Genomic DNA, 72,089 nt, shown 5'->3' on the forward strand with positions numbered 1-72,089 from the left:
CCGAAAATAGTAAGTTTCCCTGTTGGGAAACACCCCAATATACCAAAAATGTCCTAAATTTACAAAATTGCCACTGTGTTTCAACCCATATAACTTCTTTGTTACAACTCCGAGTTTAGCGTACTACATATGCACGGACTCGGTTTAACATCCTCTACGACTTTGATGAAGAAAATTTTCTCAAATGACGAACGATACAAAAAGTGAACTTTTAGGGGCCCCTAAAAGGTCGAAACGAAGTCAAAAGTAAAAGTAAATGTCATTTACCGTCCCAAGCACTAGTAAATCGGTAAGTTGAGATTCGGAAAGTAACAATTCTCCCCTCCTTATAAAAATTTCGCCCTCGAAATTTCATACTGTCAAAGTAGAGGTGGAACATATACACCAATCCGAAATAGAACATCCTCAAAGAAGGTAGTATGCCAAACATAACAAAGTGAGGATGTTAGTACACAGAACGATGTGCAAATCTGCTCAAAACATGAAGAAATTTGCGTCAAAACTGATCCAAGAATTGGCCACTTAAAACTGAAAGATCAACCTTAGAAGGAAAAATCTTTAAGGTGAAATTTGGCCGGTCACTGTAATCTGATCGATTCTCATAGTGTTCCTATTGCATTCACTGTCTCTGGAGGTAGTTTTACTTCCAATCATCACTGAGAGTCCTTATCAACTAAGGAAGGAAATCGTCAAAACCTTAAGTTCAAAACAATCTTGAATACCACATAACAAATAATCGTCTCGCGAGTCAAGGAAAACGAGATATGGTAGAAACAACATAACCCACAAACAGAAAGAATTTCTTTTTCCCCAAAAGACTTATCGAAGCAAGATCTCATTCAATGTTCCCAAAACCTTGAAACTTGTCGACTTATCCTTGGGTTAAGTTTTCTTTTACAGCCTCAAGTCACTACTTTAACAATCCATAGTCTCTGGTAATCCCAACTACTCAAGCAAATCAAAACATGTTTATAGCTCAGAATTAACAACACCAGAGTCAAAACACTTGTCTTGCCTGATAAAGTTGCACTTCATACTCACAAGTGCCTGAATTTCGGTGTCAAGAAATTCGTTTCAATGACTAGCTCAGATGACACAAGGTATTGACATCACAAACCATCCTGTTGAAATAATAGCATTTGTAACCTTTTCATAAAAGTCGCATGGTGAAGATCCAATCCGTTCACCAACAATATTATAAACAGAAGATGGTCCCTCCCGAGGACTTTTAGTAGATTTTCGAGCTATTTATTTATGAGTTATTGAGTTGAGAAGTGATTTTCAGGAAGTGATTGATTAAGAAATTATTATGAGAATTATTGATTTTCGAATATCGATTTATATGATGATATACGAGTACGAATGATTTATCAAGTATTTGAGCATGATTGTATTATCGAGATTTCTTGAGTTATGAGCTCCGAATTTATCATCTTTGAAGTTATATTGACTTTTCTTTCTAGAAGCATTTATTGATTTATAGAGCATTTGATTTATGATTTCGAGGATTTATTGAGATACTGAGTTTTATGAGCTTTGAGTTATCGAGATATTCCTGAGTTATGCTTTCGGTGATTTATTGATGATTTATTGAATTAATGTCGGGTTCTTTCCGAATGTAATTATTTTAAAGAGATTGATTCCAGTTTATTGAGGAGGTAAATAAGTCAGCGCATGCATGCATTACCTGGTCGGCAGTCCCCTCCAGACAATATTCTGGTCGGCAGTTCCCTCCAGAATATTCCGGTCGGCAGTCCCCTCCGAAGCGTCATCTGGTCGGCAGTCCTCTTCAGATGACATGAGGTAGTTAGTCAACAGTCCCTTCTAACTATCTATGGTTAGTCCGCAGTCCCTTCTAACCATCACCTCCTCATCTGGTCAGCAGTCCCCTCCAATGCATCCCTGGTCAGCAGTCCCCTCCAGGTGGCATGAGATGACTAGTCGGCAGTTCCCTCTAGTCATCACCTGCTTTTTTGAGACATGAATATTTTAACGAGAATTAAGAGATTATGAGATTTTAAGAGATTTTGAGACGTTTTTCCAGATGATTGACAACATGTGGTCATGATTTCATTAAAGAGAAAGATTAAGAATAATTTCAAGATTTTACTGCATGCTTGGTTTTTAAGAGAATAATTTGGGAAAGCTTTAAATCTTATATTTGTTTCCTTCGAGATTAGTTATTTTTCGTCCACTCACTCTAACGTTTTAAATGTTTTTCCTCTGGGCCCTTCGGTTTTAAATGCTCACCGTGCAGGCTGGATTTGTTGAGGTCGGGCGTAAATGCAATTGAGACATAGTTGTCACTGCTTCCGCATTGTAGGATTTATCGATCCTTTGATCCTTTTTGTTTTGCATTCTTGGGTATTAGATTGCTCTGGTAACCTAGTGGCTATATATTGTTAAATGAAGATTTGTGTGATGTGAACTGGGAGATAATGTGATTCGGGGAGCAGGTGCCTCCATGAGAATAAGGATGGACTGTTTAGAAGTGTTATCATCTTTCTACAGGTTATGGGTAGTCCATTTTAGGGGAAGTTTCGCCAAATTTTTTGGTAAAATTTCTTCTGAGATGGGCCCCGTAGGGCCACTTCGGATTTCAGGGTGAATAGGCAATTGCCATATATTTGGTATTAAATGCGATTGGTTTGTTTCTCTTCAAACTAGGCCCATCCAAAGTGAGTATGATGTCTATGAAGGTTTTGAGATAAGCATATTACTTTGTGACTACGATGGCTGGGCCATCAGGATTAGTTCAAAGACATGGAATAGCCTAAATTGTCCTTGCCAAATAACACCTTGATTACTATCACAGAAACTCTCTACGCTCCTAGGGCAAATCGCACCCTATTGAGTTATTGGAGCCAACGGATTCCACGCGGAAATGCATGTAGAGAACGAAAAAGAGTTCATTTGCACTAACTCTAATGTTTGCGAATAAAGGCAGATCTTAGAGAAACTTATGTGTCTCTCTATTGGATTTTATGTCACCACTATTCGAGCTATTAAATCCAATAAACTTATGAGAGAAGATCTCTTGGATTTAGACACATATTAGCTTTGTCACGACAGGATAGGTCATCCTAGTCATGATATGATGATCTGTCTACTACAGACTTCACACGGACATCCATTCTTTCTAGCGAAACGAAGCATGAATCAAAGGTTGATTCCTGAACTAAGTGTGACCGCCGCCGCCATCCACCACCAGCCTAGGGCTGGCACAGTCCCTATCCATGATGCCATGGATGGCATACATCATGTTGATTGCGCCCTAGGTGATGCTGCAATCACTAACTTTTCTTCCAATAGCGTTTCAGACGCTTTGGCCCAACCAAAATCCTCATTGGTTGCTTCTAAGGCCTCTCGCTCGTTCTACAAAGCCTGTTCCTTAGGGAAATTAAGACTGAGACAGTCCTATGCAAAGGATACGAAAATACTCATTCCGTTCTTACATAGAATCCTAGGGGATTATGTGGACTGATTCAACCAACTTGCGGACGTTTAAATATTTCATGATGTTGGTTGACACGCAAACACGCTAGTCACGTCGTGTTGTGCCATTGTCCACCTATAAATGCTGCTTATACTACACTCCTAACACATATCATATGATAATGGACTCACTCCTCGGATCATCGTATTCAGTCAATTGGACTTGATAATGCTAGAGAGTTTACATCGAAGACTTTCGATGATTATTGCATATCACTTGTACTGATGTTAGACATCATATTCCTATGTACACACCCAAATGGTCTCGTGGAAATGACTACGATGGTATCTCGCACATTGGTAATGCACACCAATATCCCTATATCCGCTTGGAGTGATGCAATATCACATGCAGCTATGTTAATTCGTCTACGACCCACCGCCACTCAATCGATCTCTGCATTACAGCTAGTGACTGGGTACAAGTATCTCGTACTTATGCATATTTGAGTGCACCATTTATGTGCCAATTGCGCCGCCATAGCTCACCTTGATGGGTCCTCACAGATGAATAGACAAATAATAAGTTGGATATGAGACTCCAACAATCGTCCGCCACTTAATAATCTTGCTAGGCGATCTCTTTACCGCATATCTTACGGATTTTCACTTTGATGAGACAATATTCCCATCATTAAGGGGAGATAAAAACACGGATGTTCAACAGGAAAGACAGGAATTGTCGTGGTCTGTCCCCACTATGTCTCATCTCGATCCCCGTTAAAGTGACGAGATCACACATATCTGCTGCAAACATACCTACAAGGATGAACGTCCCTATGAGAGGACGTAAGCACCACCCTACATGAAGGTAGGCATGGTGCCAACGCCATGAAGAGTGGCACTCTGGCGTTACAGGCCATGGCCCCAGCTAGGATGCGTGGGAGGCCCATGGGTTCGAAGGATACTTTGGCATAACTCAATCCTTTAATCTTCGGCACTCAAAATCCGTCACATGAGAATTTTTCAGAATATGGTTATCATTGGAGGTCGCCTCAACTTCAGAACCTATTCCTGAGAATATAGAGTTCTATGAAAATTACATTAGTGTACAAAAGATGTGGAATAGAAACTCCATCATGATTGATGATGTAGTCGCGCATTTCGTTGTGCATGAGTTTATTAAGTCCGATGATATCGAACCACGCTCCGTTGATGAATGAATACCAACGTAGAGAAATTTGGCCTAAATGGAAAGATGTGATCCATGTAAGTTGGATTATCTAACGAAGAGGAAGGTTTTTAGAGCCTGAGATGCCAACACCTCCTAACATAAAACATATTGACTAATGGGTCTTCGTTAGAAAGCGTGATGAGAAAAAGAGATGGTAATCTCGCCTTATGGCGCAAGGCTTCTCACAAAACGCCCTGGAATAAACTACGAGAAGACATATTCTCCCGTAATGGATGTCATTGCACTTCACTACCTTGTGTTTGGTAGTTTTCGAATAACTGAACATGCAGCTTACGAATGTGGTCACTACGTATCTCTATGGGGATCTAGATAAGGAATATACATGAAGGTTCATGGTAAACTTCATTCACCCAAGTCAAGTGGCTCTAGACCACGGAGCGCATTTGCAATGAGGTTGAAACGCTCACTAAAGTGACTACTTGATTGAGAAGGGATATGTGAATGCCCTCGTGTCTCTACGACAAGTTCCAGATTCTATCGCGGTTCATGTTGGACATGATCTTGATTGGAATGCCTTAAAGAGTTAAGGGAAACCGCTGAACACTAGAAATCTGAGTTTGAGATGAAGGATCTTGGGAGAACACGATTTTGTCTCGGTTTGGAACTTGAGCATCATGTTTATAGATGCTTAGGCATTTTGAGAAGGTCAAGCTTTCAAGCACCCTCATGATCGTCCGTAGTCTTGATCCTGAAAATGATCCTCTTCATCCGAAGGATGATGACGAAGATGTGCTAGAGGTAAAGGTGCCCTACTTGAGTACAATAGACGCATTATTGTACTTAGCTCAATGCATATGACCGGACATCTCATTTGTTGTGAACTTGTTAGCTAGACATAGCTCTGCACCAACGCAACGCCAATAGACTGGTGATATAGGCTTGTTCTATCCCTACAGAGATATGATGAATTTGGACCCATCACACACCAGGAACTCCACCAACACTGGCCTGCGTCCTCTATCCCCATCCCAAAACAACATCAGTGTTTTGGAAGGTTTTGCTGATGTTGGGTATCTCTCTGATCCACACAATGGTCATTCCCAAAGTGGTTAAGTGTTCACCATGGGTAAGACCGCGATATCTTGGAGGTCTACAAAACAAATCCTAGTCGTTATATGTTCGAACCATGCAGAGATTATCGCTCTTCACGAAGTAGTTCGTGAATGTATGTGGATTGGATCCATAATTACGCATGTTTGAATCAATTGTGGTTTGAAATACACCACCGATGAGCCTACGATCATTTATGAGGATATTGTTGCTTGCTTTGAATGAATAAAGCATGACTACATCAAAAGCAACAACATCAAGCATCATCAGCAACAACAGACTCTCCTCAAGATCAAAGTGAACTAGGTTCGATCTGAGGACAGTGTGGCAGACTTGTTCACTAAGTCATTGCCTAATTTCACTTTCGAGAAACATGTTGGTAGCATTGTTTACGGAAGTTTTCCGAACTCCCATGACCGTAGTCATCAGGGGGAGATGCAGACATCAGGAGGAGATGTCTATATGTATGGTCTCGAAACGTGAAGGGTGTGTTGTACTCTTTTTCTCCTTCGACTGAGGTTATTTGTCCCTATGTGTTTTTGTTACTCGGCAAGGTTTTTGATGAAGCAACGAGAGGAGAACCACGATTGGGCGACACAAGGGGGAGTGTTCAAGTATATCTGAATTATGTGTCTGGCACAAACTCTAGGTTACTTGTTGAAGTTGTAATAGGGTTAATCTTAGAGATATTCTCATATATATCTTCGTAGATATCCATTCATTGTACGATTATGTTTCCATGTACAACTCTGATTCTATGCTTGTAATCCTCTATATAAAGCGGCTCCTATTATCATTGAAAGAGACAACAAATTCTCTCCCAATTTTGATTTCATAAAACAATTAGAAGTATAATTAATTGTCTAAAGAAATTAGTAATCTATTTCATGAAAAAATGTACTAATATAAAAAAAATTAAAAAAAAAGTATACTTGAACCAAAATCAACAACAGCCGAGTTGGTGTGAATACATGAAGCGTCAGGTTTAGAAGCAAGCTTAAGAGCTGCAGTTCAAGCAGGTTTCAAGCATCTACTCATTAAAGGTGACTCCAAAACTCTAATTGACTGCATTAACAATATTTTTCCCCCTTGGAGAATCAAGACTAGCATAGATAATATAAAGTCTCTCATTGCAAACTTTGATTTTGTTTCCTTCAAACATGTATTTAGAGAAGCCGATGGTGTGGCTGATGCCTTAGCTAACTTAAGACATGAGTTCATGGACACTAGGATCTTGTTTGGTATGATCCCCTCGAGGGTTTCCTCTACCTACAACCTTGATCGGCTTCAGATTGGTTGAAGTGGAGGTTTTTCTTTGTAATTCATTTTCTCAAGGAAAAAAAAAACAGTCAAGTTGGTTGGGGTGTTCTCTAGACATGATTTTGGAAGGCAGCATGTTTGAAACCTGATTATGTTAAATTTTACTCGTATTTTATTTAAGAAATATTCACGAATATTCCCCAAAATTTGAGAAATATCTCGCATTTCAAGAAATATAGGGATATTTTGCGGAATTTAGACAATATCGCACAAAATAATGTTGGTAGCTAGGCATCGAAAATTTAGGAGTCTAAAAAAAACAAAAAATTTCGCCGAAATTTCACATGCGTAAGTAGCTGCAGCTAGCCATGTACTGATTTCTCTTGTCCATTTTACTTACTTTTCAAAGAAAACTTTTGCGCCCTCAAATTGGTTAGCATTCATAAATGTTGATGGAATAGAAAGTGTTTAGGTCCATTTTCTGTTAGAATTAATCATATAAATAGCTTACCATATGTATAATTTGGCATGCAATCCTTGACATATTGTTGCATTACAACATAACACATTCCCTACTTTGATCTTTTCTCGATATTGAAATGGTGACCGTCGACGAAGTCCGCAAGGCTCAACGAGCTGAGGGTCCGTGCACCATCTTGGCCATCGGGACAGCAACTCCTCCTAATTGTATCGACCAGAGCACATACCCCGACTACTACTTTCGTATCACCAACAGTGAGCACAAGGTTGAGCTCAAGGAGAAATTCCAGCGCATATGTAAGTAGCTCTAGCTAGCCACGTACTGATTTCTCTTGTCCATTTTACTTTCTTTCCAAAGAAAACTTTTGCGCCATCAAATTGGTTAGCATTCATAAATGTTGATGGAATGGAAAGTGTTTAGGTCCATTTTCTATTGGAATTAATCATGTAAATAGCTTACCCTATGTATAGTTTGGCATGCAATCCTTGACATATATATGGATGTGATTTTCAGGTGATAAGTCAATGATCAAGAAGCGTTACATGTATTTGACTGAAGAGATTTTGAAGAAGAATCCTAGTATGTGCGAGTACATGGCACCTTCACTTGATGCAAGACAAGACATGGTGGTTGTTGAAATTCCAAAGCTCAGCAAAGAGGCTGCCACCAAGACCATTAAGGAATGGGGCCAGCCCAAGTCCAAAATCACCCACTTGGTCTTCTGTACCACCAGTGGTGTTGACATGCCTGGGGCTGATTACCAGCTTACTAAGCTTTTGGGCCTCCGCTCATCCGTCAAGCGCCTCATGATGTACCAACAAGGTTGTTTCGCCGGCGGCACTATGCTCCGGTTGGCCAAGGACTTGGCCGAGAACAATCGGGGTGCACGTGTTCTCCTTGTTTGTTCTGAGATCACTGCCGTCATTTTCCGTGGACCTAGTGACACCCATCTCGATAGTCTTGTGGGCCAAGCCTTGTTTGGTGACGGTGCTGCGACCATTATTGTTGGGGCTGACCCACTGCCCGAGATTGAGAAGCCCTTGTTTGAGGTTGTCTCAGCGGCCCAGACTATCCTTCCCGATAGTGATGGGGCCATTGAGTTGCATCTTCGTGAAGTTGGGCTCACATTTCACCTCCTCAAGGATGTTCCTGAGCTGATTTCAAAGAACATCGAAAAGTGCCTGAACGAGGCCTTCAAGCCTTTGAACATCACGGATTGGAACTCACTTTTCTGGATTGCACACCCGGGTGGCCCTGCAATTCTGGACCAAGTAGAGGTGAAGTTGGGATTAAAGCCCGAAAAGTTAGAAGCCACAAGGCACATTTTATCTGAGTATGGCAACATGACCAGTGCTTGCGTGTTGTTTATTTTGGACGAGGTGAGGAGAAAGTCTGCAGAAAATGGGCACAAGACCACTGGAGAGGGCCTGGAGTGGGGAGTCCTATTTGGGTTTGGGCCTGGGGTTACCGTCGACACTGTCGTGCTTCACAGTGTTGGTGTCACTACTTGAACTTAAAGTTCTGGGTGATCCATTTCATATGCTCCCTATTCTATTATATATGATCTGCATGATTAGTTTATAGCTAGTTTTGGTTTGGTCATGGTATTTGTTTATGTGTGAGCATAATGGGGAAAGCTTAATTGTCCATGTGTGTACTTTCATGTTGACAAAAGTGTAGCCTCTTAAATAAAATGATGCAATAATATAAGCTTCTATTTCGCGTGATATTATTCTATGGGAAGTGAAATCCACACTTCCTCTTTACTTATTTGGTCAAAATTCTCATAAAAAGACAAAATGTAAAATAGATTGTGGATAAAATTTAAGTTACCAAAAAATGAAACATAGAGTGTGGATTTCAGTCCCCTTATCCTATATACTAAAGTTGGTGATCAGCTTAGTAACAACGCCGGCTTGAGCCGAGACAATTCTTTCAGGAAAGAACTTCACTGACCAGCCCTGGTCAAGGTGGGCTGACCACAGCCACTAACAATTGAACAGCTATCCATTAAAAAAAAAAAATTGGCTAGTTGATCGAAGCCCCAAACGGAGAAATCGGCTTTCATTTACCGTCTAACACATCCAAATCCAAGCCCTTCTCTCTCTCTCTCTCTCTCTCCATTCTTCTACTGAATTACAGGGATTGGATTTGGATGTGTTAGACGGTAAATGAAAGTCGTTTTCTCCGTTTGGGGCTTCAATCAACTAGCCAATTTTTTTTTTTTAATGGACAGCTGTTGAATTGTTAGTGGCTGTGGTCAGCGAAGTTTTTTGCATTCTGAAAAAGACGGATCTGGCCTTTTTTTTTTTATAAATTACAGCCCTGCCATTTGTTCTAGGTATAAAAATCCACCGAGAGCACGTCCTCAGTGTTTTTCTCACTCTCGGCTCTCATCCCCTCTCCAGTGGTCTGATGGTGACAGAAACTGCCCTCAGCTCCATTCATAATACCCACTCGATTTTAGGCCTTAATTTCACAACCCAAGCTAAGAAATTGAGTTCTTCTGAGGTAATTTTCTTCCTTCTGAGCAGTTCAACCTCCTCTATATTTAACCGCGGCCAGGAACAGGTAAACTCAAAATTCATCGTCTATGGGTAATGGGTTCAATTTGATAATGGGAATTGGCTACAAAATATATAACTTTCTGGGTTTAAGTTTGATTTCGGGTTACACGCCTGGCGAGTGGTGCTCTTTATGGTCCAAGGAGAATAAGCGACTTTCTAACCTGTGTGAACACGAATTCAATAATTGCTCTATTTTTGCTTCTTTTACTGTTCTTTATTGGGCATGGTTTATTCTTTGGCAGGCTAAAGTTGACGGGTTGTCTCAATAAATAGGGTTTCGGGGCTCTTATAACATTTTTTTTTTCGCTTGGTTTTGCAATTTTGGTCCCACTGCATAGCTATCTTCCTGATATTTATGATTTTTTCTCTACTTTTGTTGGCTTTAATGTGCTTGAATTTAGCTTCTTGGGGCAATCTGTTGCTATATTATCTAATTTCATTTTTCTGGGATCTCTGACCCTATTTTCTGTCATTTAAGTGTGAGATTGTGGTCAGTGTATCTGATTTTATTAATTATTGTCAGCATCAACTCTTGGGTCTCAGATTTTCCTGTTGAAGTGCCTGTCTCTGCCTCTTGAATCATAATCTATCCCACCTCTTAAGATGAAGGTTAAGTAACTGAAAGACATCTGAAGAGGAAGGAGATTTTCTATTGGGAACGGAATGATTGATTCATGCTAATATATCTATACGAAAATTTGTGCTACTATCTATCAAATTCTATATCATGTACCCTCATTATTTAAAGGAGTATTAGAAGTAGACTGAAAATGAAAGGATAATATATAACCAAAAGCTATAAATAGCATTCTGTCATAGCACATATTACAATTCTAATATAGTTTCCAGCTCTTGGATTGATGTAAAGATTAGCTGTGAAGTTTTGGGTTGAAATGATAGAAAGAGACGATAAAATAAAAGGAAAGAGAGATAGATTAATAACACAAGAACCAATTGTTTAGCATTTTACTTTTGTTCTGCCTTTCAATTAATATGATAACATTTCTAAAAGAATTACTAGAACCTGATCACTATGTAATTAAATGGCAGACCTAATAATTTTTCACTTCCATATTCTAAACCATATTTAGAACAGTATTATGCTTCCTAAATCCTTACAAGCTCTCACATACAAAGATCTTGTGCTAATATGTATTTATAGATTTTGTATAACAATTTTGCTTCAGCAATCCTTCACTGAGTACTACAATACAACCCTCCTAATGTCATATGCTCTTACTGTTATTGACTTGTGAAAATTATGTGAAGATACAGACAGCATCTTCTTATGTCCATGACTATTCCTTTATAAATGCAGCTTTAAAGTAACCGTGGTTATAGAAGATGAGTCTGATGCAGCACCACCATCATTATGGGAAAACCAGCCTTTGAAATATGAAAATGTATAAAGCTTAGCAAGTAAACAAACTGCGGCACTGCATGCGTGGGAGGAATTACTTAGTTATTACTATTTTTGATTTGCTTTTGTTCCGTATAATACATACAATGAAAAGAAACTGTTTGTACCCACATCTGCATGTCCACTCAGACATAGCTAATGTGCATAGTTAGATTGATTTCTAATTACAATGAGCCGCTCAAAAGGTAATTGGGGGCCGATAGATAGAAATATTGACCAATGAATAATTGGACGATTCATTTTGGTCCAAGACAAGTCACATAAAAACTAAGGCCAATGGGAAGTTTCGAAAGTTAGGCCATTGGTTATCGGCCGGCCCGTAGTCGTTAATTTAAAAAGAAACTTATTGTCTAAAAGCCCATCGGCCGATTGTTCAAGTCCCTCTAGTCAGTTTCCAACTCGAACTCAACTTAGAAAGATAATAGCCGATGTAGTTAGTAGTCCAACCAAATTGAAGTTCGTTGCCGATGAAGAGAGTTCAATCCAAGATAGTCTTCTTCAAGATTAATTGTAGCCGTTGATGATGACCATCAGAGCCGATCCAGATAGAGTCCAGCGTCAAGTCAGCCGACGATAAGTATTGAAGCCAAAGCAAGATAGAGTCACTGAGCCAGAAGGAGGCCGGATTCCACTCAACTTCAAAGAGCCAAGAGATCAGCTCAAGTCACAGAGCAGCCAATATAAATAGAAGCATCGACAGAAGACATTACACACACAACTCCAGAAACTCAAGCCATCAAGCTTTTCTTGTTTTCGTCTTACCTTTTGCTTAGGTAGAATTTCCGTCTGTTTCCTTAGTTTGTTTGCTTTGCTAGTTACAATTTCAGTTGCTTTAATTTCCTTGTAGCCTAGTATCGATTTTGAATTGTTCTCTTTGTTTTCTTTCAAACAATAGTTAATAATTTTCAGCCATTCCAGATTTCAGTTTCGTTGTTATTATCTTTTATTTGCTCCTTATTGTCTTTATGCTTTACTTGTTTGATCATGTTATTTACTGTTCGTAGTCGCATAGTAGCTATTAATCTTGAAGATTTCATTCGTTACGAGTTCACTTTTACTGTTACTTGTTATTACTTGGATCCAATTGACTTAAGCCCTGTGACCAGACAATTCATATTCACTCATACTCTCACAACCACACCCAATTCACCCGACCTTCAGCCATCAAGTCCTTGATCCAAAGGCAGCGAACTATCGGCCGAGAATCAGTTCCTTCCTCGGCCAACAATTGCTTGATAAGTCAGAACTACATCTACTACAACTACAATTGCACACTTGGCCTTTTGGCCGTGTGCTGGCACGCCCCGCAATTTACTCACCAAGAAGGACATTTGTTCCTTGATCTCTCGGCTTTCTGGCCGAGGTGATTTTCAGAGGCAACATCTTTTGGCACACCCGGTGGGACACAAGATTACTATTTTCTTAGTAAGGTTGAATGCAAGGGAAGGAGTTTAGTCAACAAAAACAAGACAACCCGTACAGTGTAAACAGGGGAAAGAAGTGTCTTCGGTGTGGAGAGTCTGGACATAATTCAACTTTTTGTCCATCACGGCCGAAGCTCGATCTTACTCCAATCAGAATGTCACTTGAGTCAAGTGGGAATGGGACTTCAGATTCTTCATCAGCAGAGCAATCAGCCGATGAATGTAGAGCTCAAGAAGCAGCAAAGACTGTAGCAGCCGAATTAGCCGCAAGGCAGGAGGCTACACAAGCAGCTGCAGCCGACGCCGCTGCAAGGCAAGAAGACATGAGACGAGTGGCCGCTGAAGCAGCTTTGGCCAGACAATCTACTGAAAGTTCGTCTAGAGGCTCACCACTAAATGCTTTTCAGGGTGCTTCAAATAGCGCGACCACTCCCGGCGCTATCATATATGCAGCTCGAGATGGAAGAGTCAGAGATACTGTGGAAGCTGACTATTTAGAACCGGCTGGAGTGTCAACCGAGTATATGTATAAAGTATTGAACGAAGTTTTTAAATTGCAGACGAATGAACTCGCTGCCCGAGGAGAAATCAACAATAGAACGTTGGTAGATCAGTTAGCCAATGTTTTGGGAGAGAATACTAACCGATCAATTGGAGGATTGCAAACGTCTCTTGAGCAGTTGAACCAAACAATGGCGGCTATGGTGAATGGTTAGAACACTTTGCAAACCTTGTTGATACAAAATCAACAAGGCCAACTCAACCAAGCACTTCAGCCTCCATGGCAGCAAGCTCATGCTTATGTTCCACAGCCACAGGCTCAGTTTCCTATTGGTGGACAGCCATTTCAAGCTCAACCCCAATTTGGAATGGCCAATAATTATGTGCAACAGCCAATAAATAACAACGGTTTAGGAGGACAAAATCCACCTAGGAATGGGTTGACAGTCGAAGAAATTAGGAGAATCTGTGAAGAAACTATAGGGCCGGCTCCTAGAAGAACGGTCAGGCTGAGATACACCAAACCATATCCGGAAAGGGTTGAAAACAGAGATTATTCGAGGGGATTCAAATTTCCTGACTTTCCTCTCTTCAGTGGAGATGATTACCAATCAACTATAGCACATATTTCTCGGTTCACAGCACGGTGTGCCGAACACTCTAGAGATGATGACTTGAAGCTGAAGTGGTTTGAAAACTCATTGACTGGCCCTGCACATGCGTGGTTCGTTAACTTGGCACCTAATTCTATTCAAAACTGGGTCGACATGGAAAGAGCTTTCCATGAGCAATTCTATCGAGCTGAACCAGAAGTCACAATTGCCGATTTGGCAAAGATGTATCAGGAAGCACATGAATCAGCCCAAGATTTCTTAGACAGATTTAAGGCCGCGAGAAACAAGTGCAGAGTTAATTTGGGGGAGCTAGAGTTTGTCCGGATAGCTCAACAAGGTCTAAATTACGAGTTGCGCAAGAAATATGAAGGAGTTGATATTAGGGACATCTTTGAATTAACCACTAGCGTGGCTAGATATGAGGCAATCATCATAGAAGAAACACAAGCTAGATCAGCCTCAAAGGGAACTTATTATAAGAATCCTACTGTTCATGCTATGGAGGCCAATTTTGAAGGATTGAGGGTCGAGGAAGAAGATTCGGCCGATATCAATGCTGCCGAAGTGTTTATAAACAAGCCAGTGGTTTGTAAAGCCCTTGCAAAGCCAACAAACCCAATCAAGGATAAACCTCAGCCGATAACCTACCATACCAAAGATGGCACACCTTTAAGATTGACACCTACCCGCACTTACACTTTTGATATCACAAAGGCTGACATAATTTTTGATCAACTTCTTGCTGAGAAAGTAATTAAATTGCCAAACGGCCATGTTATACCTAAGGCCGATGAAATTAGAAATAAGTCTTATTGTAAATTTAACAATTCATGGAAGCATTCCACTAACAATTGTGTGGTTTACCGTGATGCATTGCAGGATCTTATCGAAAAAGAAAAGCTGAAGTTTCCAGAGACGAGTAAACCAGCTCATCTTGTCGATACCGACCCTTTTCTAGTCAACATGGTGTACGTCAACTTCCCAAGAGGTCACAGGAGGAATTGGCCTAATATGAACTTGTCTGATCCTAGGGCCCGTAGGAGGTATATGTTTCGTCATCAGAGGAGCGAGCCAGTTTATGACAGTCAGGATGAGGATGCATACAATATGACAATGCCACCGGCTTTGAAAGCCTCATCGTCATCTACTTCAAAAGCACCGCCGGCCAGTGCTGTGATTCTGTGCAGCCGTTGCAATTGTGAGGTAACCCTCAGTAATCTTCTGCAAATCAAGAACCAAGAGTTAGCTACTGATCAACAGGCAAAGCCTGGGTTAAAAACTCCAACTAATTGTGAGGAAAGTAAGAAAAGAGACACAGGGAAGAAACATGCTGGCAATGAATTGGAGACTCCCACGGCCAACTCGGCCGAGGATGAAGTACTTAAGCTTTTTGGCCCTCACAGTCCCAAGGGATTTTATCAAGGACAGCAAACTTCCCAAAGTCTTTTTAAGAGGATAAAGGAATCTGAAAACGCCGAGAGCGGACGACTTTCGGTGAGGAGGAGGTTGACTTTTGAGGATGATGATCTTGAGGGAAATTTTGCTGACGGTTTCACTGGCCGACGGCGATCAGGTTTTGACCAAGATGATCGATTTTATGACCAAGATTACTTTGCTAGAAATAGAGGCCGTAGACCTTATAGGACATATCGGCCACCAGTTACTCATGACAATAGGTGGTATGGCCGAGCGGCCAGAGATCAACCATTTTCCCCTTTGACAAAAACTCGAAAGAGACGCATGCAGAGGGAAGTGGCGGCCACAAGGCAGCAAGGGTCTGAGGGGCAGGAAATCAAACGCTCAACTGAAGCAGATAACAGAAAAGCCCCTATAATAAGAGAGGACTTTCATAAGGATTCAGGAGAACCTATGGAACTTGAGACCATCGGCGACCATTTTAAAAATGTCCTTAGCTTCCCAAAGCTACCCCATCTGTGGTTTACTGAAGGAGGGGTTAAGGTCTTCAAACATCTCAACCCTCCATTTAAGTTGGCTTAATTAGAAACAATGAGAAAGTTCCACCAGAAACATTCAGCCCTTACAATCTATGGGCTCCCAAGGAGTCAAGATTATATTCTTAATATAATAATAGCAAATTCTGATGCAGATCATGCTCTGATTCGGCAGGGTTTCCATAGCCGATTCATTACTCCTGGTTTGAAAGCCTTGTCAAGCACATCGCAAAGGAATCCAAAAGAAGGATATCGTCACTCAAATTCCAGTCTCAGAAGCCGACTTTCATTTCCTTAGATGTTTTCATAGAAGTCACTCGGCTGAGGAAACTTATGGCATAACGCCAGAAGAGGTCCAGCTTGCAAGGGAGCTTGACGATTATTTAGAAAAGAAAGACTTCGCAACTGAAGAGCAAGCGAATGCCGAGGCCAAAGCTAAGGATATCGAACAACAGAAGGAAATTCAGAAGGCGGCTAAGGATAAAACGCCAAATGGGAAAATCTCCACCATAAGAGTACTAAGAGGACAAGATCCGCCATTCTCAAATCAAGATCTGGGGATGATGAAGAAATATCATAAGATGTATTCAGCATTGGCCACTTATGGCCTAACTGAGGAGGAAAGCGCGATGATGAAGATGTTGGAAACGGATCTGTCTTCAGAGTCATACCTCATCACTGAGGATTCTAGCCTCGGCCTAAAGATCAGTTATCAGGCAATGATGGAGAATTGTAAGCTGGAAGCCAATACTGACAACCTGCCTATTTCCGATGCTGACCTGGCTTACCTCCGCACCTACCATAAACAACATCCGGCTGCTGAGATATATGGATTCACATCCGCCGAGAGCAAATTATTGGACAATTTGTCCAAATACCTACTGGCTCGTACAATTGAATGGCAAGCTGAGACAGAAAAGGCATCCACCAAGCTGACAACTGGGGCCATTGAAGAATTAAAGAAAGAGCAAGCTAGTCTCAATCAGTATTTGAAGAATGAGGAAATGGTAGAAGGTGCTGCCACAAACAATGGCAGGCAAGACGATTTTGGAGACGAATGTGATGAGGAAGTCGATTATGGGGAAGAGGAGGAACAAGGTGACTATGATAATGAAACTGGAATCGACTACGACATAGGAGATGACACAGCTTTTGACATAGAAAACTTATCCCCATTTTACAAGGACGAGGCCTTTGGAAAAGGAGAAGGTAATACAATGGACATCAACATGGTTTATGTCCTACCTTCAAAACTCAAAGCTCAACCAGGTCAGTCAAATGAATTGATCGGTGACTTTGTTGCCGATCAACAACCTCGATTTGAGATTGATGAAGTCGATGCCCAGTTGAAGGATGAAGAAGGCCGTGTGGTACTCACAAAACCAACGGCCAAAATGGCTCAACATTTGAATCCGTTATACATCACGGCTTACATAGAGGGATATCCAATAACGAAAGTTTTGGTGGACAATGGTGCAGCAGTTAATGTGTTACCTATAGCCGTCATGAAGAAATTACGAAGAACTGAATCTGATTTGCTCCCTTCAGACATTACAGTGAGCAACTTCTCTGGAGGTAAGAGTAGGCCAAGAGGTATCCTCCCACTTGATGTCACCGTGAGGGAAAAGACAAACATGACGGCTTTCTTCGTGGTCGATTCATCTGCTCATTATAATGCATTGCTTGGCTGCGATTGGATTCACCAGAACTTATGTGTACCTTCTTCCCTGCATCAAGTTTTGATCTTCTGGCATGGAGACAAAATTGAGGTCATTCCAGCAGACAATAACCCATTTCAGGCCTCCACCAATGTACTAGAAGCAAGGTTTTACGAGGATGATATTGGTTACTTCACTTTCAGTGGACGAGATAGCAAGGGCCGACCTACTCAAGTTACGACCCAGAAAATTGTCAACCTAGGGACTGAGGATGTTTTGTAAGATGCAGAGCGTCCAATCCTGGTTGACTTATTCAAGGACAATATCAATGTCTAGAGACCCAAGTTCTCTAGAAAGAAAGGCCGCAGTCCGATTTATTTTAGGACGTTTGCTGGCCTATTGGGCCGACAGGACTACCAAGTCTAACTCGGCCATCAACTTGATGGAATATATTACAGAACAACAGGAAGAAGAACTACAGTTGGAAGATATCGGCCCAGCCCCAGCAGAATTAGAAGATACTGAAGCCAAAACTCAAGAAATATTATCCCACAATGCGGAAAGCGCGAGCTACTGAGTTATGGTGTGACCAAGTCGGCCACTAGCTTATAATGTGTATATGTTTAGGCCGCCTTGATTTTGGCCGATGCAGTTAAGCCAACAAGATTATTACTTTTATCAGTTTGTTTGCTTGACCATTGTGCTTCGTTTGTACTTCCTACTACAAGATATAATCTATACATGACACAACAATGTTTATGATAAGTTACCGGCAAGCAAATAATTAGTTTTTCATCGGCCCATAAAATTCAAATGTTTACAAAAACAAGCCAACGGCCGACAATAGAGCCACATACATCAATCATCATTACTCGACTAATAAAGCTTTCAGAGCTCCCAAGGTTCAACCAGTTTCCTGAGGGTCATTCTCAAGTTGCAAATGCGCGTCTGGTAATACTTTTTTGTTTGCCTTCATAATTGTCTTCTCTAGGCCTTTTCGCAGCCATCGCTTGGCCGACCCAATCCTACAAGTTATATAGCATCATTGGTTAGCACATCATGTTTCTCAGTGTACATCAAGTTTCTCGTTATTCGGTGCTATGTGCTATTCGCCGAAAACCAAGAAACTCTGGGGGGGGGGGCAAAGGCATATTACATGCATATGAGCCAACATATTGTCGTTTAAAAAAAATGATCAAAGAGGGAAACGGGTAGTTGGCTACCAACTTTTCATTTTGAGTTTGCTGCCAACTTTCTTTTTGTGTTGGCTACCAACTTTTCATTTTGAGTTTGCTGCCAACTTTCTTTTTGTGTTGGCTGCCAACTTTTCATTTTTGAGTTGGCTGCCACTTTCTTTTTGTGTTGGCTGCCAACTGCTTTCATTTTGAGTTGGCTGCCAACTTTCATTTTGTGTTGGCTGCCAACTTTTCATTTTTGTGTTGGCTGCCAACTTTTCATTTTTGAGTTGGGTGCCACTTTCTTTTTGGGTTGGCTGCCAACTTTCATTTTGGGTTGGCTGCCAACTTTCATTTAAGTTGGCTGACTTGAATTTCCTCATGCATTTGGCCAACTTAAAAATGTGAACTCCCTTGTTGGCTTACTCTACCTCACTTGGGATCATTGGCCAACCTAAGGTTTTTCATGTGTTGGCTTACTCCTCCTTACTTTGGCCAACTTGAAAATTGTTGGCCAAGTTGATTTTTTTTTTTTATGTGTTGGCTTACCTAAAATAGCTTTGTTGGCTTCCTTGAAATTTTTCATGTGTTGGCTCCTACTAGCCACTCATTTAATGGCCAACTTAAGGTTTTTCATGTGTTGGCCAACATGAGCTACAAATTGGCTTTCCAGTGATATGTTTTGTTTGTTGGCTGATATTTAGCATTTTTCACTTGTTGGCTTCCATGAGCCACTCTCACTTGTTGGCCAACTCCAGTTGTATCAATCGGCTAAACTCGAGTACGTTATTTGTTGGCCTTCATTAGCCGATTTGCCTCTTCATTCTTCTGTTGGCCGATTTGATTAATGCTTATTGGCTTACATGCATCCATTGAGTTGTTGGCCACCATGAGGCATATTCACTTGTTGTCCTACTCAAACTTGTTTATTGGCTTACTCACAAACCGCTCACTTTGAATATCATTTTGTTCAGTTACATGCTTAGGCCAATTTAGTCGATTTTCCGAAATATCATTCGAACAAGAAAATACATTCTAGCCATCAGGGAGGTCATGTGGGACATAATTACATGAGTTTTCAGAAGTCGATTAGGGGGCCGAGTTGACTCAAATTTCTCAACCACTCGGAGATATTCGCCGATGCTTAAGAAACTTGGGGGGGCAATGTTTGTACCCACATCTGCATGTCCACTCAGACATAGCTAATGTGCATAGTTAGATTGATTTCTAATTACAATGAGCCGCTCAAAAGGTAATTGGGGGCCGATAGATAGAAATATTGACCAATGAATAATTGGACGATTCATTTTGGTCCAAGACAAGTCACATAAAAACTAAGGCCAATGGGAAGTTTCGAAAGTTAGGCCATTGGTTATCGGCCGGCCCGTAGTCGTTAATTTAAAAAGAAACTTATTGTCTAAAAGCCCATCGGCCGATTGTTCAAGTCCCTCTAGTCAGTTTCCAACTCGAACTCAACTTAGAAAGATAATAGCCGATGTAGTTAGTAGTCCAACCAAATTGAAGTTCGTTGCCGATGAAGAGAGTTCAATCCAAGATAGTCTTCTTCAAGATTAATTGTAGCCGTTGATGATGACCATCAGAGCCGATCCAGATAGAGTCCAGCGTCAAGTCAGCAGACGATAAGTATTGAAGCCAAAGCAAGATAGAGTCACTGAGCCAGAAGGAGGCCGGATTCCACTCAACTTCAAAGAGCCAAGAGATCAGCTCAAGTCACAGAGCAGCCAATATAAATAGAAGCATCGACAGAAGACATAACACACACAACTCCAGAAACTCAAGCCATCAAGCTTTTCTTGTTTTCGTCTTACCTTTTGCTTAGGTAGAATTTCCGTCTGTTTCCTTAGTTTGTTTGCTCTGCTAGTTACAATTTCAGTTGCTTTAATTTCCTTGTAGCCTAGTATCGATTTTGAATTGTTCTCTTTGTTTTCTTTCAAACAATAGTTAATAATTTTCAGCCATTCCAGATTTCAGTTTCGTTGTTATTATCTTTTATTTGCTCCTTATTGTCTTTATGCTTTACTTGTTTGATCATGTTATTTACTGTTCGTAGTCGCATAGTAGCTATTAATCTTGAAGATTTCATTCGTTACGGGTTCACTTTTACTGTTACTTGTTATTACTTGGATCCAATTGACTTAAGCCCTGTGACCAGACAATTCATATTCACTCATACTCTCACAACCACACCCAATTCACCCGACCTTCAGCCATCAAGTCCTTGATCCAAAGGCAGCGAACTATCGGCCGAGAATCAGTTCCTTCCTCGGCCAACAATTGCTTGATAAGTCAGAACTACATCTACTACAACTACAATTGCACACTTGGCCTTTTGGCCATGTGCTGGCACGCCCCGCAATCTACTCACCAAGAAGGACATTTGTTCCTTGATCTCTCGGCTTTCTGGCCGAGGTGATTTTCAGAGGCAACAGAAACTGACCAGGTCAGTTAGTTTACCAGACAAGGGCTTAATTTTTAGCTTTCGTCATATCATGCTCATAATTCAACTTGTCATTCCCATTTTTCTTCTACTCCTGAGTGGACTTGTGCTTCTTCTTGACTCTCATAATGTCAACCAAGCTGGAGAGTATCCCTTTTCAGTCTTATAATTACTGCTAAACCAAATATGCATATTCATTCACACCAAAGTCAAAGCCAGCGGTTCAAAATTGGTTTGTAGCAAAGAAATGTCATCACAACCTTAAAAATCTGACCCCAAGGCTATCATTCAGAGATCCATCATATCCAAAATCTAATTAGAGACTAATGATCAAGGTTCTAAAAAACGCTAGGCGCTAGTCGGGCGGTGACCCAGGGACTAGCGCCTAGGGGCCTAGGCGGGGACTAGGCGGTTTTTTTTTTTTTTAATTTTAAATTATTTTTATGACATATAATAATATAAATAACAATATTTAAAGTCTAAAAATTAATTATAAATATAAAAAAAGTCAAAATATAGAATAAATTAGGGTTTACGACCGCCTAGGCCCCGCCTAGCCCGCCTAGTCCCCGCCTAACACCACCGCCTAGCCCGCCTAGTCCCCGCCTAGCCCGCCTAGTAGCCCAGCGCCTAAGGGAAACGCCTAGGCCAAAATCGGAGTGGTTCCTTGCCGCCTAGCGCCTAGTCCCCGCCTAGGCGGCCGCCTAGGCCGTTTTTTAGAACATTGCTAATGATTCATTCAATCTACATATTCAGATCTCCGTACCCCCAAAGAAATGAAACATAGCATCTGAAATAAGATTGTATTTACTAGCTTACATCATTTGTCTTACTAGACTTTCCGTGCAAAGTTTCAATGGAGTCACCTTTTATTACTCTATCAACCTAGTTGTCTTAGTTTCCACATGAGAAGATGTGAAAACATATTCCCACTGTTCCAATCGGCTATATCTATATTTGGTTTATTTGTTCCCCGTGATTGATTCAAGCAACTCATCTAAATTTAGGATTGAAAGTGCTTTTTTGTGCCTTTACATATGGGATATATGGACATGATATTTCTTGACTACAGACTATCTATTGTACTTAAATCCTATGTATTTGAATGACTGAATAGTGGTATCCAAATATATCCAAATAGATGATTTTTTTATATTCTTATTATTATTTTTTTACTGGGAAAAGATAGCACCATTTTAACATTGATCAATGCCAAAGGCTAGAATGATGCATACATCTAATGTAGAATCTTTAATGTAGTAGCTCAGACAGACTTTTGTTGTAAATTGTTTCTGTCGGTATCGGGAGCCTCTGTAAGGCCTCTACCTAGAGAATCACGGGTTGAGCACCTTCCGTTCCTGGATAAAGAAATATGTCAGAGGATAGACCGGGGTTGTCGAACGATGACCCTACCATGCCTATATCGATAAGGTACGGAAGCCTAAGTTTAATCATCTTTCTTCATCCGTCCACTTATAATTTGACAAATACTCTTATTTTATATAAAATTATAGATTAATGCTCTACTTCACTTTATATCTATTTTTTTTATCACATCAAATTGTAGCTAAGGTTGCAAGCATATGGAAGAAGATGTTGTGTCCTCTAAATTTCTTTATCCCTATCTTATAATAGTAATCATATGTCGTTCTACTTAAATGCTATTAACACCACTAGTTGAGTTTTGTTCTTTATGTTTTATTTTTATAACTTAAGTATAGAATAAAATATAATAATAAAACCTTTGATAAAATAATAGAATAATAAAATAAATGAAAATTTCCTATTTCATATATAAACTAATACTCGTGTATTAATGCATAATGAGCATTTTATGGTGCATTTTAACTTAAGTATAGAATGAGCATATTCACATTCTCTTGCGATTAATGCATAATAACTTTATAATTTTCTAATCCAACCATTCATGTTGTATAACGTAATACAAAGATTAGCTCTATAAAAAATCAATCAAATTGAAGACCTTTTAGTTATTCATTTTTATGAAATATATGGACGGTTCATCATAGTAGCAGTACGTGTTGTTAGAACCATCCATTTGCTTTATTCAATTAGATAATTAAACGATTTTTGATTCGATTGATTTTTTACAGAGATGATCTTTAAATGATAATTTAAGATATAGACCATTAGATTATAAATTTATTAAGTGAAAATATGTTAAATGACAATGGGGGTGAATATGCTCATTCACCTTAGGGGTGAACCTAAGAATTGTCCCTTTCGATTTAAACTATAACCCGCGATTTTTTTCATTAGGAATTGCTATTAAGTTTTCTTTATAAATAATTCATGAAGTGATGATATGTGTCACATACTCACATCATTTGATGATGCGATATATTTAGAAAGAAAAAAATTAATTAATTTTGGTGGACAAATTATTAGGGCTGGACATTTTAGCCTGAAAGCTCAGACATGACTATCAAGGTTCGGCCTGTATGATTTGGGCCCTTTTTTTTTGACTAAACGGTTCAGGCTCAAGCCTTAAAATCTATAAAAAAAAAAAATTAAAAAAAATAATACTAAAAAAAATTGCCAGACACGTATTAGTTAACAAGAGACATGTGTCTCTATGTGATTGGTTGTAATAAAGGGCTCAAAAATCAAAACCCTTTTCATGAACTCAACTACACTGAACACAAATTGCATACAACATACTTGACCACACTGAACCCATGACATATTTGACCATTCAACCATTCTTCACAATTAGCCCTAATACTCTAAATCCCTAATTCCCAAATCAGAGACACCAACCGGAGAGATTGAGAGAAACTGTCACTACCTCGTGTTCGTCATGACTTTGTCTTCGTATGAGTTCATCAACTGTATCTCCGAGCGTGTCAGACTGAAGAGAGTTCAGTTCGAGCTTTAAACAAAGCAAAATAACAATTTGAAATTATTTTTAAATTTTTTAATCTTAACAAAATTAAATATTTTAATATCAAACAAGTTAAACTACTCATCAAACTACAAGAATATTATTTATTTATATTGGTGTATTTCCATATCTTATAAAATACTTCATACTTTAATTTCTTTTAATCAATTTTTTTTTGAACAAAAGAGGTAATATCATTAAATTAAGGACAGAAACGGCATATACATCAACTTCACCACTCAGATCATGTCTCATAGATCCAAGCAAACAAAAGACTTCGATAAATAAGAGAAGTAATGAGCTATGACTTCATGAGATATAGTCTCAGCCTCCATGGTAGGGCATGTAATCATCCTATGAGGATTTGGATTTACATCTCTGACAATTTAAGCACTTTTAACTAGAAAGAATTTCAGAATTTTTGCTTGCCCCAGATGGTTTGTTACTCCTAAATACTCAGACAAGTTTTTGTTTTATTTTGGATTAAATACTTGTTACTCCTCAAACTTTTCCCTTAAAAACAGTTTAGTCCCTCGCCTTTTAAATTAAACTAGATAGTCTTTATTCTCTCTAATTCTCACACAACAGGTCAACAACATGCCCAAAATGACTATTATACCCCTACTTCCTCTTTTTTAATTATTTTTCTCTGTTTTTTTTAATCCTTTTTTTAATTTATTTTTTCTGCTTCTCTTTCTCTCTCGTTAAGGACGCCACGCCCAGTCCAACTCCCTCACTCTTCTCGTCTCCGACTACGTCCGCCACAGCGAGGACGCCACCCATCTCTGTCTGTTCCTCCACCGCAACGTCTATCAAGCACCTCACCTTTACGCCCCTCTCCATCAACTGCTCGATGTTTTCGAACAAGACTCCAGCCTCAACCAATCCCAGTGCAGTCACGCCTGGGACATGTTCCTCCAATTCGACCACCACGACAACCTTTCCCTTCCCCCAACTCCCACAAGTTCGACGATAGGCGCGGCCTCTTCAACGACCTCAAGCAGCAGCTCGATCGCTGCCTTCGGCGCCTCCCGCTCCAAAATTCACGACATGTTCCTCCAATTTGGTTGGGTTGTTCTCTGTTTTCTGAATTGGGTTTTGGGTGTCTTCTGTTTTGGGGTTTAGAGCTACGGGGAAGAAAGTCAGATTTGTAGTTTGGTGGTTTGTTGCTGGTTTTGAAGGTTAATTGTAACTGGAATTTATGTGTTGCTGTGAGCTAAGAAAAGGGAAGCTCTTCTACTTTATTTGTTTCAATTTGCTTCCTTCAATATTTTGGAGCTTCCTCCTCCTCCACATCCTCCTGCTTTGGAGGACGACTCTAAAGCTGAAGAAACACCAGTGTCTTCTTTGGAGCTTCCCTGCCCCATTTTGCTTTTGACTTGCGTTGTGCGCAGAAAGAAGAGAAGAGAGAGAGAGAGAAGTAGAAAAAAATAATAATAAATAAATAAAAGAGAGAGAAATTAGAAAAAAAGAGAAAGAAAGAAAAAAAAAAGTGAAAGTGAGGGGTATAATAGGCATTTTGGACCTGTTGTGTGAGAATTAGAGAGAATAAGGACTATCTAGTTTAATTTAAAAGGCGAGGGACTAAACTGTTTTTAAGGGAAAAGTTTGAGGAGTAACAAGTATTTAATCCTTTTATTTTCTTTAACCCCACCCCTAGAATTTTAGAATTTTTACTTGCCCTAGATGATTTGTTACTTCTGGATACTTGGACAATTTTGTTTTCCTTTTTTCTAACCCCACCCCTCCCTGCCCTTAATAGGGCTTGAACACATGACCTCCCTAAACCCTCCCAAATAGGAATTCATTATCTTAGTACCCCACCAAACATACGCACCCGGATACTTATAAAATTGAATTTTTTATATAGAATTTTCTAATGTTTCAAGAACAGACATTAAACATATTACTCAAGTGACCCCGCAAAAAACTACTTGGTCTCAAAATAAAAAACAAATTCATGAAATTCTCAAGCCACAAAGAGGCATTATTATGACATAACTCATAGAATCTAGGCACATACATATGTGGCTTTCCATGAAGACAGTGGTGGAGTTTCAGAGTGTTAGGAAATTAATCTTGAATATCTTCCGTATTAGGAATGTACAATCTGTAGATATCCATTCCTTTTGTGCTCATTGATTGTAGCTTGATTATAGGGATTAGTTACCTTGTGAATAGGGTCTGTATCTTGTAAATATATGTATCCGTCAGTGTATCAATGAAATTCTATTCCAACCAAATCTTCTTTCTTTCATGGTATCAGAGCAGTACTAAAATCCTGTGTCTCTCTTGCCGTTGTGCTCTATCTTCTCGTGCAGTAGCGTCATTCTCCAATCTATAAAAGCCAATCCCTCACCATGGGAGATGAACAAAAACTCATTCAATCAGATGCCCCAAAAGCCGATCTCTCTAATCCTTACTTCATCCAGGTTTGGTTTGGATTTCAAAACCACTGAATGGAGATAATTACTCAACTTGGCTCCAAGCAATGACTATCGCTCTAAATGCCAAGAATAAGTTAGGCTTTGTCACTGGCACTATCAAGCCTCCTTCGGCAGAAACTCATTCGGATGATTATGCTACATGGTCTCGGTGCAAGACATGGTTCATTCATGGATTATCAACTCCATTGCTTCGGAAATCTCAGTCCGCGTGATCTACTACACCACTGCTCGTGAAGTTTGGGAAGATCTTCATGAGTGTTTCTCTCAAAGTAATGCACCTCACATCTTTGAAATTCAGCTTGAGATTGCTTATTATCGACAAGAACAACTTTCAGTTTCTACCTACTACACCAAGTTGAAGAGTTTATGGGATGAATTATCCTCCTACACAGATGCGTCTTCTTGCACTTGTGGAGCACAACATGACCGAAAAAGCTGATGCAATTTCTAATGGGTTTGAATGAGTCCTACAGTGCTGTGCAAGGATAGATCATTTTCATGAACCCTCTTCCTTCAGTCAGACAAGCTTATGGAGCTATTTGCCAAGAAGAAAAACAAAGACATCTCAATACGGCACATGCCACAGACTCCAGTACAAGCGCGGCTATGGCGGTCAGAAACAATCGATTCAGTCAATCTGCTCGATCAACCAAAACTGAGCGTTCATACCGATTTACTAGTTCACAAGATGGGCGACGCACCGATCAAGATAAGCATCGTTTGGGCTCCTATAAAGGGCGTCCAAGTTGTTCTTACTGGTGGAGACATGGGGTATTTTGTTAAAACCTGCTAAAGCTAATTGAATATCCACCTGGTCACCCAAACGAGAGATCAAACATGTTTAAAAATGATGGGAGCCATAATCGTAATTCTGCAGCTAATCAAGTTTCTGAGGACTTGACTAAAGCCGACATAAAATCTGTGGTGTCTGGAATTTCGAAGGCACAGCTACAATAGCTTATATCTATTCTAAGTGTCAAAGATGGAGGTGCTAATACTCAAGCTAATGCAGCAGTAACTAAACCAAAAACTCCATTAGGTTTGTCCGAAATCTCCTCTAACCACTGGATTATTGACAGCTGCACAACGTACCATATTGCTTCATCTCCAAAATTATTTTTACATGGAGCTAAAGATTGTTCACTACCTCCTGTACTGTTGCCTAGTGGAGAGAAAGCAAATATTGTTGCAAAAGGATCGTTGCCTCTGAATTTTACATTTTATTTGCATGATGTATTGTGTGTGCCTACATTCAAGGTTGATTTAAAGTCTGTTAGTCGGCTAACGAGAGGCTTAAATTGTTTGGTGACATTTTCCCCTTATTTGTGTGTCTTGCAGGATCTTGTTACAAGGAGGATGATTGGTTTAGGTAAGCAGCGTAATGGCCTATACTACTTGGTGGCTTTAGCAATGAAGAAAACATTGACCAACCCTCCTTCAATCACAACCAACCAACCAGCCTGCAACCTCGCCACCTCATCTACCGATCTCTAGCATAACCGTTTAGGACATGTTTCCCTTTCTCATTTAAATTTCATTGCCAAGAATTTTTTGAATATTTCTGTTAATCCTAATAATGCTTGCCCTATATGTCCTTTGGCTAAGCAAAGTTGTTTACCTTTTGGTGTTAGTTCAACTTCATGCTCAACTCCCCTACTAATTTTGGGGAGAGCGCGTTCTCTCTGCAATCGATATCATCAATTTCATGCTCAACTACCTTCTTTTTCTCACCTTCGGACCATTGGTTGTTTAGCCTATGCTACAAATCCTCGTGTTGCTCATAAATTTTCTCCTCGTACCATCAAATGTGTTTTAATCGGTTATCCTGCTGGACAAAAAGCTTACAAATTATTTGATCTATCCACCCGATGAGTTTTCACCAGTCAAGATGTTATTTTTCACGAAAAAATCTTCCCTTATGCCTCTTTCGAGCCCAGTTCTGTTTCACCTTCTTCGGGCACCACTTTAGGCCCACTTCCAACTCCAATACCCGACCCAGCTCCATTTGACAGCCCTAACATTGAGTCTGCCTCTATTCCCAATGTTGACCTTGAGATTGAAACCAATCCTCTTCCTTCTTCGACCTCATTCGACCACACAACCTTCACACCACCTTTACCATCTAAACCCGCAATCTTGCCACCGGCGCAATCACCCATACTGCCGACGCTCTCCCCTACGTCGTCTCTAGCCCCAATCGAACCACTCGCACCCTGACTAGAACCACCAGCACCCTTAGCTGAACCCTTTCCTCGCTCTAGCCGAACCACCGCACCTCCGGTCAAATTCTAGGATTATGTCTGCTCATAGGTCACGCTTCCTTCCTCCGACCAGTCATCTTCATTATTTCCAGATCCGACTAAAGACACTCGCTATCCCTTATGCAATTATGTATCTTATTACCGATATAAGCTTGCACACAGATCATTCATTGCTCAAATCAGTCAAGCCATCGAACCCTGTTCCTATTCAGAAGCCGCCACTCATCCTGAATGGCAGGAGGAGATGTGGTCTAAATTGCAGGCTCTTGAAGGCAATGGAACCTGGACTCTCACTCCCCTTCCGGTTGGCAAGACTTCAATTAACTGCCATTGAGTTTATAAAATCAAACATCGAGTTGTACAAAGCTCGATTAGTTGCCAAGGGGTTCACGCAAATGGAGGGTGTTGATTGTCATGACACTTTTTCTCCCACTGCCAAAATTATTTCTGTTCGATGTCTCCTTGCTTTGGCAGCAACTCGTGGCTGGTCACTTCACCAATTGGATGTCAATAATGCTTTCTTGCACGACAATCTTAAGGAAGAAATCTATATGTCTCCTCCACCAGGGCTTTGGAGACAGGAGGAGGAAATCTTAGTCTGCTGACTTCATAAGTCATTATATGGCCTGAAGCAGGCGTCTCGTCAGTGGTTTGCAAAATTCTCAGAGGCTATTTGGTCTGCAAGTTATGTACAATCCAGAGCTGATTATTCTTTGTTCACCAAGAAACACGGTAAGTCCTTTACTGCTATCTTAGTTTATGTTGATGATATTTTGATTATCGGAAATGACCCAGTGAGTATTGCTGCACTCAAGAATTTCCTTCATACTCATTTCCTTATTAAAGATCTTGAGGACTTGAAATATTTTCTTGGTATTGAGGTTTTAGCTTCTAGCAATGGGATTTTTATCTCTCAGCGTAAATATGTATTAGAAATTGTCAAAGATGCAGGGTTAATAGGCGCAGCCCCTGTTGATAGTCCTATGGAGAAAGGATTGAAATTATCTGATAAAAGTGACGTGCTAAAAAATCCAACTCGTTACAGAAGGCTAGTTGGGAGATTAATATATCTTACTGTTTCGAGACCAGACATTACATATTCGGTTCATGTACTGAGCAGATTCATGCATCAGCCTCGAAAATTACATATAGAAGCAGCTCTGCGTGTTGTACGATATATTAAGAATGCACCTAGTGAAGGATTGTTTTTTTCTCCTCTAAGAGTGATTTCAGCTTGTGTGCCTTTTGTGATTCTGATTGAGCAAGTTGTCCGATTACTAGAAGATCCATCACAGGTTATTGTGTTTTTCTTGGTCCCTCACTGATTTCATGGAGATCAAAGCGACATAAAACAGCTTCTCTCTCTTCAGCTGAAGTAGAATATCGAACAATGACAGGTGCTTGTTGTTCTCAGGGATTTAGGAGTGTCGATCGTTGCATCAGGAACCTCCCCTCTTGTATTGCAACAATAAAGCAGCACTACACATTGTAGCAAATCCTGTCTTTCACGAGAGAACTCGACATCTTGAAATGGACTGTTACTATATAAGAGATAAGATTCAAGATGGATCCGTTGTTATGAAATTTGTGAGTTCTACACATCAATTGGCAGACGTCTTCACCAAAGCTTTGGGAAAGGAAATTTTCATCCTTATGGTTCGCAAGTTGGGAGTTAGAGACATTCACTCTCCAACTTAAGCGGGAGTGTTAGGAAATTAATCTTGAATATCTTCCGTATTAGGAATGTATGATCTGTAGATATCTATTACCTTTTGTACTCCTTGATTGTAGCTTGATTAGAGGGATTAATTACCTTGTGAATAGGGTGTGTATCTTGTATATGTATCCGGCAGTGTATCAATGAAATTCTATTCCAACCAAATCTTCTTTCTTTCACAGAGTTCTTCCAAGTACTAACTCCATTCTAATATCGGTCGCCCTTGACAGCATCCACAGAAGCAAATGATTCAAGCTCAGCCAATTCTTCTGGTGTCAGGTTCACAGACAGATCGAGCTCCAATATTCTGGTTTAAATTCTCAATCTTGGTGGTTCCGGGTATGGGGCACACATCATTTCCCTGGTGATGAACCCAAGCCAGTGCTAGCTGAGATGGGTTGCATCCCTTCCTTGCTGCAAGATCACTTGCTCGCTCGAGGATTGTTTTATTATGGTCTAGGTTTTCAGCTTGCAACCTGGGCATATCCTGCTATCAATGATTACATATTTGAGCATCACGACTTTCATCAAACCAAACAACATCCAAAGGCACTAATAAGCAGATTGAACATAACTCTTTTAGTACGAAAAAGAATTTGGGCTTCTTCCATATCAATAGCCTTATTTTCTTACCACTCAAAGATATTTGAGAATTGTACTAAGGTTCTTATGATTCATAGCATAGCACTCCTTTTGTTCAGTAGTTGCTCTGTGCAGTGAGGATCGAGAGCTGCTGGGCTCCCTGACTTATCTATATATTTCTACATTCTCATTAACGTCTTTGCGTTGAAACCGAAAGGGCAAAAAATGATTTTTTCTATACGAAATATTGCAATACCTACTCTCAGAAACCACAGCTCAAAGCATATTATGAATGCTTATGAAATTTAATCAGGCAGTAATACTCTTGAATGTAACACATTAAGGCCTGGATACTGGAATAACAAAACACTACTGAATGAAGTCAACCAGGAGGCACAAAGAGAAATTACTAAGGTCAACAACAAACTTAAGAACTTTCAAGGAGATAGAAGGACGAGACATTCACAACCATACCATGATGATAATACATATGTTTATTATCTAATGCACATGCATATCACAATTAATATTTGTGTAACCAACCTTTCGAGCATCATCATTGTGAAGATTTTCAATGAACTTAGCGCCCGATCAATGATAAGAACCCCTTTCCTAGCTAGAGGAATGTATGCAACAATGCCAATGCCACAGTAATATCAATGATTTGCTAGCAACGTACTCTATAATAATCTAGGTCTCCGTCAAGCCTTATTACCTTAAGTAGGGATTATTTCTTCCTCTACATCTCGTGTATGGGCTCTTCTTATTGTTGAAGCTGACGCCTGAGGCAGACCAATGTACTTTATTTTACCCTCTTCAATTAGCTTCTTGAGCTTCCCCACCTTGTAAAAGACAAAATAAAGAAATTTCAGAAATGGAGAGCATGCTCAAAATAACTGAATTATGCATGGCAGTAACAAAATTTTAATAGTCTAGTGGGAAAGATGACTAAGCTACAAGGTAATACATAACATTATGTGATTTAAAAAATATGGACATGATATTCATTGAGAAGGTTGATAGAATCTACTGGCTTTTGTGTTTTAACAAATGGTCACAAATCTTTTCCATTTTGATTCAAGATTATAAATTTCTGGACTGTAGTGTAATATAACTCCAACTAAAGGATGCAATCATGCTAATCAACCGGTACTTCTATTGATATGTGTTGTGTCATAATGTAAATTCCTCCTTATACATAGGCATAGGGTATAAATCATATACATATGGGGATGATAACACAAGCAACTAGATATATGAGTAACATAACAGAAGCAACTACACATATGGCCATGCCAAGATAGCACCAACACAGGAAATGGAAGTTCACAAACAGTGCACATTCGATTCAAAATTCAGAATTGAAAATGATCTGCAGTTTAGTTATAAGCTGAACTAAAAGAGGCAATCACGTTAATCACCATTCTCCTACTGACGCCATAATATTGTAAATTTTCCCTTATAATAGTGCATAAATCACATATACATGAGGAAGAAGGTATGCACATTTGATTCAAAACTGAGAATTCAAAATTATATGCAGGTTAGTCTTAGTCTCAACTAAAAGAGCCAATCACATTAATTACCATTCTCCTACTGACGCCGTAATGCAAGTTTTCCCTTATAATAGTGCATAGATCATATATACATGAGGGAAAAGGAGGAGCTTGGAGTAAATATGGGTCAATCAAAGATGAAACGGTTTGTTGGGTTGCTTGCTAAGAAGATACTCGCAGACATGGATCCTTTTCATTTTCTTGGCAATCCTTGGATTAAAACCAAGTCCACTGTTAAAACAGCAAGTACTAATTAATATCATCTTATTTTTACTTGTAACACTGGTACGACATGAGTGAAAGTGCTGGGGCCAAATAATGCTTAAAATGAGGATTATCAAACTAAATTTATTGAATCATAAATATTTACTGCCCGGTCAAGTTCATCAAAGCAACTAAACTTTCATCTAAATATTTAACAGCCAAGAGATGATTTGTAAAGCACTGATCATCAAGATAACAGAGAACCGCACATCTTACACAAACCGAGTGTAAAGATTTGACAAGATGGGACCAGTTCCTCATCATTAATTTAACGCAATGCAACTAAAACAACATTCGTAAAGACCCATTTACACTCATCACTGACAACCTCTTCAAACTTGATCAGTTCAATACGAAGCAGCTGGGGCTAAAAAAACAGTATGTAGTAGTGGTTAAGCCCTCAGTTCCATTAGGAAAACCACAAACTAGAGGAAATTGAGGAACTAATAACGTCTGTGATGCAGCGAGATCAAATCAAAGAAGAAATCAAACCGTGACTTCAATGAGGACACGGGTGTCAATCCGATGCTGACATATAATAGAGATCAATAGAATCGACACCGAGCCGCTTCAAGCTTCCTTCACAGGCAGCCCTCACATATGCCGGGTCCCCCCGAATTTCCATTTTGTTGTCCCCAAACAAAGGCGTAGCCCACCCCAAATTTTGAAAAAATATTAAGTTGTAGCTTAATTTTAGTTTAAAAAATTAAATCTTGAAAAGTAGTCCACCCCAAATTTCTAAACTTAGCCCATATGTTAATTTTTTTTTTGTCATATATATATCTACACTATTATTAAGAGAAGAGGTTTTGTTAGCCAAAATCTAAAATTTTGATAGAATTGACCCTAGAATATTAATAAACTTTGAGAATTAATTAAATCACAAGGATAATTAAGACATTTACAAAAGGTATTTTTATTAAAAAAATTTGAAAAAAAAGTATCCACAACCCACTTTTCTGTCTCCCACTTTCTTTTCTCTGCAATAACCAACTTTTTTCTTTTTTATTTTCTGAAAAAAAAAATTAATAACTTGCACATACACAGCATGTGTAGAAAAATGCCAGTTTCTTCTAAAAAAACTTGTCAAATCCATTTAGTTAAGTAGCATAAGTTTCCTCTTTGTTCAAGTAAACCCTAATTTGTGTTTAGTCCAAACTCTAGGTTACTTGACCTAGTGGTAATAGGGTTACATTAGAAGGATCTAGATTCCTATTCAATGTACGATTACTTTCCTTGTATGATTTAGATTCTATACATTGTAATCCTCTATATAAAGAGGCCCCTATTGTTAATGAGAATACACAACAATTTCCTCTCAATTTCAGTTTCTCTACAACACGTTATCAGCACGAAACCCTAACCCTGAAACCCTAAATTCGTAACCTTCAAATCTCAGAAACCACCACCGCCCACCTTGAAGCTCTCAATCCCAAGAAACCAGAACCGGCGGTGCCACCCCCAGAACCGGCCGGAATCGACCTAAACCGGCCATCGGAAGTGACTGAACCGGCCTCCAAGAAGAATCTGTCGATCTTCTGCCTGATTTCGCATCCTTCCCATCCACCGATCACCGCCACCATTTGTCAGAAGCGGCAGCGCCACCCCAGGATCCGGGAACCGGCCGTCAAGACCCCGGACCGACCAGTAGAAGTCCTGACGTTCTCATTCCGGTCTGCATCTGCCTCCCTCCAGAAACCCAATACAGACGACCCAGAAGCCCAGCCCAGAAGCAGCTGTGTAGCCTAGGCCCAGTAGCAGGAAGAAGCCCAGAAGCCCAGAAGCAGAAGAGGTCCAGCCCGAGCCCAGTCAGCAGGCACTACACCAATTTCGGAATCAGACAACACATATCAGACGATAGCAAACATTTTAACTGTCGTCTGAATTAATCAGACGACAGCAAGAAATATTCTGTCGTCTAAGTTTTCGAATCCAACAACAGTTTTTTTTTTGCTCTTGTGCAATAACATTTCAGACAATGGTTGATTTTTTTTTTTGTTGTCTGAATGAATTAATTCAGACAACAGTTATTATGTGATGTTGTCCAAGGTTGATTAACACAGTGGTGGATAAAAGATGTTGTCTGATTGTTTTTAATCACACAACAGTTATTACTTCTCTGTTGTGCAATTACTCTTAATACAATGGTTGAAAAATATGTCGTCTGATTGTTTTGATTCACACAACAGTTTTTCAGTTGTCTATTGTGTGACTTTATTTCAGATAATGTACTGAAATTGATGTTGTCTGAATTTTAGGGCTCAATAGTTTGCTCAGCCCGCCTAATTTTTTGGTCGAAAGTTAAACTTCCCACTTTTTCTTCCCACACATATTCGCACTGCAATTTTGCTCGCCCGCCTCAATTTTTCAGTTGACCTCTCTCTCTCGTTGTGCATCTCTTCCCTCTTTTTGAAGTTTGCTATGAAAACCCACGAGATTGAGCTGAGAAAAGAAAACAAAGAAACAAAAAAAACTCTCCCAAAACCTGTCTCTCTCGTCCTCCCTCTCAATCCATCATAGCAAACATCGAAATTCCCCTACCCGTGTAATCGTCGGATCTTCCACCTTCGAATTTCCGACGGCGTTTCCCTACACAAACCTCACGCTCTCTCTCTCTCTACCCTCTCCGACTTCTCTCCTGTCGACAACGTCTTCGACTACGGCTCCAACTTGGACTCCACCTTCGACGATGGCGGCCACTTCATTCTGGACTCGTCCATTTCAGATCGCTCAATTTCACTCTGAAACCAAAACCCCAATCCTGATTCCCCCCAAATTTACCAAACCGCTAGGGTTTTCTAGCGGTCATCCAGTATGAGTTCCAGATCCGCGAGCCAGGGACCCACATGGTACGACTCCATTTCCAGGGCTTCAATTCTTGTAATTTTGATTGAAATAATGCTCAGTTTCATGTATATATCAATGGGTTTGTGGTTTTGTAAGTCAGTAACTTTGGATTTGGGGGTGTTATTGGGTCTGGAGCGAGGATCGAATAATTCAGGTACCCAATGTATCACTGTTTCAAGCTTTTGTTTTGTGTTTGTTGTTTGATTTTTCTGTTGTTTGGAGTTTTGTTGTGGGATGTTGTGTGATTCTTTGGCTTGATCTGTTGTTGTTTTGATTGATCTGGTAGTTTGATTTGATTTTATACGCTTGGATTTATAATTTGGGGCTTGGTTCAATAATAAGTCCTGCTTTCAAATTTGGTTGATTGGTTTTGAATTTCGATGCATGCGATAGTGGGTGCTGCATATGAAAGATGGGTGTTGGGTTTTTCTATCTGGGTTTGTTTTTCTTATCATGTTCTCATTTTCAGTTTTCTACATTTATCTGATGGTTGTCTCTTCCTGATCAATGTCTTTTTGTTTCAGCTGGAGACTACATCACCGGCTTGAGCTTGCTGGATTTCAATACCTTGGTAGACCAGTGAGTCCAGTGAGTTGACTCCCCCTCTCCCTCCTCCTCCAGTCCTCCCTTCCCAACCAAAAAGGTCCTAGTTTCAATACTAAATAAATAGTTCGTTCTTATTATGTGTTCTGGATTTTAAGTAAGTGTTGTGACAGGCATCTTCTATAAATGAATCCTTTAACCTACCTATAAATGAATATCCTTAAACCCAGGCATCTTCTTAATTTCTGACAGTTTTATGTGACGTCTATGGTGATGGCAGGTTGGAGCTAAATCACGTAATATTTCTTATATAAAAGGAAAACTACCCTCTTGGGTTGGAATTCCTACATCAGTTGCCCTACCATTTGGAGTATTTGAAAAATTTCTTTCTGAACATTTAAATAAGGTTGTCACCTCTAAACTTCGATAATCATATTCTGCACATATATTACTCATGCAGCTGTCATTTCTACTAGTACCTTAACCAGAACAGTCTGAAGTTATATTAATTTGTTTGGCTTTGTGTTTTTGGAAGTTAACCTGTCGTTTTCTATACTAATATCTTAACCTGTCATTTTAACTAGGAGATGCATAGAAATTTAACTTCAGTAGTAATTTAATTGCTCCTTAACGTCACAGAGCCTAGTGCCAAGTGAGAAAAACTAAAAATGCCTTACTCAAGTGCTTATCTTTTTTGTACATTTTCATGCCCTTTCAATACTTTTGTTAAGTATCTCGCATCTAAGTAGGTACATCGATGAGTGGGACCTCTTGAGGTTCATGATCGAGGAAGAAGTGGAGCTTGTGTGGCCACTAATTGACATAAAAAAGACTGGACAAGTCGATAGGAAAACTCTAACAAAGTGGGTGGTAAGACATTTATCTTATTATGTCTCTTGACTTCCAGAAGTTGTAGTTCTTATTTTGCTTATGGAGGACTTTTGTTTTGTTTCTGTAGCATGTAATTTATACATTGATCACATCTTTCAATCTAAAAGCAAATATAGCAGGGCAGTTATTCATGAAGGAATTCCTACTTGTTATGTATGCACATGCAGAAATACTTAAATTTGTACTTGATGGAATTTTCCTTCTATAAGTATCTCTTGGCAAGATGAGATTGGATCGAAGCAAAAGAATAACTTCCCATACCACACACAGACACACATATTTATCTTTGGTATTTGTTGTTTGTATGCCACAGTTTTCATCACATAACTGAGGTTGATGCTTTTTGATGTAGGGCCTTCCCTCCTTGAATATCGAATGGTGAAACCCACAAGTCCAGCTTATGCTTTGCCAGTTGATGTTGTAAATATGGTTATCTTAGCAAGCATAAAGGAGTTGAGGCTTAAAGCTGCTGGTGCATTGTTTTCACTTATTTGTGAAGTTTAGGATGTTAATGTGCATCACATTTATGGACAAGTATAAGTTTATGGTTAGGGTTAATGTTGGGATGGAATGACTTTGTTGAATATATGGATGAATGTATCGGATCTTTACATAAATGAATTTGTTTTGAATCTGTTGTCATTTGGATTCCATATATGCAGAATGTCGGTCTTTTGAATGTCTCTCAGACAATTCTATTCCAGCTAAAAACTATTGTCTAATAATTATTCATCATAAAATGCCTAGCAAAAACTGTTGTATAAGCTATCGAACTATAATACATTAAGGACTAAAAGAATGAGAAAGCCATTGTCTAGCAAAACAACAGACAACAGTTTTTCGGAGAAACCTATAATATCAATAATGGATAGACAATGGGAATTTCAACTACATGTTGTCTGACCCAACCTTCAGACAACAGCAAGCATATAAGCCCCTGTTGTCTGACACAACCTTCAGACAACAGCAACCATATAACCCGCTGTTGTTCTTTCTGGTATTCAGACAACAGACAGCATAGTAGTCGCTGTTGTAGTAAACTTTATCAGACGACAGTTTTTTGGTATTGTCTGATCCATGTATCAGACGGCATTGAGATAGACAACAGCAAAGTATATAATCAGACGACAGTGAAAAACTGTCGTCTGATTGAAAAATTGGTGTAGTGAGGCCACGTCATCATCCACGCAGGCACAGTCAGCGTCCCTCTGCCTGCCACGTCAGCAACCGGCCGCCATGTCAGCACCTCCGGTCAACATCAGTCAACCCTCAGGTCAACGCCAGTCAACCTTTTTCCGGCCACTTTCCGGCAAATTTTTCCGGTATTTTCCGGCAACTTTTTCCGGCCATCTACAGTAACTTTTCCGGTCAAGAAATTCCGACCGCTTTTCAAGGTAAATCTTTTCTAAAAGTTTCCGTTTTTGAAGTTTTTCAATTTCTTCTTTTTCTCGGGGACTTCCAACATCCCTTCTTCTACCCCCCTTTCTTCTTCATAGGGGAGACCAATAGCCGAACTGTGGGGGTTCGTGTTCACTCCAAGCTTGGAGCTTGTAGAGTCCTCCAAACTTAGAGTTTGTTGAGAAGAAAAACGATCGACCACATACATCATTGTTTCGATCTAATCCAAAACCCCTCTTGGAATCGGATTTTCTTGGAAGCGACTACGCTCAGAAAATCCCTAATTTCTTGGAAGCGACTACGCTCAGAAATTTAATAGTTTATCGTGGTAGCCTTTTTCGCTCCGAAACTAACCCTAATCTTGTGTTTTTTTTCAGGATGAGTAACCTGAACAAATTGAACTTCGTTCCACTGGAGACAACTAGCGCAGGATACCATAGGTGGGTCCGAGATGTGCGCCAACATCTTAAGGCTGATGGACTTCTGGGAGCCATCCAAGAGCCTAGTCAGAACGAGCTCTCCATTGAGCAAGCTACTGCTTTTGAAGCAAAACAAGCTAAAGCCATAATTCTCATGACAAGGCACATGAATGACGCACGCCAGAATGAATACCTCAATGAGTAAGACCCAAGAAAGCTATGGGTAGAACTTAAGCAGCGATTTGGCAACGTTCGTGACTCCCTGCTTCCTGATTTAGAAGTGCGATGGCATAGCCTCCGCTTTTGTGATTTCAAGTCTGTACTTGATTATAACTCGGAAGCTCTTCGTATCAAGTCTCTGATGGAGTTTTGTGGCCAAGCCATAACTGATACGATGTTGATCGAATAGACTCTCTCTACCTTCCCGGTCTCTGCACTGATGATTTCAAAGAATTATCGGATTGATGTAAATGCAGGATGTATCACAAGGTTTCATGAGCTCATTGGCGCCATGAACGTAGATGAAAAGCACGACAATATTCTTGTGAAGAACTATAATGCTAGACCCGTGGGAACTAAGTCTATTCCGGAGTCTAACTATAGTCGCGCCCCCAAGGGAGGACGCAATGAGCGAAACCCTAAGAGTATGGACAATTCTGGACGTTCTGGTCCATATGTTCGCCCTAAAGAGGAAGGAAATCGCCAAGAGAGGCGTGCACGGAACCGTGGAGGTCAACGTGTGAAGAGAGAGAGAGAGGTGGAGCCTCCGACCATGGTGGTAACGCCACAAAGAGCATTGGTCGTCCAAATCGCTCCCCAATGGCGCCTCGATCAAGGGAGTCTGACCATAATGATGTTTGTTTTCGATGTGGATCAACTGAACATTGGGCCAAAGCATGTAAAGCACCCCAGAATGTTGCAAACGCATACAAGACGTATTGCGAAGCAAGGGTGGCAAATTACATGGAACAAGAAGATCAAGATGGCGATCTCAATCTAAGGGTGGAAGACTACAATGATCAAGACCTAGAAACTGGCGATTTTGATTAAGTCTTTTTATTTTCCAAGAGATGTAGGCAATTGCCATATTATTTTTGTAGTAGATGCCAATGATATTAGTCTTTCTTCAAAGTAGGCGTACTCAATGTAAGTGTGATGTCTAGGAAGGTTTTGAGATAAGTGGTACTTAAGCGAGTCTTGCTCCACCGACATCTCTCTACTCACCTGGTCACATTTGCATTGTAATTACCGAAAGGAGTTAGACGACTACCATTGTTTTGCATTAGCTAGTTTATTGGATTCGATTTTCTTTGGTTAAAGAAACGATGATGTAATTCTGTTTGGCTTATTAATAAAAGTTGAGTTCTTTCCTTTATGACTCCTTTTTAATTACGAGCTTTTCTTCAAAGAATGGATGAACTTCAATGTCTTGCGGATAGTCCAACAACGCACACCATTCTACGACATAGGCAATTATTCTTGGAGATGTTGTCTACATATTCATCTGTGACTACGATGGCTGGGCCATCAGGTTTAGTTCAAGGACATGGAATGGCCCAATTCCTATTGCCAAATGGCACCTTGATTAAAGTCACTAAAGCCCTCTACGCTCCTAAGGCAAATCGAACCTTATTGAGCTTTAAAGATATTAGAGCCAATGGATTCCATGCGGAAACGCATAGTGAGAACGGAATAGAATTCCTTTGCATTACCTCTAATGATTGCGAACAAAGGCGCATCTTAGAGAAGTTTAGGTGTCTCTCTAGTGGACTCTATGTCACTATTCGAGCTATTAAATCCAATAAAGTTATGAGAGAAGATCTCTTGGATTTAGACACATATTGGCTTTGTCACGACAGGATAGATCACCCTAGTCATGATATGATGATCCGTCTATTGAAGACTTCACACGGACATCCATCCTTTTGAGCAAAACGAAGTAAGAATCTGATGACGCCATAAATGGCGCCAACCATGAGCATGACGCCATGGTTGTTCCTCCTAGTGGCCATGACGCCATACATGCTAATTTCCATGGTTCCAACGCCATGATGGGAGATGTAGTCACACATTTTGCTTCTAATAGCGCTACAGACGCTCAGGCCCAACCAAAATCCTCATTGGTTGCTTCTCAGGCCCCTCGCTCATTTTGCAAAGCCTGTTCCTTCGGAAAATTAGGACTGAGACCGTCCTATGCAAAGGATATGAAAATACTCATTCTATTCTTACATCGAATCCTTGGGGATTCTGTGGACTAATTCAACCAACTTGCGGACGTTTAAATATTTCATGATGTTGGTTGACACGCAAACACGCTGGTCACGTGTTGTGCCATTGTCCACCTATAAATGCTACTTATGCTACACTCCTAGCACATATCATATGACAACGGGCTCACTCCCCGGATCATCCTAATTCCGTCAATTAGACTTGACTATGCTAGAGAGTTTACATCGAAGACTTTCGATGGTTATTGCATTGGGACTAATGTTGGACATCACATTCCCATGTACACACCCAAATGGTCTCGCGGAAACGACTACGATGATAGTCCGGACATTGGTAATGCGCACCAATCTCCTTATATCCGCTTGGGGTGATGCAATATCGCATGCAGCTATGCTAATTCATCTACGACCCACCGCCACTCAATGTACCTCTGCGTTACAACTAGTGACTGGGTACAAGTATTGTACTTACGCATATTTGAGTGAGCCATTTATGTGTCAATTGCGCCGCCACAGCGCTTTATGATGGGTCCTTACAGACGAATGGGCAACTACGTTGGATTTGAGACTCCAACAATCGTCCTCCACTTAATGCCCTTGCAAGGCGATCTCATTACCGCTAGATTTGCGGGTTGTCACTTTGATGAGACAGTCTTCCTGTCGTTAGGGGGAGATAAGAACACGAATGTTCAGCAGGAACGACAGGAATTGTCGTGGCCTGTCCCCACTATGTCTCATCTCGATCCCTATTAAAGTGACGAGATCACACAAATATGCTGTAAACATGCCTGCAAGGAAGGACGTCCCTACGAGAGGACGTAGCGCCACCCTACACAGAGGTAGGCATGGCGCCAACGCCAAAGAGAGTGGCACTCTGGCGTTACAGGCCATGGCCCCAGCTAGAATGCGTGGGAGGCCCGTGGGTTCGAAGGATACCTTGGCACAAACCAATCATTGGATCATCAACACTCAAAATCCGTCTCATAAGTATCTTCCGGGTTATGGTTATCGTTGGGGGACGCCTCAACGTCAGAACCTATTCCTGAGAATATAGAGCTCTATGAAACTTACACTAGTGTACATGAGACATGGGATAGAAACTCCATCATAATTGATGATGTAGTTGTGCATTTCCTTGCGCATGAGTTTGTTGAGTCAGATGATATCGAACCACGCTCCGTTGATGAATGAATGCCGACGTAGAGAAATCTGGCCTAAATGGAAAGATGCGATCCAGGTTAAATTGGATTCTCTAACGAAGAGGAAGGTTTTTGAGCCAGTGATGCCAACACCTCCTGACATAAAACCTATTGACTAATGGGTCTTCGTTAGAAAGCGTAGTGAGAAAAAGAGATGGTAATCTCGCCTTATGGCGCAAGGCTTCTCATAAAACGCCCTGGAATCGACTACGATGAGACATATTCTCTCGTAATGGACGTCATTGCACTCCACTACCCTGTCAGTTTGGTAGTTTCCGAATAACTGAACATGCAGCTTACAAATGTGGTCACTACGTATCTCTATAGGGATCTAGATACGGAATATACATGAAGGTTCATGGTGAACTTCATTTACCCAAGTCAAGTAGCTCTAGACCACGGAGCGCGTTTACAAAGAGGTTGAAACGCTCACTAAAGTGACTACTTGATTGGGAAGGGATATGCCCACACGTTTCCATAACAAGTTTCGGATTCTATCGCGGTTCATGTTGGACATGATCTTCATTAGAAGCCCTTAAAGAGTTAAGGGAAACCGCTGAATACTTGATATCCGATTTTGAGATGAAGGATTATGGGAGAACACGATTATGTTTCGGTTTGAAACTTGAGCATCGTGTTGATAGATGCTTAGGCATTTTGACAAGGTCAAACTTTCAAGCACCCCCATGATCGTCCGTAGTCTTGATCCTGAAAATGATCCTCTTCGTCCGAAGGATGATGGCGAACATGTGCTAGAGGCGGAAATGCCCTACATAAGTACAATAGGCGCATTATTGTACTTAGCTAAATGCACAATACTAGACATCTCATTTGCAGTGAACTTGTTAGCTAAGGTATAGCTCTGCGCCAACGCAACGCCATTGGATTGGTGTAAAAGATATCTTTCGATACTAGAGATGTACGACTGATATGGGCATGCTTTATCCATACAGAGAGACGATGGATTCAAACCCATCACACACCAGGAACGCCACCAACTCTGACCTGCGTCCACTATCCCCATCCCAAAACAACATGTGTTTTGGGAGATTTTGCTGATATTGGGTATCTCTCTGACCCATACAAAGGTCATTCCCAAACTGGTTAAGTGTTCACCATGGGTAAAGACCTTGATATCTTGGAGGTCTACAGAAATAGACCCTAGTTGCTATATCTTCGAACAATGCAGAGATCATTGCTCTTCACGAAGTGGTTCTTGAATGTATATGGATTGGATCTATAATTACGCATGTTCGAAAAATTGTGGTTTGAAGTCTACCTCAGATGAGCCTTACACAAATGAAGCAAGGCTACATCAAAAGCGACAACACCAAGGATAATCAGCAACAACAGACTCTCCTCAAGATCAAAGTGAACTAGGTTCAATCTGAGGACAGTGTGGCAGGCTTGCTCACTAAGTCATTGCCTAAATTCCACTTTCGAGAAACATGCATCGTTTGCTGAAATTATCTGAACTCCCATGATCGTAGTCATCAGGGGGAGATGCAGACATCAGGGGGAGATGTCTACATGTTCATCTCGAAACGTGAAGGGTGTGTTGTGCTCTTTTTCCCATTCGACCGAGGTTATTTTTGTCCCACTGGGTTTTTGTTACTCGGCAAGGTTTTTAATGAGGCAACGAGAGAGGCACCGCGTTTGGGCAACACAAGGGGGAGTGTTCAAGTAAACCCTAATTTGTGTTTAGCCCAAACTCTAGGTTACTTGACCTAGTGGTAATAGGGTTACATTAGAAGGATCTAGATTCCTATTCAATGTACGATTACTTTCCTTGTATGATTTAGATTCTATACATTGTAATCCTCTATATAAAGAGGCCCCTATTATCAATGAGAATACACAGCAAATTCCTCTCAATTTCAGTTTCTCTACAACACTCTTTTATTTCTTTATTTTTAAGACAACTTTATTTATTCTCAAAAAAAAAAAAAAAAAAAAAAAGGGTGAGTCTAGTTAGACCTCCCAATTTGCTATTTGGACCTCCTCTAATTTTTATAAAAATGTAATCACTGTTTTACCCCTCTTATAGAAAATACAAGCTTTTGGCCCTCATATATCCAAAAAAAAAAACTACAAGTGAATATTTCAACCGTCTGCAATCCCAATAGAGTTCCAATGCGATATGTTTATACTATTTCTTTGCAGATCCAATATGTTTTCTCCGTGGTCTCTCTATCAAACTTAAGGAACTATGAATTAATTTATATTAATCTTTCATTTAGCAACAAAGGCAATCCAATGGGTTATTTCTGAATAAATCTGAGCAACGGAGATAGCGAAAATCAGTATTCTAAATCCTTTACTAAAGAAATATAATTTCTATTCTCATTATCAACATGCAAACTTTGTTTTGCAACCAAACAATTAACTCAAACCAATTCCTCTTTTTTTCTTTCGTTTCTTTGCGAATATTTGTTTCTGGTCTTCCGCCGCCGACCAAATCGCGGAAGCTTTGCCGTGAACTTGGTACCCGGCAACCGACTCGAGCTGAAGATATAAATGGATGGAATAGGAAGTTGATAAAATGGTATTCAAATATGTAAAATAAAAATAAGGGTAAGTTAGGAATTTTGATGGACAAAAATAAAGGAGGACGTATAAAAAGAAAATTGGGAGGTCTGAATAGATCGAACCACCCAAAAAAAAAATTGTCCAGTACTATTAGATCTAATGGTATAAATCTTCTTTTCATAAGTGATACTAGCATTTCTCCACACATGCTCTGCATGTGCAAGTTATTATTTTTTTTCAGAAAATAAAAAAGAAACAAGTTGCTTATTGCAAAGAAAAGAATATGGAAGAGAGAAAAGTGGGTTGTGGACTTGTGTGTGTGTGTGTGTGTGTGTGAAGTATTTTTATTATCTCTTTGCTTGAAGTATTTTTTTGTATTTTTTTTTTGAGTAATCATATATACACATCCGTCTTTTCTTAATATACACCCCTAGACATATTTTTGTCATTTTTTCTCTTATTTTTCCTTTTTTACCCTTCCCCTTCCTCTATCTCTATATCCAACTGCAATCCCTTATCTTTCTTCCCGATTTATATAGTAGCTACAATAACAATCTATTCTCTTCCTCTCTTTTTTCTCTTTCACCGTACCCCCAGCCTATTTTCTGTTTTTTCTTTGATTAATTATTGATTACTGAATTTCTTCCAATTCAATACTATTATTTTGGTCCTTTGATCTAAAGTTCTTCCAATGCTCAAGTTCCTAGTGCATGCCTTTTGTTTATTTGCCACTATTCCAAATGACATGGCTGGTGACTGAACATTATTTGTTCTTGTACGTACTATAATATAAAGAGCTTTTAGGGTTTGAGCTTGATCAATAAAGCAACAACGTGTACAACTCTTCAAGATAGATATTGCTGCATAGAGGAAACTAGGAAAAACCGTTGGAGTTTCTATCAGATGCTATACTTTGATTTTTAAATCTCTTCTTTGCCAACGAATTTTGGCAAGATTGCTTGTTGGTGGGCTCGTTGAGCTCTTTTGGTGAACTCAGAATGTTTTTTATTTATTTTTATTTTTTATTTTTTGTATTAGTTAGGAAGAGGGTAAATTTGAGATTTAAAATTGTACAAAAAACTTGGGTGTGCATTAAACAAATTGGATGTGTATATAAAAACTCCCTCTTTTTTTTTCTATTCTGCTTTAAGAGGCATACTCGCATCAAAAGCTTGCTTCTTTTTTTTTGGGTAAATTAGGTCAGAAAAAAAGTTGGTTGAGAATTATGATACAGATTCAATAATTAAAAATTTTCGGTTCTATTCAAGAGCGCATGATAAAATATGAATAGGTATGTTTTCTTGTCTTAGACTTTTGTTATCGAAATTTATCAAATGTTTTAATGTTGATTTTTTTGATCAGTTAGCTATTTGATTATTTGATATGTATTTTTTATTTTTTTATTTTTATTTTTTTTTTGAGGAAAGGAAAATTCATTGAACTAGCGATAGAAATCGCTCATGAGGGCATCCTAATGGGGAGCATACAAAGGCCAAGAAAGACTTAACCCTAGAGCTAAAGTAGAACAAATTAGAAGGTGTACCACACCAATAACTTGTCCATGTACAATAGAACATTGCTCTGAAACACTTGTAGGAAACCTAGCAGAAACTAAAGGTAAATCCTCAGCCTCCTCAAGATAATTACCAACAATATAACTATTGTCATGACCTTGAGATTTGTAGATCAAACCATCAGAATCTGCAATCTGAGCATGCAAGAAATCGGTCAAGCAATCAAATCTAGACTCGTCCCAGCCTAAAACACACTGCTCGCCAAGGCACGCAATTGTGGTACTCACAGCGTGAATGTACTGAGACTCTTTATAGAATGTTGAAACAAACAGTCTACCGGAAAGTAAAACCAACATCCCCAGCGAAAAGGAAACAGGAGAATTGAACAACATCATCGCATCTCCTGGGTCACAAATCCACCCCCCTGGAGAGGTTAAGCCCATTGAATGGATTCTGATCTGAACCCAACGTACAACAGCCCAAAGCCTTTGCCAGATTTGATCTGGACACCCAACATTTGTTTGGCCTCCAATCACTCCATCTCCACGCGGCCATCAGCACTGACCGTGTCGGAGTGCGTCGGCATCTCCGACTTAGCCGCACTGAACGGCGCCATGGTCAACCACCACTCTAGCAGACCACCAAACCCCATCACGACGCACATTATATCCTCCGTCTTCAGCCTCACGTGTGCACAGCTCCACACCACTACCATCACCATCAATGACAGAGCTGCAAGGAAACAGTGAAGCCACCATCTAGGACCCGGATCCCAGAGCCATATTAGATCCCTTGAGCGGACAACCCTGCCCAAACAGCGATCAACGCTCGCTTGATCCCGGTGAAAGAAAATAGATCTATCTGATCGTCTGTCGAATTGATGATATAAGGGCAGCGCGCTAACCTTTGTCGCGGTCACGGCAGGCTTCGCTGGAATCGAGAGCCTGAGCGCTCGGTGTTGGGGAAGCCTCGAGTGCTTCCATGGCTAAGATATGCCGCTGGCAGCGTTAGGCAAGCGAGAGGGGTTCTCGCTCATAGGGTTTTTGTGTGAGTCGAGAGGGAGGCTCTCTCTAGGGAGGCTCATGAGGGGTTATTTGATATGTATTTAATATATGATGATGGGGTTTAATTTAAGGAAGGAATAAAATATGTTACTTGTAAAACTTAAAAAAAAATATATATATATATATATATTTAAAGCATTAGTAAACTTTTATTAAAAAAAAAAATGTTAGCCCACCCTATTTTAAAATCATAACTCCGCCATTGGTGGTTGTCCCTCAGATTGGATTCCTTTCACCAAGATCAGTGGAAGCACTTACACTTCCGCATTGCCTGAGATTTGCTTTGCATTATGTAGTCTTCATGAACATAGAGATTGAAGATTACGCATTAACTGTCCTAAATGCTTTGGATGCAAGTAGTGATGATTTGAGTTCCGAGGGCTATATCCTTGATGAAGTTAAGTTTTTTGTTAAGTCTTTTAATATTTGTAGTAGGCATTTTGTTAGTTAGGATATATGACAATAAAGTTGCACACCGTTTAATAAAAGAAGCCTTAAAACTTAGTCAACCTTTTCGTTATAATTTAGAGTTGGGGTCTTCTTAACTTCATAGTGTGGATTTTTAAGTTGAAGTCTAAGTGGGCAAGGTTCTTGTTGAACCTTTGCACCCTATCCCTATCTTATTGTAATCAATTTCATTATTAATGAAGTTCTCTTCTCATAAAAAAGAAAATAAATGAAAAAATAAAAAATAAAAAAAAGGTCTGCCGGCCATTACGTTTACTCTCAGTTGGTTGATACACATTTCGTAATATTATTTTGGGAAAAATTCACCAACGGTGTCTGGACACTTAGGGGACTTTCAGAATGATACCTGAACTTACAAAGTTATCAATGTGATACCTGGACTCATTTTTTCGTATCAACATCGTACCTATGACCAATTTCCGTAACGGCTCCGTGACGGAAATTGGCCGTAGGTATCACATTGATACGAAAAAATGAGTCCAGGTATCACATTGATAACTTTGTAAGTTCAGGTATCATTCTGAAAGTCCCTAAGTGTCCAGACACCGTTGGTGAATTTTTTCCAATTTTGCACGTGAGTCACTTAATGAAGACAAAGGTATCACATTGATAACTTTGTAAGTTCAGGTATCATTCTGAAAGTCCCTAAGTGTCCAGACACCGTTGGTGAATTTTTTCCAATTTTGCACGTGAGTCACTTAATGAAGACAAAAGGACCGATTTACCCTCAAATTCTTTCTTTTTTTTCTTTTCTTTTTTTCTTTATTCTTCTTTTTTTCTTTCTTTCTTTCTTCTTCTTTTCTAGTTTCTTCTTCCCTTGATTTGCTCGTCCGATTCCCACCGCCGATCGCCGATCAAACACCGCCGTTGCGTCTCAATCCACCTTCATGCACCACAAATGTTTCTGGTTCCCCCAACTTCAAATCCTATAGCAAATTGAAATTGTGCATTGAGGCTTCACCGCTCACTCCGAGTTCATCCCCGCCGCCGCCGCCAATGACTTGACCACCACCACTCTCGTTCTCTCCTCCGACCCCCTTTTATACACCATTGATCAGAAACTCAGACCCCGCCAGCCCTCCACTCTCAAATCACAGCTCCAATCCCACCCCTCCATCCTCTCCTTCGTTCCCGACATGCAACACCACCTCCACACCATCCTCACCTGCAACTTCATCGGTTTAGCCGACAACTTCGGCCTCTAGCCCAACTTCGATCAGAGGCAATTTTAGGCAGATAAAGATTAACAACTTCGGCTTCCACACCATCCTCACCTGCAGAAAATTCGAGCTGTTCTTATTCACCAGCTTCGCCACTCCGCTGCTACCCACCATTGTGCCTCGCTGATTAGTAGACAAAGAACTCGGAGCCTCCACCATCGAGAAATTGAGGCTCACGTTCTGCGTGTCCTGCGCGGCGGATATCGGCATCGTCGGAGAAAATGTTGTATGAACATAAATTTAGTTTGGGTTCCACGGTGGCAGCTAGTCGAGCTCGTTGATTGCGGCCTTGGCTTTCTTGATTAGCCAATCGACGACCTTGCTAGGCTGGTCGTATCCAAGCTGGTCCTGCATGTCGTAGAATTGAATGGCGGTGTGGGCGACGAGCCTGATGCTGCGGTCCTTGGGGCCTTTGGTGGTGCAAACCTTGCTGTGGCGGTCCTTCCGGCCGGTGGTCCTTAGAATGTGGCCTTGAGCCTCCACGATTTCGCTAGCGGTGGAGGAAGAAGCAGTCCTCATCCCCAAACCCAATCGAGAAGCAGCGGAGGACGACGTTGTTGTGCGGTGGTGGAGGTTGTTGTGGTCAAGTCATTGGCGACGGCGGCGGGGATGAACTCGGAGTGAGCGGTGAAGCCTCAATGCACAATTTCAATTTGCTATAGGATTTGAAGTTGGGGGAACCAGAACATCTGTGGTGCATGAAGGTGGATTGAGACGCAGCGGCGGTTTTTGATCGGCGATCGGCGGTGGGAATCGGACGAGCAAGATGATTTGAATCTTGATGATTCAAATCAGGGGAAGAAGAAACCAGAAAAGAAGAAGAAGAAAGAAAGAAAGAAAGAAAGAAAGAAAGAAGAATAAAGAAAAAAAGAAAAGAAAAGAAAGAAAGAATTTGAGGGTAAATCGGTCCTTTTGTCTTCATTAAGTGACTCACGTGCATCGCACGTGCAAAATTAGGAAAAATTCACCAACGGTGTCTGGACACTTAGGGACTTTCAGAATGATACCTGAACTTACAAAGTTATCAATGTGATACCTGGACTCATTTTTTCATATCAATGTGATACCTACGGCCAATTTCAGTCACGGAGCCGTTACGGAAATTGGTCATAGGTACGACGTTAATACGAAAAAATGAGTCCAGGTATCACATTGATAACTTTGTAAGTTCAGGTATCATTCTAAAAGTCCCCTAAGTGTCCAGACACCGTTGGTGAATTTTTCCCTATTATTTTAATCGTTTGACATAGTCCCAATGACCACGAAATTAAGTTGAGACTTGAGACAGAGTCCCAATGACCACGAAATTGAGTTGATTATATGCACAATAAGATATCAATACCCTTAGTAGACAATGTGATTAAACCTTCATTGTTAATACATGTTTGCAAAGGTTGCGTTTGCAGGTTATTTAAAATTAAAATACTACTTTTGGCTGTCCAGCAAAAGAGGAGTAATTTCCCAGTAACCGTTGATAGATAAACAGACAAGTATAAAGGAATTAGAAAAATATTAGCTATTCACACAACTTAATTTGCAAGCAACACAAGCACGAAAGAAGGTTGACTTTTGAATCTATTAAAGATGAAGATGAGCAGGATTCTGGTATCATTATCGCTCGAGGAGCTAGTTCCCTTAAATCAGTTTGGTTTGAAATAATTTCATTGCTCCAATTCCTAGCCGGATTCTATTTCTGTCATATTATATCTTGTAGTAAGGTAAGTTATACTTGTATTTCAAGCTTTTACTAGCTAAAAGGCCTTTCTTTTAGTTGTTTACATACGATATTAATTATTATTTTTTTTCATTCTAATTTTTTCCAGCCTCTCAAGATAGTTAATTAGATTCAAAGAACAGCCATGGCAATCAATGGTATAAGTAGTAGCTCAGGCCATATTTCAATTGTTATAGAAGATGACATAGATACAACAGATGTCGAAGCATTGCAAGACAGGATGATGAATAACCACTATGCCAAAAACTGCATCACACTACACTTTTTAGACAACGAAAAAAAAATTTCCGTTGTGTGATAACTGAAACTGCTTCACACAACAGGTTTAATGAGATTGGCGTTGTATAAGGAGGTCGTACATCAATTTTTTTGGGTCCAAGATTATTGTACAACAGTTTTAAGGATTTGTTTGTTGTCTGAATGTAAAAAAAAATTCCCCCTCACCTTGCTCAAATTTTGGTCGAAATTTTGACTCACCTTGCACAACAGTATTGTTGTATATGTTGTATGAGAGTAAGTTGCAAAATAACATACAACGCATTTTTTTGTTTCCGTTGTGCAAGTTTGGAAGAAAATCAGATGTACTCCAAAATGAGAGTGATTAGCCCCAAAAAGACTAATTTTTGGGTGAAATGCTGGTACATGAATGTAAGCTCCTACAACAGAATGACCTATTTTTGTTGTGTGAATGCGAGATGGCAATCCTAGGCGGGAGAAGTGCGTTTGCATGTGATTCGCACTAGGCGGGAGATTTGCTTGTTAGGTCGTCCCTAAGTTTCACGTATAGACCATCAGACAACCAAAATTCATTTATGTGTTGTCTGACTTGATTATACAAACCAAAATTCATTTATGTCTCCCACACTGTCTCCCACTAAGCTAGTCTTTGCGAAAAGCCGTAAAACCCATGTTCTTCTAGCTTCTGAAAGCGGAACCCGTCTTCTTCTCATAAAAGAATCAAACCCATCTTCTTCTTGAAACCCATCTTCTTCTAGATACATATATTTCAGCAAAAGAAACTTCCACACTTCCTCTCTCTCTGATTTCACTCCCCTCTCTGCGGTTCTTTGAGTCACAAACCCTAACCCCTCTTTTCTTCGATTTCCGATTTTCGAATTTGAAGAGGCGTGTAATTCTCCTCTCTTTGCTATCTCGACTTGAGATTAGGGTTCTTCATACTGAAAAAATTAGGAGGTTATTCGATCTGCTGATTCTGCATACTGGGAAGAAGAAGCTCATCAAGGAATGTGAAGGCTGGGTCTTCGAAACCTCTAATAGATCTCACGAGTTAGTCGCTGGTGCATCCAAGACGGCGGCGCTCAAGCAAGAAGATTCGATAAGAGCGGGGAACGAAACTTTCACACTCCGAAAAACAATTAGACCCGATCCCGAGAGAAAGCGTGCTCAAACCCTAATTTTCATTCTTAACCCATCGACCTCCTCCTCCCCAAACTCACTCCTCCTCCTCTTCACCATCACAATCCTTCCTCCTCCATTCTCCGGCGGAATCTGAAGCTCCAAGAGAACATATGAAACCTAGACCCCAACAAAGTTGAAGAAATTGATGAAGCTCTGAATCCTTTCGACGACAAACTCGAGCTCCCTATCCACCTTTCGCCGCCTCCGACGGAGATCAACTAGCTTATGTTCGCTGCTTCCAGCTTTGTCGATTAACCTAACACAACCACGATGATGACGGCTCAGTTGCACCCTGAATCGACGTTACCGGCTCCGAAATTTCCGAACTTTCGATTCCGATTCACACTAGTCGAGACTAGGAAGAAGAAGCGGTAGTGATGAGTTCGGCGGTGCTGAAGGAGAGAAGAAGGCCAAATGCTCTGATTGTGTCCCTTAATTCGAAGATTTACAGAGTCAGCGATAGGCTCTTCCTCTGCCTCTCCGGCCTCACCACCGATGCTCAGACTCTGTAATTGTTGGAATTGCTTGTTCTTCACTTAGGGTTATGGTTTTTAAGCGTTGATTTCGATTGGTGTAATTTTGTTATGGTTTTTAAGCGTTGATTTCAATTGGTGTAATTTTTTGTTTGGGTAATTTTGGTGAAGGTTTCAGAGGCTTATGTATAAACACAAGCTTTACCAGCAGAGGGAAGAGAGGCATTTTTGATGGGTGTTCTGTATATGCTTGAGCAATGTGATTTAGGTTTGGTCCAGACTCGTACTTGATACATCTGTCATGATCTTTCTTAAATTTTACTGTTTTTTTTTTTTGTCAACTGCAGGTCACCTGATGGAAAAGATTGAATGCTGACCGAACTCGGAATCAAAGATGGGGCACAACTGAAGCGCCATTTGATCCCCAAATCTAGAGTGAAATCTAAGAGAAGCAAAACGAAAAGCGAAAGCAAAACCAGAGAGAGGTAAAGGTCTTTTGAGCTTCTTAGTTTAAGCAATTGAGAGTTATCTTTTTGCGTTTATAGTTCTCTGAAACCATTTGGCCTTAGTTCTGAATGTTCACATTTTATTTTCCTATATGTTCCCCGGAATGAATGTGGGGAGTTGGAACGTTTGGAGAAGCTAGTGAATAGTATGAGAGGGGAAGCTCGGTATATATTGGTGAAGAAAGAATTGAAATTGGCTGAATTGGTATATATTGGAGTTAAGCTTGCACCTTTCGTTAGTTTGATCCACCTATTTTTTCTTTTACTGCATTTTGGAATTTTTCTGGGAATCCAAACAGTGTTTTCTCTTCTAGCGTTCTGCATTATTATGGTATTTAATTTTTGGATGTGATTACGGATCTGGCGGTATGGTGTTAGCGTGAGAATCTTTATTGACGATGTATGTGAAATATGGTTATATTGTGGAATTATTTGTTTGTTTTTGTCAATTTTTTATGGAGGTCTTGACTTTTTGACCCTGTTTTGATTGGTTTGGTTTGCAACTGGGAATTGATAATAATGAAAGGAAGGAATAGGTTTGAGTATTTTGCTGGATAACGATTTTGACTTGGTCATATGCTTGATTATGAGGGATTTTTTGTAATGAAGACTAAATGAAATGAAATCGGGAATAATGATCATGTTTTAGTAGTCTCACTCAATGAAATTGAAAGCTCTGTGTGATCTAGTTAAATAATCTGCTTCCTGTTTTCTCCTTTTTGCTATTGGATTTGAAACTTGAAAGCCTAGATACAAGTTCTAATGCATTAGCTATTGAGACATGATGAGGGTATTAGTAATAATACTCTTTGCATTTAGTTGTATATATCTTTCATGGTCCTGATTATATTCTGTGTCCTTGTTCAATAGGAGAGAAAATACTTTGGGGAAATCTATTAGCATTGGAATCAAGTCTTCAGGGAGCCAGGATGGGCACTGATGGTGGATATTGGAAGGGTACCATTCTTATTCCTTTAATAATGTACTCTCTCTCATGTCTATTTATAGTTACAAATCCTAGTGATTCTCAATTATAAGCAATTAGCATTTCCTCCAGATTTTGGTTCTTCAATCTTCGATGGCAACAATGATAATTTTATTTAGATAAAGAAGAAGTTGGAATTTGGTTAAATCCCTTTATCTGTTATGTTTAATGTACGACTCAATATGGATGCTGATTCTAATAGAAACTTTGACTGTCATGATCCACAGCTCTTGATTAACCCATATTATGAATTTATAACTACAAATAATAGATTGGTTGGACACTTACTTACTTTTTAATTTTTAGCATTTGTGGAATGTTTATCAAGCTACCTGACTTTAGTCATAGAGATGAACAACCCATATCTATGAAAACAGGAAATTGTTAGGGTGTATGTTAGTTTTTGTCCAAACTTTTCCATAAACCTTTTGTCCTAGGACGTCACTGCTTACTTGCTCTCATCCTGTGATACATGTACCAAGCTTATATATCAAGGGGCATATTGCCGAAGAATAAATATGGCCATAGGTCTGTGGGGATCTCTTCTCCAGAAACCTCCCTCCATCTCCTCTGCAACCTTCCCCGCTTCTTCTTTCTTATGTCTTTTTTTAAAAGAGTTTTGTTATATGATATGCCAAACTCAGAGGCCAAACTCAGAGCTGCCAAATTTTTTTATTTTCTCTCTTCTTCTTCCACCTCTTCTTCTTCCAGCACCAGCAGTAACATTTACACCACAGGCTTCAAAATTGTTGACTGAGGACTGCATGGCATGTGTTGATCTTCTTGAAGTCATGCTGGTGGAACATTTGCAGAGGTTACTATTAATACACATAAAGTTATGTTTGAAATATAGATGTTTATCATCATGTGATGAGTAGTTTTTACCCAAACGAATTTAAGACTTTGCATTTCTGTCATTTCAGGTTAAGCCTGACGAACTTTTTACCCCTCTTTTTACTGACTTATTACTAGCATATGGGAAACTTTGGATGCTATATGTGTAACCCAGTTTACGTAACTTATTCTAGTAAACAAGTTTCTAACTGAATTTTACAGAAATTTTTATTCCTCTTCTAGTTCACGTGAGATTCACTTCTCTTTTTAAATTTCCTGAGTTTGGTTGCGTACTTGCGTCCTTCTTGATATGTCTGTTCAGAGTTTGAAGTCTAATATATTCTACATTGGTTATTAGCTTGTAATTTCTTTCATACTATTTTGCAAATATTGTAGTCATGTACTCTTAGCCTCTTTAAATTATTGTTTCAGGAATATTGTGCAGCAATGTGAATATTCAAATGTTAAAGCTACTGAACTGATTCTCCCACAGTTTGTGTTTTGAAAGATCACCTGCCTTCCAAAGTGGGGCTTGCATTAAGAGATGTAGATGCAAGTCTTTTTCTTTTTTCTTTTTCTGCAACTTCTTGCTTGTAGCAACTCATGTGTAGTATGGCTTTTGATGTGGCAGCGTTAGGCAAGCGAGAGGGGTTCTCGCTCATAGGGTTTTTGTGTGAGTCGAGAGGGAGGCTCTCTCTAGGGAGGCTCACGAGGGGTTATTTGATATGTATTTAATATATGATGATGGGGTTTAATTTAAGGAAGGAATAAAATATGTTACTTGTAAAACTTAAAAAAAAAATATATATATATATATATATATATATATATATATATATATATATATATTTAAAGCATTAGTAAACTTTTATTAAAAAAAAAAATGTTAGCCCACCCTATTTTAAAATCATAACTCCGCCATTGGTGGTTGTCCCTCAGATTGGATTCCTTTCACCAAGATCAGTGGAAGCACTTACACTTCCGCATTGCCTGAGATTTGCTTTGCATTATGTAGTAGTCTTCATGAACTTAGAGATTGAAGATTACGCATTAACTGTCCTGAATGCTTTGGATGCAAGTAGTGATGATTTGAGTTCCGAGGGCTATATCCTTGATGAAGTTAAGTTTTTTGTTAAGTCTTTTAATATTTGTAGTAGGCATTTTGTTAGTTAGGATATATGACAATAAAGTTGCACACCGTTTAATAAAAGAAGCCTTAAAACTTAGTCAACCTTTTCGTTATAATTTAGAGTTGGGGTCTTCTTAACTTCATAGTGTGGATTTTTAAGTTGAAGTCTAAGTGGGCAAGGTTCTTGTTGAACCTTTGCACCCTATCCCTATCTTATTGTAATCAATTTCATTATTAATGAAGTTCTCTTCTCATAAAAAAGAAAATAAATGAAAAAATAAAAAATAAAAAAAAGGTCTGCCGGCCATTACGTTTACTCTCAGTTGGTTGATACACATTTCGTAATATTATTTTAATCGTTTGACATAGTCCCAATGACCACGAAATTAAGTTGAGACTTGAGACAGAGTCCCAATGACCACGAAATTGAGTTGATTATATGCACAATAAGATATCAATACCCTTAGTAGACAATGTGATTAAACCTTCATTGTTAATACATGTTTGCAAAGGTTGCGTTTGCAGGTTATTTAAAATTAAAATACTACTTTTGGCTGTCCAGCAAAAGAGGAGTAATTTCCCAGTAACCGTTGATAGATAAACAGACAAGTATAAAGGAATTAGAAAAATATTAGCTATTCACACAACTTAATTTGCAAGCAACACAAGCACGAAAGAAGGTTGACTTTTGAATCTATTAAAGATGAAGATGAGCAGGATTCTGGTATCATTATCGCTCGAGCAGCTAGTTCCCTTAAATCAGTTTGGTTTGAAATAATTTCATTGCTCCAATTCCTAGCCGGATTCTATTTCTGTCATATTATATCTTGTAGTAAGGTAAGTTATACTTGTATTTCAAGCTTTTACTAGCTAAAAGGCCTTTCTTTTAGTTGTTTACATACGATATTAATTATTATTTTTTTTCATTCTAATTTTTTCCAGCCTCTCAAGATAGTTAATTAGATTCAAAGAACAGCCATGGCAATCAATGGTATAAGTAGTAGCTCAGGCCATATTTCAATTGTTATAGAAGATGACATAGATACAACAGATGTCGAAGCATTGCAAGACAGGATGATGAATAACCTTTGCGGCGATTTACCCTTCTCTAACATATGTTGCATCTTCAGAGTTCCCCAAGTTCTCCGGAGACATAACCCAAAGGCATATACACCTGATGTCGTCTCAATTGGACCCTTTCATCGTGGCCGTGAACAATTTCAACGCATGGAAATTGTGAAGCAATGGTATTTACATAACCTTCTCTCACGCATGAATATAAGTTTGAAACTCTTGATTGAAGGGATTGTTAGGGTTGAGAATCGCGCCCGTGAGTTTTATTCTGAACCACTTGATCATCTTAACCAGAACAGCTTCGTAGAAATGATGATACTAGATGGTTGCTTCCTGCTAGAACTATTTAGGAAGTTTAGGGACAAGAAGCATAGGCACATTAGTGACCCCATATTCAGCATGGATTGCATGTTTCAATATATATGTCATGACCTTTTGCTACTAGAAAATCAGATTCCTTGGTTTGTCCTAAACTGTTTATATACCCTTACCTTCGACCCCAAGGATGATCCCTCCCTCAGAAAACTATTGCTCACTGTCTTCAGCTCACATCACCAACTGGCACATAATTGTCGTTCATATCTGCGCCATCTAAATAATAATGTTCATGATGAAGATGACGATGATGATAAAATCTTGCACATACTTGATTTGATAAGAACTTCGATAGTCTTTCCATTTAAAGATCAGTTTGATCTATCATTCTATGACTCGGAGACAGAATTGATGCATCCTGCGCTTGCTCTGTCGGAGGCCGGAGTTAAATTCCGAAGGGCATCCTCCACTGATACTAAAAGCATAATGAACATTGAATTCAAGGATGGGACTTTGGCAATTCCACAACTAGCAATTGGAGAGTTGACGGATTCATTGTTCAGAAACCTCATTGCCTTTGAGCAATGCTATCCTGGTCATTCGCACAAGATAACATCTTATGCCGTTTTAATGGACAACCTCATCGGTTCTAGTAAGGACATGGAGTTTCTCTGTGAGAAAAAAATAATAGATAACTGGCTCAGCGCTGAGGATGCTTCAAAGTTCTTTGTCAAGCTTTACTATGACACTGTGCTCAATAAGTTCTACTATGGTGGACTCTGCTCTAAACTCAATAAACACTATGATCACAAATGGAAAACGTGGCAAGAAAAGTTCAAGCGCACCTACTGTTCTGATCCATGGAAATTTATATCTTTGACCGCAGCCTTTATCCTTCTGCTTCTCACTCTGTTGCAGACCATATATACTGTCGCGCAAACTTGCAATAGTGAAAATCATCATCATTATTTGTGTTTGTAAATTTTTTTTTTAATTTGTTGGATAAATGGATATATTACTCTATGTATCTGATTGTACGTGTAAGTTCATCTAGGAGGCCTTAAATGCTTAAACTTCACTGGAACCCTAATGAAAATTCCTCTGTATATTAGTGCATGAAGCTCTAGCTACTTAATTTTAATTGAAGTTCAATTGTTGACTTGTTGAGCATTTACCACAAGCCGAGAATGAATATGCATGGATGATGGATCCTCTCATCTCATATATGTAAGCTAGATTCAGCCACGTTATCATAATAAGGGTAAGATCCCCAGATTTTAAAGGAAAAATATGTCGGAAAGTATAAATTCTTTTTCTTTCCGATTTTTTTTACCAACATTTATTTTTGTCTACTCACACTAACATTTTTGTATGCTTTCCTCCTGGGTCTTTTGTTTTCAAATGTCCAGTTCGTAGAGTTGGTGTTCGGCTTTAGGTGTTGAGGTTTAGCACCACCGCTGCCATCTATTATTCGTAGGTTACCCGTTAACCTATTTGATGTAATTTTTCTATTTTCCTTAAAATGCTCTAATAATCATGGGATGTTATTTATTGTTGTTTGTAAATTATGGGTTTGAACCGACTTAGAGTTTCTTGGAGATTAAAATTGTGGTTGTAGACTTAAATGTTGGATATGGTTGTATTAATCGTCGGTTTGGATTTTTATTGATGTATGTTACTCTTGTGGTGGAGTTATTTATGCTTGGAGAGCAGGCAGGCTCCAGGAGTTGCGGGTAGGGGTGTGCAAAACACGGTACAAACTGGCCAAACCGGTCAAAACCAACCGGTAAATATGGTTTGGTTAAGGTTTTTTAACTTTAAAATTGAAAGCCGGTTCAATACCGAAGCAAACTATTTATGAATTGGGTTGGTTTGGTTTCTCTTTTGCTTAAACCGTGGAACCCGAACCGACCGGTATGTTTGAAATATAATAAGAAAAAGTGTTAAATATATATATATATATATATATATATATATTCATTTGTCTAGTCGTTCTAAGTAAGTTCTAAATATCCAATTATAACTTTATTCTCAAATGATATATTACCATATCGAATCCAATGCCCAAAGGCCTAGAAGTCTAATATATAATCGCTACGATTAATTTGATCCTCTCATATCACATATCTCAATCTCTCATTCTCTAACCTTTAATACTACCATATTAAGCTAGTATTTATAGCTAAGCCATCAAATAATTCAATCACTTTGAATCTATTCTAGATTTTGGTTTGTAAATATTAGTTTTGGATTTGATTATTGTATTTTAAATTTAGATTATGCTTATTTAATATAATTTTTATTATTTAGATTGAATTTTACTAGAATTTTTTTCATAAATAGTATGTTAATATAATATAGGTTAAAACCGCCTAACCGACCGAACCAAACCATCTTTTACTTGGATTGGATTGGATCGGGTTAAGCTTCTTTTTTTTTAATGACCGGTTGTCCAAAATGCTTAAACCGCTCACTTTAGTATAGAGACGGTTTAGAGTCAAAACCGATCCAACCCAATCCATGTGGATTTTGTTCCTTTTATATGTTTGGGTTGTCCACTTTTAGGGAAACTTTTGCCAAATTTTCAGTAGAATTTTCTCGAAAAGTGGGCCCCGCATGGCCACCTCAGATTTCAAGGTGAATTTCAAGACTAGTCCTGTCAGGGTATTTGAAAAATTCTCCGAAAATTGCCACAAACTCGTCGCGTCGCATACTTTATTATCGGACTCTTAAGTTGAAGATTTCACCTTCTGAAAAATTTGGAAATATATTCACGAGCACCTTAATAATTATCAAGATCATCAAATAGTTTCTGAATGATCTCGCCTTAGCTCGTCAAATTGTTCCAGGGCTCACAATTTACATCATATATTTCTCATTTAGGATAAATAAATTAACAGAATATTAAATGAACATTGTCTTGACCTAGTGACCCAAACCCAACGAGTGGAAACAAACATAAAAATGTAGTGAACAGTATACTGACCTAGTGAACCAATGACCCAACGAGTGAACTTACTCTTAAGACTTTGACAACTCTTCTCTCACCCAAAAGCAATAAAACCCAACAACCCATCAATCACAAGAGTAGAAATTATAGAAAGCAAATTAAAGCTTTAGCTTTGATGATGCAACTCATGGTAATTTGAAAGACACATTTGTTATGTCCCATCAAATTTCCTCAGAACCTCAGCAGCTTTTCTTATTGGATTCATTTTAAGACTACATGTAATAGATCAAAGAAAAAATAAGGAGATTTTCAAAATCTTTGCACTCTAAAATTAGTAAACATAAAGCCTTGAAAAATCATGTGACGTTTATTTGTTTAAGAATTTTGGTAAATGTAAAAGTTAATATATTTAATTGCAGAGAGTAAATGGTTTGTACTGTGTGTGTAGGGTAGTAATCAAGAGCTAATCATTTTCACACATTCTCGCTTGACACGTGTAAAACGTCAAATACCAATTGTACCCTCCTTAACCCACAACATATTACCTAGCGGTCATCAACGGGTTGGGCCTTACAATATTTTTACATAATGACCTGCTGGGTCAGGTCAGTCTTTATTATAAATTTCAAGATCCAAGCATATCCACATAAACTGGGTCTTGCAGGCTTTTTCAAGCCGGGCCGGGTAGCCCTCGTTTATCCGAGCCAGGCGGGCCTATATTTTCTAGTTTCAGATAATAAATAATTTAATCTACATTTAACTTTTTACCTAAGTGAGTTAATTAGGATTCTTGAAGTATAGCTTGCAGTGTTTCATTTCGGGAAAGAACATGCACATGCATGTGTGTGTGTGTGTGTGTGTGTGTCTGCATTGTCTAAAACATAATATATTAGACAATACACACGCACACACACACACATAATTAACTACACATAGCATACTATTTAATTTGTGGGCTTTTGAGCCAGGCCTTTGGCTGACTTTTATGCTGACTAGACTAGGCTTTTTCCCGTCGAGCCTTGTGGGCCTCTATCGGCTTGTACTACCCCAAAAATTCATTATTAATTTCTAATTATTTTTAAAAAAATTATTAAGTTGGTTGCTAATACGATTATGTGATTCGCGGGTGGAGTGAAAGTGTTTCAGATGAATAATTACTTGAAATGTTTTATTTTCAAAGGGGTCATGGGTTGACTTTTTATTTGTTAAGTTTCTCTGAAACCTCTTTCACAAAAGTTGTAGAGCGCCTCAATACGAGTTTGTGAACATGCGACACGCGTCAATTGGAGACCGTATGAGAAAGTTATGATCTACGGATTTTTTACTATTTTGAGAAATTACTATAAATAGTGGATTTTCGAAAATGGAAATCACTTTCCATTTTTAGCAGGTTTCTAGAATTTTCTGGAAACCCATTCTCTCTCAACTAACCGGTTGACCTGACCCGGATAACTCCGGCCTGACCCATCCGGAATTTAGTTTTCTGGATACATCTGGTGGCTCCACCGACCCAGACTGGCGCGCCTCGACTTCTCTGTCTTCCCTGTGGTGATTGCTTTCACCGATTCGCACAGGAAGTGGCAGATCAAAGGCCTCAAACACGGCGATAGCGACCCAACGACGTTCCGGCCAATTTCGGCGATGGTTGGGCTTGAAACTCTCCTCCTCCTGATTCAAACTATATATGCCTTGAAGATCGATTCGACCGGAGGTGATTGGAAGCTTAACCCGACCAAAACCAACTTCTGGCGGTGATCTCGGCCAATCTAGGCTGAATTAGCCTTAGCCCCATGTATGAAATTTGCTCCTCTTGGTGTACTCTACATTCTGGACGGTTGGATTAACCTAGTTTTGAGTTTGACATGGCGGGGCATGGGGCTCACGCCCAGCCGATTGTGGTCCGCCCGTGGTTGGAGAAGTTTCTTGCTCTATTATCACCTACTCGTCTATGCGAGTATTTTGATATATGATTTGTAGCATTTTGTGGTCGTTTGAATCATGCTAGGGTTTTTATGGTTTCAGTTTGTTCGGTTTTCGATCCGTGAGGATCCGACCGTTAGATCGTCTTTTTGTTTTGACAAATTAACCTTTGAGTGTTTCGGAGACTTTGGGTAGTTTCAAATGAGGCTTCGTCTCGATTGACGTAGTCTTCGGGTTATAGTTCGCTTGTTTCGAACTCTAAACGCTTTCGTTATTCATTGGGTACCAAGTTGAGACCTTGTTTTCTTAAGTGCTTGAACGGAATGTGTTTTTGTACGCTTCGAGTCGTGTGAAGACGCAGCGGGAGTTTCAAGGTGAGCAAATCTCATAATGTTCATTTACGAACAGAGTTACATTATCGTCTTAGAGTTATTTATTTAACTGTAAATATAGTTGGTAATAGTGGCATTCCTGAGTGAATGACTACGTGTGTGTGTGTGTGCGCGCGCGCGCGTGTGTGTATTTACGTGAATATATATCTCCTTGTGGATTTAATGTACGATGAAAGAAAATATACATGATTTTGTTCATATTATTGTTTTGAGATATGACTTTTCAGGAAACAATATATTGTGGAAATGATGATTTCTATTGTTTTGAAAAGTATTGAGATTGGTGTAACATTTTTTAGTCTTGTGCGACTTATTTAAATGTTTTGGTCTTTGTACCAGGGATCATAGATGGTGAGCACTATTAAGAAATCTTTTATTTTGATTTGGGAAATATTTTTGAGTCCTGTGTGACTTCTTTAAAATATTTTGTCTGAAGATCAGATCTCACAGATGATGACCAAGGCATGTAATCAGGAACCAAGCCTTTGGCCGGGTGATATTGGTTACGATCAATTAGAGCTCTAGTCTATCTGCCATTATATCTTATGGGGGTAACTGTCGAGGTTACTTGAGACTCATGAATACATACTTTATTGTCCATGAGGGACCTTGAATTTCATATTTAGGGGGGTGTATTCATTTAAGAGTCTATAAGATTTTTTTGTATTTTGAAAGTCTATGGGTATTCAATTGGGATTTTAAATAATCCTTTAAAATCTTGATGTATTCAATTAAGATTTAGAATTATCCATTCAAATCTGCAGATATTCAAAAGTATATGGATTTTTAAGGATTTCATTAAATGCTGGATTTTGGAGGATTTTATAGTGCTTTTTATACATATCAAAACTCAAAAACAATCCAACCACTTCCCAAGAGATTTTGATGGATTCTTTCCCACTCAAAAAATGAAGAAGCTATTCACACAAAAAAAAAACAGCTCTCAATAGGTGACACTCATCCATTTTGTCTTGGACCTATCTTCCCACTATCATCCTCTGCCTCTGCCTCTGCTTTCATCTAATTTTTTTTTTAATCTTTCTAGCTAATTAAGCTCACTTTCAATGGTATTGTTAAGATGATACATACACACATGCATGTTTCTTTTGTAAATTAGATATGAAATAAATTATGTCATTAGTTTATTACTTTATTTTTTGTGTAACATTTTGGCTGATTAGTTTTCTCTTATTATTCATATATCATTATACACAACATAAAGAATGGTACATTGCCACACACACACACACACTATTTTGTCATTAATAGTTGGATCCATACATCCATTGCTTTTAAAGAAAAAAAAAATTAACCTACCAAAAATATCATAAGGACTTGTAAAATCAAAACAAATACCAGTAAATCAATCAATTAGAATCAATCAGAGTCCATATAGAATTTAAACAATCCGTGGATTAAGTAAATCCATGGATTATAAAAATTCAAACAAAATCTTTTAAAATCTGAATTGAATACACCCCCCTTAATTTGTTGAGTTAACAATTAATATGATTTTTTCACGAAGAGACACGTTTTTTCCTTCAAAGAAAATGATGGAAAGTTTTGAAAGAAATCAAGGCATGAGTTGCTTCCTTAAGTGAATCGGTGGATTTCTCGCGATTTGTGTGAGTTGCTTCCTTGAGTTGCTTTGGTGTGATCTTAATGTAGTCTCCTGAACTAAACGATATGCAAGGATTGCTGTGATTAGGATTGTATGATTTTGTAATTCTCCTTTGCACGTTAAAATGATTTCAAACATTACTCGAAGTGGTTTTGTTTTGATTATGATTGTGAATTTGAAAGCCAGAGCATATGGGTTCTCAGTCACGAGTTGACTTACTTATGCAAGTTATTGAAGGATGGGGAATTGATGGTTGTTGCTATGATATATGCTTGTTGTTTGTCTAGGTTGAGATGACTTAAGCATGTGTTTCTGTTTTGGTTATTTGAGTTACTTACACGATCTTCAAAAGCTTACTGAGTTTGTTATTGTAATACCCTAGAAATTCATTATTATTTTCTGAGAATTTTTCAGAATTTATTCAGTGATTGTTGGAATGACTTCGTGGTTCGGGAATGGGGTGGAATTATTGTCGGACGAATTTTTATTCGAAACACAAAGTTTTATGGGGGTCACGAAGTTTGACTTTTTATACGTTGGGTTTCTCCAAACACTTCCTTCACGAAAGTCATAGAGTGCATCGATACAAGTTCATGGATATATGGAACGCAAAAATCGGAGTTCGTACGAGAAAGTTATGGCCATCGGAAAAAGTTTCAATTTTGGTATAAATAGGATTTTTCCGAAAAATATTTCATAAATTCCAATTTTCCTTTTTTGGAAATCTCTTTCTCTCTTTCTTCTCTCTCGGTACCCTCACTATCCAAGTTTTTCGACTGACCCGACCCGTACCCGCCTAACCCGACCCGAGTTTTCCGGCGATCTCTAAAGACGACACCGGCCCAAATCGACTCAAACTTGTGTCGCCGTCCTCCCTACGGAGGTGGCTTGCTCCGATTTCCACCCACCGCGGTGCATCGAGGAGGCAAAGCTTGGTGCAGTCGGACCCGACCAGAAATCCCAACTCCGATGACGACAGGGCTTGAAGCCGAGCTTGTTCTTCTCGTGGGTGGTTCCTCTTTCTATCCATGGTGGTGGTTGTGGACGATTTTCACCGGAGAAGAGTCAACTCGAGGTGAACAGTATTTTCCTAGTTTGTGACGGCGATCGGCGGCGATCTACGCCCAAGTTGGCTTGAACTCCAGGTATTAAAGTTGCTTTACTTGGTATTCTTGACATTTTGGACGGTTGGATTAAGGTGGTTTTGGGTTTGGCCAGCGGCGATGTGTCACCGCCTGTGGCGGTGCTTGGCGGCATTTCCGGCCATGTCAGAGGCAGTTTCTTATTTTATATATCATCTACTCGTCGATACGAACATTTTGATACATAATACGTATTTTTTCGAGATCGTATGAATATGTTAGGGTTTTTAGCGATTTCGATTAGCTCGGTTTTCAATCCGTGAGGATCCGACTATTCGATTGACTTGTAGGTTTGACATATCAATCGTAGAAGTATTCCGGAGACTTTGGGTGCTCTCGGTTGAGGTTTCGCCTTGATTGGCATTACTTAAGGGTTTTAGTTCAATTAGGGGATTCGAACTTTAATCGCTTGTTCCGAATTTAGATGCTTTTGTACCACAAGTGGTATTAAGATGTGACATTGATGTGATTAGGTACGTTGGAAGTGTGTTGAGAGGATTGTGGCGATTAGTGCTTATCTCAATTCGTGTGTGAAGACGCAGCGGGATTCAAAGGTGAGTAATCTCACAGTGTTCATTTACGAACGAATTTACCTTATTGTTTTGAGAGTTATTTATTTAACTGCAAACTATAGTTAGTATTAGTGGCATTCCTGAGTGAATGACCACACACACACACACACACACACACACACACACACACATATATATATATATATATATATATATATATATATATATTTACGTGAAATATATATGTGTTGGTGGTTTTGTTATGATGAAAGTAATATTTGTGAGAGGGTTCATATTATTGTTTTTGGGGTTAACTTTTCGGAAAACAATATATTGTGAAAGTGTGAATTTCTATTGTTTTGAAAAGTGTTGAGAATTGTTGAACATTTTTAGGTCATGGGTGACTTATTTAAATGTGGGTCTTTGTACTGGGAGTAATTGATAGGGATCAATTAAGGGGAATCCTTTACTTTAGATTCAGGTAACATTTTGGGTCTATTGTGACTTGCTTAATGTTTTGGTCTTTCTACCGGGAGTAATTGATAGGGATCAATTACGAGAAATCTTTTATTTTAGATTCGGGTAAGATTTTGGGTCCAGTGCTGGTTTTGGTATTTATACCGGGGATCCAATGACTTAAGGGTTGAGGATCGGGAATCACCTCTAGGATTTGGGATCACCTACAGTGATTGGGGGTCACGAATGTGACCATGACATGTTATTGGGAACTATACCTTGGCCGGGTTAGTGGTTACGATCAGGTAGAGTTCTAGTTTGTCTGCCGGGATTTTAATTGTATCTTATGGGAGTAATAGTTGAGATTACTTGGGACTCATAAGTACGGGTCTGAAAGAGAGTCTCGAGAGTATTCTTTCTTTTATTGTCCATGGGGCACTTTGGGTTTCATATTTATTTTGTTATGTGATAAAATGATATGATTTGTCACGGAGAGACACGTGTTTTCTTTTGAGAAAAGGATGTTGAGTTTTGGAAAAGAGAACAATGCTTGAGTTGTTTCCTCAAGTTGATTTGAGTAGATTTATCACGATTTGTGTGAGTTGCTTCCTCAAGTAGATTTGAGTGGATTTACTGCGGATTATGTGATTTTGTGATTCGCTTTCGAGAGTGAAAATGATTTCAAACATTACTTGAAGTGGTTTTGTTTTGAACTATGATCGTGAAATTGAATGCTGATTTGACGTTTGAGCATATAGATTTTGTCACGAGCGGACTTGTTGATGCATGCTATTGAATTATGAGAAATTGATAGTTGATGCTGTGATATATGCTTATTGACTGTTAGGTTGAGAGGACTTAAGCATGTGTTTCTATTTGTGGTTATTGAGTTTACTCATACAAGCCTGCAAAAGCTTACCGGGTTTGTGGTTGCAACCCGGTAGTGTGTGCAGTTACTTATTGAATTGATGTTTTAGTTTAATTTGTAAACTTTGCTTAATGTAATATGTGACTCTAAAGAACGAGTCTGTATTCACATTGTGGGTTCGGGACATCGTTGCTTGCCTTGTTTAAAGGAAAATTTTCATAGCTTTTTAGTATTGGTGTCCGAACCATCACGCCCGGAGAAATAGTATTTGTTTTATTTGTACTTTTAATTGTGATTGAAATTCGGGGCGTGACAGTTATGTTGCAATCTGGTGCACTATTCAATGGTGTAGGGGTTATCCTGCAGGTTAGGGTAAGCGTGGTTAAAGCCATTGAGCTTCCTTGCTGTTTCAGTGGTAGGTTTAGCAACTTAATTTTGTTATGCACTTGTTCATATTCCGTTGTGTATTGAGCATAGTGAATGAGTTTACTTATTGAATTATTGTTTCAATTTAATATCTAAACTTGGTATAATGTAATATTTGACTCTAAGGAACAAGTTTGTATTCACATTGAGGGTTTGGGACATCTTGGTTGCTTGCGTTAGAAAGAAATTTTTTACAGGTATTAGTGTTAATGTCCGAGCCATCACACTGGAATATTTATATTCGATTGAAATTTTCTATTATTTCTGCTTGAAAATCGGGGCGTAACACGACCCATTTGCTTCGGGGGCCAAATGATGAGGCCTAAATTATTACCATTGTAAACCCAGTTGCAAGACCAGGAGTTAAGACTAGGGCTGGGCTTGGGTCGGGCCGGGCCCGAAAATCAGTAAGACTGAGACCGAGACCGAAACTATCGGTTCGGGCTTTTTTAGAAATGAAGACCGACAAAAACAGAACCCATTCGGGCCGGTTCGGTCTTTCGGGCTTTTCGGTCTTTTTCGGGCCCAATTTCCAGTTCAACAAGATTTGCCTGTTTTCCCTGTTTTCCAAACTGCAGTTCTGCACTTCTGTGACTTCTGTCACTCATTCTGGTACCTGGGAGACTAGAATGCATATCCAAATACCCAATAATCTCATTAACATAACAATAATCATGCATTACTACAAGTTTATACTTTATAACTTACAACACAAACTCACAAATACATTGTCCATTGTCCAACAGAAAACAATCCAAATTAGTCAATCATTTCAACCATGTGTTATTGTGTTCAATGAATTGAAATTCAAATTTTAAATGGTACTACAACTGCAACAGAAAGAGGGACACAATTTCCAGTTTTGCACAAATAGCTGCTCGGCCGGCTCCCTGGGCAGCAAAATTAGTTCCACGGTGACAAACATCTCCATCTGCTATCTGAATCAGCCATGGCCTTAGAAGTCAAGAAAATATCTTCCCTCTTCAGTGAACCCTCAAACACAAACCCACCACTCTGCCATCAGTGCCATGTCCTAGATCAAGAGGATTGATCTCAAACCTAATTTTATCACAGATCAAGAGGATTGAAAAAGTCACATATCAAGACGATTGAACAAGTCAAATTGAAAACCCTTAAATCTAGATTACTCACCGAACTGAGTTGCGAGGAGCGATGACGGCGACGGCGACGGGAGAATCGAAACGGCTAAACGGCGGAGGCGAACTTCTAGAGCTTCGCATCTAATCAAGGAGTCGCTGGCGGAGGAGGATTTCAGAGACGGAGAGTGGTGCAGTAGCTGGTAATGGACGGAGAGAGAGTGAAGGGTGAGACCATGAGGGAGGGACTGAGAGGGAGATTTCAGAAATTGGGGCTGAGATGGTATCGACTCGAATCCTCGATACTATCGAGAGAGAGGGAGGCTGAGGTGAGTGAGGTCGGGTTACTCGACTGCAAGAGACTTAGCATTTTAGGGTTGTTAACTTGTTATTATTATTTTTTTTAATATTTAACATATTATTATATCACCCAATCAAGGACTGACATGTGGTAACTGATACATGAAATCGGGTTGGTTCGGGCTTTCGGTCCCTGAAAATGTGAAGCCCGAGACCGAACCGAAAATTCCTATATTAAAACCGAACCGAATCGGGCTTTTTTCCTCAGTTCGGGTCGGGTCCTCAGTCTTTCGGGTCCGGACGCCCACCCCTAGTTCAGACCCATGAAGAGGTGTTTTGGTCAAACAAAGATAAAAGACTCCATTTGACTCTACCCTGCTCTTCCGGTATGCTCTCGGTATGCTCTGTATTTTCTTTTTAGCGCCTATCTATATACCCTGTTCTGTGCGTATTGCATCTTCTCTCTGCTTCTGGTTTTCTCTGCTACAAACTTGCACTTTTGTCTGGTGCACCCCTCTCTCTTTCTCTAAGGAAATATTTCCTCTGTTTCACTTTCTTCCCATGTTCGTATCTTAAATGGTGTTGTTTTTGGTGTAGCAGAGATCACTTTCTGATGCATTTTGGTTCTTATGAGTAGCTTTGTTAAGATTTGCAGTTGATCTCATTTGGCTTTGTCAAGCTATGAGTGAAATAGTTTTGGCATTCAGTCAGTGGGTGATCATTGCTCTTAAGAAGGGACCTGTTCAAATCTCAGTTTCAGTGGGTGGAAGGAAAGGAGGTTGTGTATATGGATGGAAAATGTGATGCAAAGTAACGCCAATCCTCAATGAGTTATATCAATGATCCATCCACCAAAGCAAAGGTAATACAACAAAATATTGTAATGAAGGAATAAGTTTAGTTGGAGCTTCAAGGGTTGTACTGCTTGACGTTGTATGGAACCATGTGGAGAGGCAAGCTATATCCCGAGCATACTAATTGGGACAAATAAATTGTGTTCATCTACCATCTCCTCATGGCTGGGGCAAGTGAAGAGGACAAATACAGCCAGAAAGTTGAGAAGCATTGGTTGTCTGAATTGGTATTTTCTTGTTCGGATACAGAAGCTGATGCCAATAAAATCCTTCAAAGACCTTACCGAACTAGTCATTAGCATTTTCACTTAAGCTGACATTGTGAGGAGTATTAGAGTTCAGTTTGTCACATCAGAGTATTAAACAAAACTTTAATCGAAAATAGTTTTATTAATGCAATCTGTTTTGAATTTGAATTCAAATAGGTATGGTTATTTAGAGAAATCCATCAGACAAAGATAAGGAAGTTATGAGACAGTTCCATAATGGAGGAAACTACCTTAACTGCTTTTCTGATATAATGGGATTACAATGTCTTCATTGATCCCTGCTAGAGCACCAGACCTCAATCAAATTGTCCCATTAACAATCTGAGATCAAAGGTGAATCTAGGAGAAGAACAATGGAAGGAGGCAGTGGATCTAATTTTTGTTCATGCAAATGTGTAGATATTAGGACAGATATGCTTCCGCAATCTTAATATACTCTACGATTACTGCTGCACTCCTACAATGCAAATTACGGTATATGTGTTTACATGTACTTATTCTGAGATAGTATAGCTAGTACTCATTTTGTGTAAATTCTTACAATCCCAGCTGCAGTCACAGAGGACAAGATTTTGGAAAAGATGGTTCAGTATGAGAAACTCAAGCATATATTCCAAAAGATAACACCACTAGATGAAGCTTCATATTTGGACGAAGAATTTGAGTAAATCTCCTTATCTCTGATGCTGAATTCGCAGTTACTTCTTTACCATAGATTCTACTACATATGTTCTTTAATTCTCTTATTTTTATTGGGTCTGACAGATGAAGATTCTAAAGCTTCTGGAGCTGTTATCTCATAGAAGAGGTATTTTGAGGATGGGAAGAATTATGCGGTACGATATTTGTCTAAATGACTAGCCCAATAGTTAAGTATATTCCTCATTGTGTTGGATGATATCTGCAATAGTTGTGTTTTTGTTGGTTATGTTTTTATTGCAGTTTGAGGAAGAAAGAAATTATCTAAACCAATTTTTTTTTTTTAAAGAACGTAAAAAAAGCCAATTGACACACGCATAAGTGTGTGTTAAGAGGCTAATTTTATTTAAACTATAGATTTGACTTGGGATGTATTGGTTTTTAATTAAGAATGTCTTAACAGAAAATAAGAACTGGCATGGTATAACAATAACTAAGATGATGAATATTGTCATCTTGTCATATAACTGGCATTGTATGTTATGACATTTTTCAGTAACTCAATATATCGCATCCCAGTATCGGAAATGATTCCTCAAATGAATGACTGATCTTTCGATTAATCAAAGACACATTGAAACTCTGTAGAGACTATAATTTATGAAGCTTTTGTAATTTTTGTGTAGCCATACTGTAAAGTTGATAAGATTTTAATTGTTTCCTCCCTTACACATCTGATACAGGTTCAAAGAAGCAAGGCATTGGGAGGATCATCAACTTTCTATCTTCCAGTTTCTTACTCGTGTTATTTCTTTGTTCTTTAAGCAGTGTTGAAGATCACAGCATCTAGATAGATCACACTCTTAGCCGT

At 39.3% G+C, this 72,089-nt stretch overlaps 3 protein-coding genes, 1 long non-coding RNA gene and 1 pseudogene across 15 annotated transcripts in view; 4 read left to right on the forward strand and 1 right to left on the reverse strand.

Annotated features, from left to right (window-relative positions):
* The first annotated feature begins 7,581 nt into the window (after nucleotides 1-7,581).
* LOC133712632 (polyketide synthase 5-like) lies at nucleotides 7,582-9,093 on the forward strand. The gene is made up of 2 exons (XM_062138739.1): nucleotides 7,582-7,777; nucleotides 7,995-9,093. Exons 1-2 carry the CDS (start codon nucleotides 7,600-7,602, stop codon nucleotides 8,990-8,992), a joined length of 1,176 nt encoding a protein of 391 aa, XP_061994723.1. The 5' UTR covers nucleotides 7,582-7,599; the 3' UTR covers nucleotides 8,993-9,093.
* Nucleotides 9,094-16,505: 7,412 nt separating this feature from the next.
* Nucleotides 16,506-28,315, forward strand: LOC133710134 (uncharacterized). 11 transcript variants are annotated; one of them, XM_062136132.1, is made up of 5 exons: nucleotides 16,506-20,632; nucleotides 20,966-21,253; nucleotides 22,511-22,681; nucleotides 24,865-27,641; nucleotides 27,941-28,315. In XM_062136132.1, the coding sequence occupies exon 1, from the start codon at nucleotides 16,520-16,522 to the stop codon at nucleotides 17,897-17,899; it is 1,380 nt and encodes a 459-aa protein (XP_061992116.1). In that variant the 5' UTR covers nucleotides 16,506-16,519; the 3' UTR covers nucleotides 17,900-20,632; nucleotides 20,966-21,253; nucleotides 22,511-22,681; nucleotides 24,865-27,641; nucleotides 27,941-28,315. The 11 variants fall into 11 exon arrangements, with proteins under 11 accessions (XP_061992116.1, XP_061992119.1, XP_061992121.1 ...); XM_062136135.1 differs by having other exon boundaries at nucleotides 22,514-22,681; XM_062136137.1 differs by having other exon boundaries at nucleotides 22,519-22,681.
* On the reverse strand, nucleotides 26,167-33,607 carry LOC133711478 (probable aldo-keto reductase 2; annotated as a pseudogene).
* Nucleotides 33,608-57,078: 23,471 nt separating this feature from the next.
* On the forward strand, nucleotides 57,079-58,845 carry LOC133712977 (UPF0481 protein At3g47200-like). The gene is made up of 2 exons (XM_062139089.1): nucleotides 57,079-57,220; nucleotides 57,326-58,845. Exon 2 carries the CDS (start codon nucleotides 57,362-57,364, stop codon nucleotides 58,751-58,753), a length of 1,392 nt encoding a protein of 463 aa, XP_061995073.1. The 5' UTR covers nucleotides 57,079-57,220; nucleotides 57,326-57,361; the 3' UTR covers nucleotides 58,754-58,845.
* A 10,373-nt stretch (nucleotides 58,846-69,218) lies between these two features.
* LOC133710137 (uncharacterized) overlaps nucleotides 69,219-72,089 on the forward strand; it is a 3,597-nt gene continuing 726 nt past the window's right edge. The window contains exons 1-4 of one of the 2 annotated variants that reach the window (XR_009846521.1): nucleotides 69,219-71,053; nucleotides 71,129-71,243; nucleotides 71,345-71,415; nucleotides 71,962-72,089. The exon at nucleotides 71,962-72,089 is cut by the window's right edge and continues 726 nt beyond it. This is a non-coding gene — a long non-coding RNA (uncharacterized LOC133710137). Of the gene's footprint in view, nucleotides 71,244-71,344; nucleotides 71,416-71,961 lie in introns of both variants that reach the window. The other variant, XR_009846520.1, reaches the window with a different exon arrangement.

Source organism: Rosa rugosa, chromosome 5, assembly GCF_958449725.1.
Source record: "Rosa rugosa chromosome 5, drRosRugo1.1, whole genome shotgun sequence".
Lineage (NCBI taxonomy): Eukaryota > Viridiplantae > Streptophyta > Magnoliopsida > Rosales > Rosaceae > Rosa > Rosa rugosa.

Bases quoted from the DNA above. Each gene is read 5' to 3' on its own strand.
- LOC133712977 (XM_062139089.1), top strand. From the start codon at position 57,362: ATGGCAATCAATGGTATAAGTAGTAGCTCAGGCCATATTTCAATTGTT.
- LOC133712632 (XM_062138739.1), top strand. From the start codon at position 7,600: ATGGTGACCGTCGACGAAGTCCGCAAGGCTCAACGAGCTGAGGGTCCG. The intron at 7,778-7,994 runs GTAAGTAGCTCT...TGTGATTTTCAG, and splicing joins GGAGAAATTCCAGCGCATAT to GTGATAAGTCAATGATCAAG.
- LOC133710134 (XM_062136132.1), top strand. From the start codon at position 16,520: ATGATGAAGAAATATCATAAGATGTATTCAGCATTGGCCACTTATGGC.